The sequence below is a fragment of the Dipteris shenzhenensis genome, chromosome 12 (genome assembly GCF_047967505.1).
Source record: "Dipteris shenzhenensis isolate YYH24624 ecotype China chromosome 12, Dip_SZ_1.0, whole genome shotgun sequence".
NCBI lineage: Eukaryota > Viridiplantae > Streptophyta > Polypodiopsida > Gleicheniales > Dipteridaceae > Dipteris > Dipteris shenzhenensis.
The window spans coordinates 37,494,358-37,566,446 of record NC_141607.1 but is presented as its reverse complement, the minus strand read 5'-3'; the positions used below and the strand labels follow the sequence as shown (position 1 = coordinate 37,566,446).

The 72,089-nt window shown below is 40.8% G+C and overlaps 1 protein-coding gene and 1 pseudogene across 1 annotated transcript; one reads left to right on the top strand and one right to left on the bottom strand.

Moving 5' to 3' along the window:
• Positions 1-6,546: 6,546 nt before the first annotated feature.
• Positions 6,547-7,103, bottom strand: LOC147896177 (uncharacterized). Its single transcript, XM_087382231.1, has one exon. It carries the CDS (start codon positions 7,063-7,065, stop codon positions 6,547-6,549), a length of 519 nt encoding a protein of 172 aa, XP_087238357.1. The 5' UTR covers positions 7,066-7,103.
• Positions 7,104-58,813: 51,710 nt separating this feature from the next.
• LOC147896176 (pentatricopeptide repeat-containing protein At1g11290, chloroplastic pseudogene) lies at positions 58,814-61,992 on the top strand (annotated as a pseudogene).
• Positions 61,993-72,089: the final 10,097 nt, after the last annotated feature.

Genomic DNA, 72,089 nt, shown 5'->3' with positions numbered 1-72,089 from the left:
GCCTAGAGCCCCTTTATTCATGCTGTTGCAGACTGCAACTAGCCCGTGTGCTAGTTGCCTATGATGCCGGCCTGAGTCTCTCTCTCTCCAGCCCTTCTACCTCTCACTGCCCCTTGTCCCCTCAAATCGGGGGCTCACAGGTGGGCACAGTGAGTTTCTAACAATAATAAAGAGTGCCCTTGACATACCTAATCACCCGCATCCTTGCATTCCAATGATTTTCCTGGGGCTTATTGGAGAACTTGCTCAAAACACCAATAGCATAACTAATGTTCCGTCTGTAGTTGCACAAATAGATTGAGACTACCGACCAACTTCCTGTACCTACCAATGTCTGCTAGTGGTGAGGCATCCTCCATAGACAACCTCACATTTACCTCCAAAGGTGTAGCTATCTCCTTGCACTTGGACATACCAAATGCCTTCAAGATCTCCCTTGCATATTTCTACTGAGAGATGAAGATCTTGCTTGCCAGACTTCAATCCCCAAATAGTAGTGCATCTGAGGCACATCTTTTGAAGTTTAATTTATGAAAGAATTTGTCTATCCATTGGTACCATGCTCTTGGGTCCTATTTCAACCCATACAAAGCCTTCTTTAGCTTGGATAGCTTGTTCTCAGAATGGGGTGCCTCAAACCCCGTACACCTCCTCCTTGAGGTCACCATTCAAGAATGTTGATTTAACATCCATTTGATAAACTGGCAAGTTTTTATAGCATCCACTGATAGTACTGTATGAATAGTGGTCATTCTAGCAATCGGAGCAAAAGATTCCTGAAAATCAAACCCTTCACCCTACGAAAATCCTTGTGCAACCAATCTAGCTTTGTACTTTTACAAAGTCCCATCAACCTTGTACTTTACCTTCCAAACCCACTTGGTGCCAATAACTCTTCTGTTAGGTGGTCGATCTACCAGCTCCCAAGTTTCATTCTTCATGATGCCATCATATTCTACTTGCACGGCATTTTTCCAATCTTAGTCTGCAAGTGCTTCCTGCAAACTCATAGGCTCCTTTACTTTTGCAATTATCTCAGCCATCAAGGCCATATTGACTATGTGAGCAGAAGCCCTACTTTGCTCTCTTTTCCTCTCTTTTCCTCTCTTTCCTTCTCTCTTTCTCCCTACATGAAGCTTCAATAGCCTGACATTGAGCAAGCAAATACAGACTTCTGTCTCTCTAATTCAAAGAATGCAAGAGTCTGTAAATGCTTGCTCAATGTCACGCTGTCACTCTATTTTTTCTTTGCATCTCATGACAAGGGCATGCTCAATGTCATGTGGCCAGCCAGCTCTTCAACCTCACCTAATCTTCGAGATGCCATCTTTCGGGAGTTATATAACATTTTGGGGCACCCTCCCACTCCTATGGGGTTATACACATACATGATGGGTACTACAAACAGCCCCAGGAGTCTCGACAGTACAGACTCCAAACCACCCCAATCCCACACCAGCTGAGATTACCCCAGTGGAGTTGAGATAGCCCAGTCGGCAAAGCCGAGCCCCCTTCTCCCCCCTACGGTCAAGAGGTCCTTCTATCTCGCAGAGCCGTCGGTGTACTCCCGTGCCATCAAGAGTTGCTTCTCCAGCTAGGAGTGCCCAGCATACTCCTGTGTAGTCGACAGTCGCTTCTCCAGCTATAAGTGGCCAGCGTACAAGCTCGACATGACAAGCAGTAGGCGTAGTAGCAGGGAGAGTGGTGGGGGATGCATGGCACACTACTTTGGGGGGGGTAGTGGTGGGGACAGGGATGATTCAAATGATGTAGATGTGCCAGAGGGTGATGGTACGATCTTCTATGACATCACTCAAACAGGAGGCATCTTGATGGATGCACGAGGGAAGGACATCATGGCCTTCATGGGCTCTATAATTGCTAACAATTATAGAGATTGCTTTATTCACTACAAAGACTAGCAGAAAAGTTGGCTCATGAGACCTTCGGTGCTGTTCGCTCTAGGTATCCCAATCCTCCCAATGTTCAGTTCACAGATAAATGGGCTAAGTCAAATATTGTTATGATACTTGCCAATAAAATATCTTCGCTTAAGAGACAGGCACTAACCGAGATTGCCAGGATAGAGGGAGCTCGACCACCAAGGGGCGAGCCACATCGCTCACAAGCGTAAGTGGAAGAAAGTAATGAAGGCAACAAAGGCGACGGTTTACAGCACGTGGAGGCACGAATTAGGATCCAAATGGAGCAATATGGAAGCGTGCATTTTGGAGCAAGGGGTGTTGAATCATGGGAGGCCCAATTTGTAAGTATCGATCTCAAATTATATTGTCTATGTAGTTTATTAGGAGGTTGTTTCTTTGTACTAACCCCTCCACAAATTGTGTCATCTTGCAGCTTAATATCATGGGCATGTACCCTACTCCTATCGAGATAGCCTACCACCACCGCCATTGCAGAGGAGATACATGGAGGCACTTCTATGATGATGGGTTGATTACTGAGGAGCAATATATCCGTGCTATTGGAGCGCCCCCTAGGTATTTAAAAGTAGTTAAATAATGTCAATACTATAAGTAAAGATTTGATTTTTCATACATTGATACATGTTGTCCCTCGTTTATAGGGCCCTGCAATTGATCAAGAGGAAGAAGGGAGTGAAGAAGGGGGCGCAGAAGGGAGCAAAGAAGGCAGCGTGGACACGGAGAACTTAGATTAGTCGTAGAAGTAGTGCTAGCTACCTTTTTTTGTACTTGAAGCCACTGGCTTTGGCTTTGTGCCTCTCTTGTATATACACTCCTCTTATTTTTTGTACTTGAAGCCACAGGTTGTGGCTTGGGTTCGTGCTATATGTACATACAAGCACTTTTTGAGCTATGAATTAATATACACTCCTTTTATTTTTTTGGCTTTCAATTTCCTTGTGCACCATTGTATTAATGAATGCCTTGGAGTTGTAATGTTTTATTCAAAATTGTAATCATTGGCTATAGACATGCTTGCAATCGTGCTAATTAAAATGCGGTTGGCTGTAAGAATTGAATTGCACAATGTGAAAATGGGATTTCTGTAAGTACATAGCATACACAACATACAAAGCATTCTGTTAACCACATAAAATTTTGCTTTTATTAACAAAAAAGATTATGTAGAGCATTTATAAGTGCATCTAGAAATGCGTCTATGTATGCATCTCTCTGTTTTTTTTTTTAATTTGTACTTGAGCATCTATTTGCACATCTATAGGCGTGCCTACAGGCGCATCTATCTGTTATATAGATGCACCTATAGATGTGGGTCTGTAGATGCACCAATAGATGTGCAAATAGACGAGCCCATAAGTTCTTTTTTAGTTAAGGAAACACGTCTGTGTGCACATCTGTGGATGCTTTGTCTTGTTGTGACACAGAGCATCTACATTCTTGGATTTCCAAGCTTGTAGAAAGTTGGCATTAGGAGGTATCGTACTCCCCGGATTTGCTGGGTCGGGGGTTCCTTGTGGTTCTGGGTCAGCAGTCCCCAGTACTATCTCTAGAAGCTCATATGAATCCAGAATAATAGTAATTTGAAACTTCCACAGAGTAGTTCGTACCATCTAGCTTACCTTCAGTGAAGGCTCGTGGGCGAATCCTCAACGCCAAGATTGTTAGTGTAGCAACAGTTGCTAAACTCGAGGTGCTTCCTATTGAGCCGCTTCCTATTGCCATCACTCCGTATGCTGTTGAAGCCCTCGTCTCTCTTCTATTCTTTGATCCTTAGAGCCACCTGGGCTCTAATACCATGTTAAATTACATGGCGTAGCAGAACAAAAACTGAACAAAGAATAGAGAGTACACAACAAACTGGAGACGAACAAAATTTTCCTTCAGTACTGATGTAGTACAGATGATGCCTCCATCCACCTGTGTGCTCCCACAGTGGAGCTTAGATGGTGATCTGGACAGATACTAGGTGAAGATCTACTAGCTAGAAGATTTGATCTGAGCTGATCTGATGCAATGGATTGGGGAGGTCACCTCTTTATAGCTATGAGGGCGGTAGTCGGATCAACATAGTCGGTGGAACCGACCAGTCAACCTAGTTAGTGGAACTAGCTAGTCGTCCATGAAATATTCAAGGGGCTCCCACACATTCACCTTTCTACCATCAATGGTCTCATTGATAGACCTCATCAGACATGCAAGTCAGGATCCATCCAGTGTCCCGGCTCACACATGGCTTCTCCTCATATGGGGGCCTTACAACTTGACCACCTTGGACCGACCTTACAACTTGAGCACCTTGGACCATTGGTGGTTACCAGGAGGATGGGGCATTGAGCATATCCAACATCTTTTAAGGTCGGTATGGGAAAAAACACTCTGTAAAACATTGCTATAGGAAACTGTTTCAGTGTCACTATATAATAACCATTCATAAGTCTAGTAAGTGTCGCTATATGGTGACTCTCTTTAAAGGTCGCTATATAGCGACACTTGTCTAAAGTCACTATATAGCAACACTTAACTAATACCACTTGGATTACTGACGATTAGCACCCCGCATGCAGTAAACGTCGATGCTTAAGCGTTGGAATAGGGCCCGTGTGTAGTATTGACACCGTCTGGCAAACTTTGGGTCATCTATATGAACATGGAATGTTCAATCCTATTTTAGTGCCCTAAAAGTAGGTGTGGTAGGCAATGCAAGTTTAAGAGTGTCAAAGGCAATGTGGCATTCTTCTATCCAGATGAATGCCACTAAAAGCTTATACAAGGGTGAGCAATGTCTACATAAAAGAGTATAAATATATTGTAATAGCCCAGATGCCCTATAAAATATATATTGTACGCCCTTGGGATATGTGGGAGGTGGAAGCTCCAAAATGAGTGTGACCTTATCGACCAACAAGAATGGTGCCGAATGAAATTCTCCCAAATTTCATATGTTTATTTTTGTAATGATGTGGTCTTCCAGAGAAGTTTAGTATTCTTGTTGAAATAACTGATCTGTTTAGTATATTAAAAAAAATAAATTCTTCTGTAAAAATTTTTGGTACCCACTACAACTTTGGTACATTAAATTTGTAAAAATAATTATTTGTTGTAAAATATTTCAAATATCTTAATCTATTATGTAAAAACATAGTATCACTTATCCACTATAGCTTTAATTTGGCCATGTGGTGTAATTCCCCCTTACATGGAAATGGAAATCCACTACATTTGCACACTTTCTAAGGACATGTTGGAACTCTATTGATTAATTTACTAGAAACTTCGGAATTTGAAAATGGTTAATCTTGGGAGATTCTTGAATTCCCCAATATAGTGTGTGGTTGAGAATATCCCTAAAAGCTTAATTTTAGTCCCTACAAAGTTTATGAGAGATGGTGCTCTCATTTATAAAATAACATGTCATTTTCTTGACCTATTTACTTGAAAAAATGACAAATAGAATCTATGTTTAGAATTCCGTTTCCTACTTTGACAAATAGGCAATAGGTTTGGAAAAATTAAATCCTCTATTGACTTCTAGACACCATGCAGGGATTGTGTAGATAAAAAATGATACATGTGCATGAGATGAATCCTAAAACTTGATTTGTTGTGAAGTTGATTTAAAATTTTGAGCAAGCCGCATTAGGGGAAGGCCTTGTTTTTTGTAAAACACGTTTATCATATATTATGTGGTAGTGTCTTTTTCAAGAGGGGATGAAGCAATTTGGTATGTTGAGAGGATCCTTAATTGTCAAATGTAAGATGCAAGTCTTAGTGATGATAACTGCTATTCTTGTGGATTAATGGGTCTCTTTTCCAACCAACGCCAAGTCCGCCTATAAGAGTCATGGTTTAGAAATGGAAAAGTGCATGAACTAGAGGGCAATGTTAATTCTTGTAGTGGAAGTGAAAGCTAACAAGAACCCTTTGCCTAGCTTTTCTCTGCTAGTAAGTGCCTCCAACACGCAGCAGGCTAGGAGTTTGACATTCCTCTTGCAAACACAATCCCAACCGTTCCTCAATGTGGTGGAAGTGTGTCATTCGAAGCTAAGATCATAGCGTGTGATGTTGCATGGAAGCCTTTTTTTTCTTCGAGCCCAGGTCATACCTCCTTTTATTGTTAATATCTCTTCCTTTTCTAGTTGGAAACATATTACTACAAGGAAGCCCATCATCTTCATAGTGCTTTAATGTGGCATGCGAGCATGTGGTACTTTCGAGTGTGCTCCTTATGTCTTATATATGTCAGTTCTCCACTCTTAGAAATCCTTTTTGGGCATGCTCATGTGCAATTTTACCATTCATTTTAAGTATCATACTATCTTCAGTTATTAGCAAAATAGTTATAGAATCGGTATATTCAGCATGTATGAAAATACAAAAATAAGTGAGTTAAGCAACAATTACATGCGTGCTTCCACATGCACATATTGGAGTCTTTCAAGAAGAGAAGTTTTTATTGAAGAGCATAGTGAACAAGCATCTCACTTGATCTATTGATAACTACATCATCTTCTTGAAGGATGATGTTCACAGCTGCACATGCCCGCGCAACACAAACTAGGAGTTAGTGGAATAAGAGTTGAATGTTGCACATTAAGGCCTCTCAGGGCTTGCCGCCGTGCCCACCATAGCCCCCTCCATAGCCGCCCCCACGCCCTCCATAGCCTCCATAGCCTCCATAGCCGCCCCCACGTCCGCCATAGCCTCCATAGCCTTCCTCAGCATCAGTTTGAGAGGTAGCGCCATAACCGTGATGTCCACCATGCTCGCCACCACCACGTCCACCATAGTAATTTCCATAGCCTTCCTCGGCTTGGGGGCGAGAGGTAGCTCCATGACCTCCGTGTCCACCATAGCCTCCGCGTCCACCATAGCCCCCATACCCTTCCTCGGCTTGGGTGCGAGAGCTAGCTCCGTGACCTCCGTGTCCGCCATAGCCGCCTCCACGTCCGCCATAACTCCCATAGCCACCATAGCCTTCCTCAGCTTGCGTGTTAGCATCCGAGGAAACGGCCTTCTCCTCCTTGCTGGCTTCTTTCTTGTCCACCTTGTCGGCTGCATGACAGTTGATGAGCGCCCCCAACACCAGAACGACCAGAATCACAGCTTGCTTGCGAGCCATTGTCGTGTTTATGGATATCAACCTCTACACTTGTTAGGTTGAAGGCTACCGGTAATTCGCTTCGCTCCAATTTATGCTCACAGTTAGGTTTCCCCCGCCAACACGCAACTCGTCCACTAACGGATTGATATGGGCACGCCTCACTCCACCTTGTTGGATCCGAATCACACCACTACCATCTCTGAGGCTCGTGTCATTTCCGATAGGCGTGCAGCATGTGCTTCTGATCAGGCGATCATTTATCGCAGCGTTTATAGTCAAAAAGAGTAACGCCACTACTGTCTCCCAAAGTGCGCATCGCACCACACTTTAATTTATACACTAATCTGCAGCTAAAAGCTGTATACAGTGTGTGAGCATGGGAGCGTGTACGCGCGCGCCACCAGCAATATTCAGACTAGAGCACAGCTCGAATGAAATACACAGTTTAGCACCGTGACTTGGGAGACCAATGAAGTGAGCCATCATGTGTACCAAAAAGTTTCCGCTTACTCCAAACTACTTTATTGATCTAAGGACTCAATAAAATGGAGTTTATGCCTCCACTCTGACAGAGTAAGTCATAACACCTCATACACCAATACCTCCTCATCAACGTTACTCTGCATTACCAAGTACACTTCATGTGCTCGATTCCAATCTACATACGCATTATCCCACAAATGTGCACAATATGTTAACCCTTATCACAGCTATAAAATTTGAGCACTAGGCAAGTCCAGATCAAATATCCCCATGACTTCCTGATTCAAACAACTATGTCATTACAAGTTCAAGGCACACTTATCATAAGGATTAATTCCCCTCTAAATCCCAAACAATCCAAGATTGCACAAACGAAGTACCATTAGACTTTATCATAATCCTTGTCAGGATCAAACCCAAATACAACACTTGTCTAACCTACAGCACAAACATTTTACAAACCGTAGATATATTTAGTCAATAGCACAATGCTTTTGCTAGGGTCTTCACACTATATTAAGCATGGTGATGGGGCAGGAGTTTCCCACTTTACTATGGTTTTGTCATTTGGGTGATAACTTCATGAGTCCCACATTGATGTTCTCCAAAAGAAATCACCGATCTAATGAAGCACCAGCCATACCCAGAAGGTCACCCTTACAACATATCCTAGAATGATACAAAAAATCTAGTAGTGAGTCCATCTAGATGAGGGCACTTCTCCTTTTCCATGATTGACAAAGATTCTATGGGGCACAAAACTTCCAAAACCACTTGACTGAAGCTTAGCCTTCCATTTATAATATGCTACTATAGGGGCACCAACAACATCTACTAGCTCTCTCTTGCAAACATTAGCTACATGCCAAAACCTCGTGATCCAATTTTTCAAATTTTCTCTCGACCATATCTACTCTCACCTATCGTTTTTTTCTTTTCACCTATTTGAAAAAATGTATGAGAGAGAAAATCCCCCATAGATGGCCAAAAGTTTCTACATCAGATTGAAGTGCATTCCACTCATTTAAGTTCCTAGTTTTTTAGGGATGCTTCTAGTTGCACTACCAAGGCAATAAGAAATGAGTTGCTTGGGTTATTTGGCCCTGCCTAATAGAGAGATTTTATAATTGCTTAGTAGATCACACTCTCTCCAATCTGCACTAGCAATCCTAGGAGGATACAAAGGATGTTATCTCATGTATGGCTTTCTCTTATCTACAATAAGGATCCATCTCCATACTATTGCATCTCCTTCATTTATTGATAATTTGATCACCAAAACTACTAGTGCCACTTATCATATTTAAATGCTATGTCCAAGGATTGTCAGCTTACCTTTGAGAAGGAGGGGTAAAATGTTTAGGCAAGCTGTAGACCTAGGTGACTGGTCACAATTAATTTGGAGCTTTTAGTAGTTTAGGTGAGTGAAGTATATGAGACGAGTATTGACTAGCCTTCTCCATGCCCTTTTTTGTGCAAGAAGATTCATTCTAATAGTGAGTTAGTGAGGAATGAAAGAACAAGGGATCTTACAAAACTCCATATCGAGATCATTTTCAAGGATGAATGCATGATATAGTTAGTATAGAAGCAATATCTACAGCATACACACATTTCTCCACAATAATAAATGTAAGTGGTTATAAGCTCAACTAAAAAAAGCATTATCAATTGATCATACGATCCACAATAATCAATCATAAGCTCCAACACCATAAGCATAATCTGTCATAAGCTCCGGGTCCTTGTTTGCTTGGGTGTAGCCATTTTTGGTGAGGTTCAGGGACTTTCTGTATATAGGTATCTTGCATGACCCATAATTTATGCATTGCTTGATGGAATTTGGAAAATTTTTCTTCAAGTTGTAGTACACATTCCAAACTTGAACATCAGACCAAAGAATTATGGAATAAGGATATGGAATGAGACCATTAAAACAATAAAAGTGCTATGTTGCATGTGAAGCATGCATCCTGAAGACTATAGAATATAACAATTTATTCAAAAACATTAGAATTTTGTTCACTACATATATATGCAACAAAGTAATCATTCAAAAGTACACTATATGAGCTTATTCTCAACCGAAGGACACACCTAAATAACAACATTAGGCATGGATTTGTGGGCCTTAAATATTGTGCTAAAGTGATCCACACCCATTTGAGGGCACGCTCCATAACATTTTTTTGATTTGTTGAAAACCAAAATGGATTAAAATTTTGGAATCCAAACTAGTGGAACTAATGCATGGTGGTCTTAAAACATTGATCGTTGTTGGTATTGGTATCTATATTCACCCTAAAATGGAAGAAGTAAAAAATGTGCAATTTGTGCATGTGCAAAGATCTCTTAATAAATCCGACACTGTTTACAAATTTGAATTGTTTCTTTTTCCATGCACTTGCTTGCTATAGGGCTTATAAGAATGCACCAAAGGTCATTGCATTTCATAATACAGAACATTAAACCTGATAGTGTGCCCTTTGGCCTTTTTGTGTTTTGAACAATTTGAGGTCACATTGCACTTGTTTGGAATATCCAATTCTACTCAACTTGCACGTGTCAATGGATAAATCGAGGAAGACGCTTGACATAAATAACCCCAATGCAATGCTTTTAGAAGGCAACAAAAAGAAGTAGATGGGGAAGATGCTTTAACTAATAGAGAATGGTGTTGCAATGGGGAAGACACCTAAAGTGAGAGAGAATGACTCCAATTCAGGGAAAACACTTGAAGTGAATGCTTTTAGAAGGCGATAGCAACACAAGGAATGGATTCTCTAAGTAGAAATGACACTTAAGGGCTGATGATATTGTGAGAAATTGGGAACATGGGAAACTACTTCTAGACTTCCCTATGATGTGGATATGTTTACATGTCATAACGCACTAGTAGGCCCATACTCTTTTCCCACAAATTTACACCAAGATCTTTAAAAGGGGGAAGAAAGTGGAAACCTACTTTCTAGACATGTGTCACACCTGACTTCGCTACTACTTCATCTCTACTAGACATCACTACTGCCACTACACACCAACTTAACTGCAACATTTGATCTCGCACTATTCACCTAAATCTTCTCACCTCTAACAAGCCTCTAACTAGAGACCACCACATATCAATTTACATACAATGGTCTTTATTATTGCTAGTTTATGGTGCATTTAACAACTACTAGGATTTCATGACTATTTTCACTAGACCTCCTGTGCATTTGCTTCCTCAAGTCCTATCTCCCACAACCCGCTTCTTCAATATCGATTTGTCTCTCAGTATCAAGGCCCTTGCTTCTAAGTCATCTCCTCCTCAACCAGGTTTAGATCCTCCTTCAGGTAGATGGTCATTGTAGCAACCATGTTTGGGAGATGCAGTCATGCAATTGAAGATGGCTACTACAATCTTCCTTTTGGAAGAGGATTCAAACAAATTTAATCTCTTTCCAAAGCTATGTGAAATAACTTGAGATGAACTGCATAATATGGATTCATCGCACCACCAAAGCTATGCTCTCGTAGATGCAACATCATTTCCTGTGAAAGCAACATCAGTTTTCGTACATGCAACTTTAGTTCTCATACATGTGCTTTCATTTGTAGGAGAATGTTTGCAAGGCTAACATTTGTTCTTGGTACTGGTTTATGGGGCATTTAAGCCTATTCCCTCTCTTTTCTAAAGCATGTTTACAAGAACATCACTAAAATATATGCTAGGCTTTTTCTATTATTTTCCTTGCACCTCTATCTTGCATACTCAACTCCAGCCTCCTCCATCCTTGCTTCGACTTAGTTGTCTCCTGCTATCTCACTTCCTCAGCTCTGTTCTTTTCTTCCTCGCTTCTTAGTCATCGTCCGTGTCCTCTTGGGTTCTTGCTTCCTCAATTTTAGGCATTAGCCCTCGAGGATTTGCACCAAAGTGCAGAAGACTACATGATATGTTTCTTCTCTGATAGCTTCTTCCTTGTGGCAAATGCACATAGAGTCACAGTCATGGATAGAGACATACAATCTCTCTGAGTACGTAGATACATATTTGACAAAACTTGTGACCCCATGTCTTTACTGGATCCACATATGCAAGGTATACTCACGTTCACTCCGTTGAGACTTAGTTGTGTTACAATTACTCATGAGCTCCCTCTGGACCTTGGTTTAAGGCACCAAGGATGGAAGTGCAGGAGTTAGCCACAATGGTTGAAAGGTCACATGGGGAAGCGATAGAGTAGAGGTGGAATCCGCAGTTAAGCATGCCGCAGCCGAGCAAGCCACATCTAAATAAGCTGCAACAACTGATCTCCAAGTAAGAAGGTTCGAGTGATTGTGCATAATGCACAAGAAACACACCATAAGAGCGATGTGGAAATCAAATAAGTCCAATTTATCCTCACTTAGTCCTTCCATCCATGTACATATAAGATTGCAAGGTAGGCAATTTTTATCCAAGAAAGGTGTGACCTACTTTTCCCCACTTTTAGCTAGCTTTCCCACTTTATCCTACTTTTCTTGCCCTTCATGACCAATTTGCTCCCATTCTAGCAATAACTTTAGTTTTTTTAAAATCAATCACTTCTTTCCAAGCTCTTCTTTAGAATCGGCAAAGCTGGACCCTCCTTTAAACCTTCAAACTCTCGATAGAACTCCCATGCATATATATATATATATATATTTGGATTTGCTAAGTCTCAAATCACTTATTAGTATTTTCAAAACTCAAAACTGACATGAAAATAAATTTCACAAATAAATACTAATAATAAAACTAAAAAGAAATTTATACACAAAATATGGAGCATCACACAAAAATGTGGGGCATCACAATCACCCCCTCTTTGAAAAACTCTATCCTTAGAGTTTAAAAAAGGAAAACTCAGCAATAAGTGAATCTAAATCTACCCAAGTAGCATCCTCTATGGGATACACATCCCATTTTACCAAAACTTCTACTATTGTTCTATTTCTAAGGAGTTTCTAAGTTGCTGGGTTTGTCTATCCAAAATAAGTTGGGGTTCAACCTTCAACATTCCATCTTCTTGAATTCTAGATATGCCTAGCAAAATATGAGAAGGATTAGCAACATAACTATTCATTAAGCTCACTTGAAAAACAGGATGTACTTTGATATTCTGAGGCAATTCAAGCTAGTAAGCCAATGTTCCCACTCACTTTAATATTTTGAAAGGTACTGCGAAATGAGATGAGAGCCTTCTACCTCTGCCAAGAATTAAATTACTTTTCTTAGGAATGATTTTCAAAAATACCATGTCACCCAACTTGAATTCTTGAAAACTATGATTCTTGCCATAATAACGTTTTTGTCTGTCCTATGCTCTTTTAATACAGCGGATATTGTCATTCAAAAGATGGATCCAATTCAAGAGGAACCTTGGGAAGGCCTTCTTGAATATTATAAGGATCCATAGTTTGTCAAGTACATTGCTAAAGGCTACCACTATGCCCTGTGTGGAGTGCATGTCTTGAAAGCCTTGTGCAAATCACAAGTTCTTGAGATATCTTGAACTTGATCTCTTGGAATTTTGGATACTCTGTGTCTTTAGTATAATAGTAAATCTTAGATATATATTACCCGAGTCTTTTTTAGGAGCTGGCCACCCCTCTAATACAGTCATCTCTTCGATAGAACTTAAGTAGTAAATTGTCTTTGCATTTATCCATACTTAGATATGATGGTGGTATCTTTTCAAAATAGAGAAGAGTAAAACTTGGGGATGACTATACATTGGGGCTGACTATATAGTTGGCTTTTCTATATAACTTCAGTAATAATTTGCTTTTGCAATTATCCATCCCTGGATGCCTCTTTCATGATTGCTTCACTCAGTTGGATTTTATATTTTGAAAATTTTTCATTCAATTGGATTCAAAGGTTCTTTTTTCTTATGAGACTTCACTCAGTTTGACTTTTATGATTTAAAAATGTTTCATTCAGTAGCTTTGTGACTGCTTCACTGAGTTGGACTTTAGACTCCAAGCTCTAGGGCAACTATTGAGAGGCGTGATCATTTCTGCAAGATCAATATCTTGAAGATCTATCGATGGTAAGTTCTTTTCATTAGATTAGTATTGTAAATCTATTTCTCCACTACTGCAGGTGTTTTCTACATTCTCACTTCGCGTTGGATTTGCTGGCTGTATAGTCCCCCCCACTCAAGCATAGGGAGAAGGAAAGGTTCAATGGAGGACATAATCTTAGCAAGCCAGTTTGCGCCAAAGAGAAGAGCGATACATTGTTGAAAGAAGATCTTGTGGATCAACATGACATGAACTGATATATATTGAGGAGTTTGAAGGGGTTGTTTGGATCGGATGGGTAGGTTCTAGGGAAACATTTCACCTCCTTCATAGATACCTTTACAATTAGCTTAAGTTCTCAAATGCACATTGTGGATTCTTGATCTCTAGGTGCATTTCCTTGAACAAGAGATAAATCTCACTTGCAGCATCAATTAAATATATAGATTACTTACATGATACCAGTATAAACTACTATTTAATTCCCATTGGTAATACCGGTTTACACCAACATTCTTAGTAAAATTATACTGGTAGTCTTGTGGAACCACTGCAACTTTTGTATGGAACTGGTCTTGATTTAAGAAAGTGTTAACTCAATGGTATGAAAGACAAATATTTGTATGATATTGGTACAATAACGAGAAGTACGTTACCAACTTACCATGATAGCACAAAACCTTCCTATGAATCTGGTATTATTGTGCTACCACTGGTTTCAAGTAAAGTACATTTCCAAAATCATAATACTACACTACATAAAGCATGCCAAACCAATTTCAACTTACTCTATACAATGCACCAATAATTACATTAACAAAGAAAGAGCACATCACAGACAATGATGCATATGCATATTCACAACAGAAACTTTTACAGAGACCTCCACTGGCACGTTGACACCAAAAACTAAAGGGTAGTTCCTCCATGGCCTTGTCGTTTCTCTACGCCCAACCCTTCATTATCTCATTCTTCCTTCAAAAGACCATCGCACTCACACAAATCTTCTAACCGTCCTCCAATTTGTCTCAACCCAATCGTAACTTTCATGTCAAAAAATTATCGCCAAAAGACACGACATGGGAAAGTAGACTTGTCTCTCACTCAAGAAAGTCCTAACGAAGATGATAATCAATCTATTGAAGACTCTTACCTTGCCTTTTGTGCAATTGGGTGAGTACACGGTTGTCTGCTCCTGTTGGTAGTTATGAAACTGGTAAGTGATGAAAAGCGACCTCCTTAGTGGGCTCCCCTTCAGCGCGCTATGGAACTGCTAGTGGGGGATGGAGATAGAAGTAAGCATGGCATTAGAGGAATGAGGAAGAAGAGAGTTCATCCAAAAAAAAAAGAGTCTCCCTGTGCAAAGATTGGGCCATTGAGGACTATGGTTGGCCAAAGCATGAAGTGGAGGGGAAGGAGATGTACTCCCCAAAGTAATCAATGGGCCATCCTTCTCAAGGCCATACTGCCCTAGCATTCCTCCATAACTCCCATACTAGTCACTAGTCCCAAGTATAAAATGTCCTTCCCTAATATTTAAAACATATCCACATTTGATCTTTTCACATTAGATTCCTTCTAACATGAGTAAGTACATGCAATATCTTCAATCCTATTTTATGTCTCTTGTGAGTCCTTCATCTCTCGTCTCTCTAATCCAAGGAATAATATTTACTAGAGCTCCATTCCTCCAATGGACATTAGAGCCCCATTCCTCCATAAAAATTAGATATGTCCTTCCACCATGCACACTAGTCATATGTCTCAAGTACACTGTACATGGTGGTCCTTCTAACCCATATTCCAGTCCCAATACACAAAAGGCTAGTAGGCATTGATGGTGTGCAAGGGTCATCAAATATTTCCCTCTCCATAATACACCTAATGCCACATCCCATCTCCATCCCAACAAAAATGTTAACAGAATGGGACAAATGGAACAAGTAAGGTGTGAATGCTCTTCGTCGAGAGGAAAATGAAACAGATCAAGTGAACAATTCCCAATTCTTCCAAATACCCCCCATGCTCTTCTTGCCTCCATGTAGAGCCATTAAAGTGTGTAAAACTATATGTGCACCCATTGATCACAAGGATCCCCAAGGTTATAGTGTGTGTGTGTGTATTTATTTATTTATATATATACATGCAAATATAACTCTCTAAAAATTACAAAAATATTTTTAATGATACTTATATATGGTAGGTTAATTATATATACTTATAAAGATATATCTTTAAATATGCATGCATGCATGCATGTGTGTGTATACTTATAAAGATATATCTTTAAATATGCATGCATGCATGTGTGTGTGTGTATTTATATTTATATCCTTATGCACACCTTAAATAGCACACTATGGCCGACTAAAGCGGTACCAAGTTAGGCTATATTTATTTATTTATATATAATATTATAAGAAAACAACCTTAATCTAATGGATAAATAACATTACCTTTGTCTAATTTAAGACAATCAATCATAGACACACACACACACACACACACACACATATGCAAGCCGCAAGCTAAGCCAGAAAGGAGAAAGATCAAACATGAGTTGGCCCCTAAACTCAAGTGCCTGCACATGGCCACTTGGCATACATTAGATAGAGGAATGTTTAAAGACAAAGTTAATACCCTTTGTGCATTGTACATCAATTTTGTGACTCAAACCTACTACAAACCTAGGAACAATTGGCCAATATTGTAAGAGATTATGCAATATCCTTTGCCCATTGTGCATCAATGTTGTCAATGTAACCTAGGACTACAAAAGCTATTCAACAAAAAAGATGTGCATTAGCGCATTAGCAAAGCTTCCTCGCCCATCATGTTGGGGACATTGTCGTTTGATTAAGTAATGACTGATGATCCAAAGGGTTCACAAGGGTGGCATTTCCATGAAGATTACAGATATAGAGATCAAGATAGAAAGGCTAATAAAAATCAAGAGCACACGTCTTGATAGGACAAAATGATGCCCACACGGGGCTGGATGGCTAATGTGGGTATGGGATTGGGTTGGGGACATGGGTGGGCTAATATAGACATGGCAAAAGATGGGGTTTCTTAATTGTTCCTTTCTTCCACTGTCACCCTTTGCTCATTCATCAATGTGCATCCCTAAAGCGAGTTGGGAGAGAGAGGGGATTACAACATGTTATGTATCCCCACAGACATTGAATTATATTAAGACAATCTCTAGGGACATATCTTACCTTCCTTAGCACTCCATGAGGACATCTAGAGGGGCATGTAGCTAGGAGAGGTCTTGCTCATATGGGACTTCAATGCCAAGACCAACAACATGTGTGTGTGTGTGTGTGTGTGTGTGTGTGTGTGTGTGTGTGTGTGTGTGTGTTTGCGTGAAAATAGAAATAGAGTATGTCCCCCTATGCATTGATACATATATTTAAGTATTTGCATGTGGCATTTTATTTTAGTTCATTTCTTCTTATTTCTTGTCATAAATCTATAGAATCTTCCATTATACAAGATTGTGAGACTGGATAGATGGCTTAAGTGTACTAAATATATGAGAATGCTTGAGGGGTAGATTTATATTTAAAGCCTCTATTGACTGGCAAGTTCTTTGCATTGTGATAAATTTCTAAATATATAAATGTATAGAAGTAGATGATGAAATTAAAGTTAGATTTTCACACACACACACAACTAAATACATGACTTATTGTATATTCACTACTCTAGCTCTATTCATTAATTTAGTTGAAAATTTACCTACTTTTTGCAATCCTAAACTGCGACTAAAGAAATACTTAAAATATCTAGCAAGACACCTTCTACCAGGCCATTATAGAAAATTTCATTCTTTAATTTTGTGTCATTTTAATCATTTGATTCTTCTTGCTAAGAATCTACTTGTTGCTTATGTTTACCTATCTATGTAGTGTCCTTCCATGTCCTTGTTGAAGATAGAAGCATGGAGAGATATATCCCTACTATATGACTTGATGAAGGATAGACATAGTGCTAGTGATGGGCCTACCATAGGCTTAAGTTAGCCGAATGTATGTTGGATATAAGGCCATGCATTGGTCTAGTTAAGGTATTGATTGAGTATTTAATTCAATTTGTACTGTCTTGGATATATTGGCAACAATAGTACATTGCATTTACATTTTATGCAATATCAAACGGCTTCATGTTCAAATAGATAAAACCTCCACATTATTATCTAAATTGTATATATAATATGTAGGCAAAAGTTTCCAAATATATTTATTTTATTATATAAAACTTTGTCGAATTTTCATGGACCTTATTTATAATTTTATAATCTTAAAGGCTAAACCTAGCTCTTTTTTTAATTTTAGTTTCAAATTGTGGCAAATATACTAAGCTTATGTTTTTAAAAAAGCATACAAACTTTCACAAGCCATATAAGACTTTCGCCTATTAACGAAACTAACACGAAAAAATCATCCTTGATAGGCACGTCTAAAACTGCGTCTGTCTGTTCTATGGTGCGCATCTATAGGCATGTCTAAAATTGCATCTGCTCTATGTATTTAGACGTGTAATTACACGTGTATTTAGACACGTGTATAGATGCACATTTAGATGTGCTTATAGATGCGGTTTTCAAATCTACTTTTAGCACACTTGTTTTGCTTTTCTTCACATACTTTAAGCTTCGTGCGGCTTGCTTTGCTATTAACAGACACAGTTCCGAGCACCCACACTTATCTCCAGGCACCCACACTTACTTCCAGGCTTACACAATCATCTCCAAGCACACAAGAGAAGAGGGTGAACAAGGAAAAGAAAAAAGAGAAGCAAAGGGTGAACAAGGAAGATAAGAAAGAGAAGCAACTTTGAAGAAGGACAAGAAGCTTGTTAAAGTCCGGATCGTGCTCTCCTAGTGTAACGTGGAATTAGCAAAAGATTAAGGGGGATCAAACCATAGAAGAAACTGCATGAGAGACATATGGTAGAAAATACTCAATCTATTGCAAAAGTGTGTGTGTGTACTCAACGATACATGATAGGCCTCTTATATAGGGAGTGCCCTTTGAATAGTCAACACTTATAGGATCCTCTGATCCACATCTCTCCTTGAGGATATCCTTGATCCACATCTCCACATCATGTAGTCCACATCTTAGGGTGGCTACTTTAATACATATACCATACCTTAGCCCTTTAATCTATGTGCTCATGGCACCATATCTCTCAACACCTCCCCTTGGTGCCGTGATCCTTTGGCTACCGCAAGGTGGTCAGAGGTGAGTTACATTCCATCACCTCCCCTTAGTGCATGCATTGCTACTTAAGGTGGTCAATTGTGGATTTTACATGTCAATACCTCCCCTGGGTGCTTTCATAGCTACTCTCAGGTGGTCAGGTTTGATTACAAACATATAGGCAAGGTTGGCAAGGGTTTTTGTTTCTCAAAACATTCCATTGATGTCACCATTTGGCTCATGGCTTGATGACGATTCCACCTAGTTCACTTGCTGGTTTTTCAATCTGTAATCTTCTTCCTTGTGTAGCTTCATGCATGATGCTTTGTTCTTCCATGTTCTTTGATGCTTTGTGTGTGGATGCCATGATTTTTGCTATGGTCATCTCATGCACTTGTGTTTTTGGCATGTAAGCATTCATGCAGTTCTTTACCATTTGTTGCAAAGGTCTTACCATGAGCTTTATTTTGCTTCAATGGCAGTGTCTAATTACTAACAATGATTTTGATCCAATAGGCTTGTAGAGCTTGAAAAGATGATCACTTTTCCTTTTTGGAGCGTGTCCAAATTCTTCTTGGATTAGAAGTTATGCCTTGTCGAAGTTTCTATGAAGGAGAGGGGGCCTTGATGATGTGGCAAAGGGATTCATATGCTGCTTGCAGACCTGTGCTTACAAAGTGACTGTGCTTAGGTGGCACTTGGTAGCCTAACCTTAAGCCTTTAATCATGATTTAACTGAACCACAGTTAGTTTGACCAACTCTCTACCACGTGGCAAAGAATTAACCACTCCCAACCCAAGGTTTATTAACCTTACCCGGGTAATATTATATCTTGCCACGTGTTTCTGCTATAGTTGCCACATGTCCTAAGGTCTCACCTTAGGGAGAAAACATAGAAGAAGCTTTGAAGCTTCTCTGTGCTGACGACGTGAACGGCGATGGAGGCTCGATGGAGGTGTGCCGACAATGCGAACGGCGATGGAGGAGAGCGAAGGCGTCACCTCGTTTGAAGAAGTGGAGTCATGGCTTTTGTGAGGCATATGGAGGAGCTTGTAGAAGATGTCATTGTTGGCTGTATGTAGCTGAGCTGCAGAAACCTATTAATGTTGGTCGTTGCTTGATGAGTCTAGCCGACGAGTCGAGGGAGCTTTGGGCTATGTTGCAGGGTTGCATGCGCTGTTGTGAGATCGTTTGAGATGGACTCAAGTGTGCTGGGTGTGCAACGATGTCCCATCCAAGCTAGGTCAACACCTAAGCCAAATTTGCATGTGAGGGAGGATGGCTCCGTCTTCTTTGAGCTTCTAGGTGAAGGTCTCGTGCTTGTCGCTCTGCTGGTTGAGATCGCCGATGAATTCAATGAGCATTTTGTCGAAGAAACCAATATTGGACTCGAGCTCCTTGTAGACCTTAAAAACGAGTGACAAATGCTCAAGAGATTTGAGCCCGTGATCCACCTCAGATGGTACCATTTGAAAGCCAAAACTATGGATGAATCTTGGTGGAATGCCTTCTCTGCTCCATGGATTCTGGAAGGAATGACAATATAAGGATCCAAAATAGCTAAAGAGTGGAAAAGAAGGTAGAGACTGTGCTGTGGCAGGTTTGAGCCTTATCGTTATGCTTTGAAGCCGAGCAGCAATAGACGCGAATCTAGGAATGAAAGGATGAGGCTAAGAGCAGGGGTTGCTTCACAAAAGAAGTAGAGGTACGCATCCATGCTGCGAAGGACATCTCATTGTGGAGACCGGCGATTTGTTGTAGTCATAGGTCCTCTACTCACGGTTGCTTGCCACAACAACAAGGATTGGCTCTATTTTATTTTCTTCCATAAATAGGTTTCTAGGCCATGTTTGTTGACCTTACACAATAGAATGTTCCAGCACTCAAAACTCTCTAAAGTACCTTTCTCATGAATTTCTCAAGAGAAGAATCAAAATGAGGGAAAACCTATGGATGAAAATTTTTCAACCAAAATGAATCAAAACAACAATACCCAACTATGTTTAAAACTAATCTAAGAGAGCTAGACCTATGCTCTGAATCCATGTTAAAGTCTGGATCGTGCTATCCTAGGTAGTGCAACGTGGAATCAGCAAAAGATCAAGGGGGATCAAACCATAGAAGAAACTCCATGAGAGACATAGAAAATACTCAATCTATTGCAAAAGTGTGTGTGTGTACTCAACAATACATGATAGGCCTTTTATATAGGGAGTGCCCTTTGAATAGTCAACACTTGTGGGATCCTCTGATCCACATCTCTCCTTGTGGATATCCTTGATCCACATCTCCACATCATGTAGTCCACATCTTAGGGTGGCTACTTTAATACATTCCTATACCATACCTTAGCCCTTTAATCTATGTGCTCATGGCAACATATCTCTCAACAAAGCTTTCATACCTCTATCCAAGGTGAGTCTCTTTACGGTTGATCTTCTTTGAAAGTTGCTCTCTTTGGATTCGTCCTTTGTCGTATCCAAGAAACCAATGTTTTTGGTACCAGTGTTGCGCTTTTGTGTCAGGCGCATGTCCTTTTTGAGTTTTTAGAATAGTCCATCTATAGGAGCGCGTCTATAGATGCATTTAAGAGCGTGCCTAAAACTGCATCTACGAGCACATCTATAATAGATGCAGCTACTCTGTTTTCAAAAATAGATAGCCACGTCTGTAGACGTGCTATTATATGCGAAAATAGACGTGCTTCTTAGACACGTCTATAGACGCGCTTCGACAGTTTTAGACCCTTCCCTTCCCTTCTCTTCCCTTCCCTTTCCTTTCCTTTCTCTTTCCTCTTCCCTTTCCCTTTCCACTTCCACTTCTAAGAAAAGGATTTGCCTCTCTTTTCTTCTCTCTTTTCCTATATTTTTCTCTCTTTTCTTCTCTTCTTTATCCTCTCTAACACACTATTCAAAATTTTTGGACTTTCTCTCTTGGTTTGGACTTTTTTTTGGAGCATATCCTCTCCACTCAACTTCACTTAGTGAGCTAAAAAATTGGGTTTTTTTGAGCACTAAATGGGTCACTTATATACAAATATGGCCTTATTAAGCTAGTAAAAAGTCAAGTGGTAACCTCTAATTTTAAAAAAAATGGCTCAGTGAAGCTATAATTCCCAAACTCATGCATGGTGCCCCCATCCAATAACTATAATAATAATAATAGTAGTCTCCTAACTCAACTTCAATTTTAACACTATGAAGTGAAAATATGACACCATATGAAAAGAGTTTGTTGAATTCAACATATAAGTGGTGTATAGATACACCATTTTTTTGAAAAAAAAGAGTTTGTTGAATTCAATATATAAGTGGTGTATAGATACACCCTTTTTTTAAAAACAAACCATACAATAAATTATCTTATTGGTGGTGTATAGATACACCATTTGTATGGAAAAAAGCATACAAAACATTATCTTATGCATCTGAATCTCGTTTAGAGTCATCAGATTCATGTAATGTATTTGAGCTTGATGGGTCAAGTCTTGCCAAATGATGTTTAATATGGGCACGACTTGGATCAGGGATTGTGATACATTTTTCAACATTGTATCCATGCTTCTTTTTAAAACTTCGTGTCCTCGATTTCCAGCAATGAATAATGCTATTGACTTCCACCTCTGTTAATCCCTCATTATTTGGAACCCATTCACGTTTCTTTTGCAAGCATCCCTCATAGAGTTGTTTTATTGTATATCTTCTCGGGAGTTTTTCAATGGCTTTGGTTCATACCATAAAGTTGTAAATGTTATAGGAGTTCCCTTGTCATCCCTTTCTATCTTAGCAACCTTTGCAACCCAAATTGGACCACCTTGGTCATCCAACTCTGAACCTGGATCAGATGCCCAAACTGGAACAAATAGACCCTCTTCAATCTCATTACATGGTATAAACTCTGGTAAGGGTTTGTCTCCCTTCTTGCCACAATATTTTCAAGGTAAAAGGCATTCCTCTGCTTCCTCCATATCTACTAACATATTTATATCCAAAGGAAAACTTGGTGACCTAGCTTGTTCCGGCCAAAAGGATTCAGAGTATTCAATGCACATTAAGTTTTCTTGTCTTTCTAAAGATTGGATAAGTGCTTCAGTTGATTTAATTGTCTCCAAATTCTTAGTTCATTGCTCAGGATATTTCTGCATCATACTTTGAAGATGTTTAATGAAGGCTTTTAGCCCTTTCATTTCATCTATGTCAAGTGATTTGTTTTTTGCAAGAACAAATCTAGTTTCCTCCAATGGAATTATTCGTTGTAATAAAGCATATGACTCACTCCATAAATGATCTCCATCTACTGAGTAGTGCTTCCATTGCATCACTGGAATATTGTTATGCATGTGAAACCGAAAGTAGTGTGGATTTGTGTGTCCTATTAGGGCATCATCTCCTGTTTGTAAATGTGGCTCTATGAATGCTCTCCAATCTACCATCCTCTCTAAGATAGCCACTTCTGATTCTTCCTTGCGAGAACCTCCAATTTTTTTCCCAATTCGAAATAGCATATCCTCCATTGTCAAAACATCCATTGCCTTCAACTCACTAGAGATAACACTGAAGATTTGATCTATGTCTTCATGTGTATGGCCGACAAGAAGAAAGCCAACTTCCACTTCTTCAAATATTTTCAAACCAACCAGCATAGAGCATAAAGCAAATATATATTTATTCTTGTTCTCTCTCCAACAATTATCAGCTTGTATTCGCAATGTGTTAGGCAAACATCCGCGAGCATCTCTGACCTTTCTTATTGCTTTCATGATTGATGTAACAACCTGGTTACTATCATGGTCATGCAAACTATCAATCCATACATCACAAAAGATTCGGTATCCATTTACTAATACTCCACACAAGTGTGTTTTTAGTCCACGTTTGCCCTCCAATGCTGGTGGGATACGTCTATATCATGGCAAAGTGGTTGTATTCTGGTCCATGCCATCAATGGTGATGCACATGGACTTATCGACATGTGAAATAGCTTCCTCTCTCCAAGAAGCATACAACTTTCGAGCATCCTGCACATGACATAAATGGATTGATCGCCATTTAATATATCTTCCTCGCTGCTGCTCACATTTACTATGTTCAATGGCATTTTTTAATTCATCACATGTCTTACATTTTGACATCCTTTGCTTTGATGGTGTCTTGACATGGCAAAAATCTCTACGCCAAATTTTGTACAAGGTTGATCGTGAAATCATGCTCTCGTCTCTGTCTTGTAAAGTTTTATTGACAGTTTCTAGGACGACCTTCTTTGTCATTCCTAAAGGAAGATGTTGTTGGCATTCGACACGTCCATCTAGCATTGTTTGTTGAAGATGAGGCTGCGGTAATGCATGGTCTTCGAGAACTTGCTTTAATGTTGTGGTTGCATTTATAGTGCTTCCATGGCATTTAATCTTGTAGGTATTTCCATGAATTGTATGAATAACTTTTTCTTTCACCTCTGCCCAGATGGTCCAGTATGTGCCATGTGATAGTCCAGTTAACCATTGATATCCTCGATTGCAAATGGGTCTCCCATTAACCATGGGTTTCAATCTAGGTTTACAGTGTCCTGTGCTCAAATCTTGATTAGTGCCTTGATGAAGACAGCATGAAAACTCTTGAAGAAGATAGTTATGTCTATTAGGTGCTGTCTTACTCCAAATACCAAGGCGTATGGCTGCACAATCATCTTTCCCAACTTTTCTAATGCAAAGTCTCTTGCAACAAACTTGCATAAGCATCCTTTCCATATTCTCCTCGGATAGCATCACATGTCTCTTTGGTTCTGGAATTGATGCCATGATTCTTCGCCCCTTCACACTCACTACTTTCTTTTTGTAAATAGTGTCTTGCATTTTCTAGTTGTAAGACCATCAAACCTCGAATCCATTTCCCTTGAATCTTCATCTTTATAATCAAATGTTGTGTAGGCTTGAGAATTATTTGATACCTTATAATATCTTGGAAATGGCAATCTGGTCGACATGTTCATTGATGTCAATTTGTTGCCAATGCCTCTTGAATTTTGTGGTTGAACTGTTTCTCCTTCGTAACTCAAGATTCTCCCATCTATATTCTGTGGCATGCTAGCAACAATATTACGAACAACATGACAAGTCCCAGATTCTCTGCCCCTTTTGCCTTGTATTCGAGTGGTAACATCATGATCATTGTCACTAATATCATCAATTCCTGTTATTGCATCACTTATCCCATCGACCTTTGCACGTATTTTTCTTTGTGGTCCCATCTTATTATTCTCAACACATCTTCTATCTTTTATATCAATAAGCATGTTTGAGTCACTTGCAGCACAAGACAAGTCTTCTATACCAGTGAGCCTGTTCGAGTCACTTCCAACACAGGATAAATCTTCTATACAAGTGAGCCTGTTCGAGTCACTTGCAACACATGACAAGTCTTCTATACCAGTGAGCCTGTTCGAGTCACTTGCAACACAAGACAAGTCTTCTATACCAGTGAGTATATTTGAGTCACTTGCAACACAAGAAACCTTTTCTACATCAACATCTGTTACTATAATGTCCTCGATACCTATGAGCATGCCACTATGATGCTCTTGATTACTACTATAGCTTCTTATCAATTTGGATCCCATTTGTGTTATAGTATTTTTCTTCTGATAATATTCTGTTGTGTCTTCCATGACATTGAAGGAAACTGTCTTGGGCAAACTTGATTTCAAGAAAGCTAACCCCCATTTACAAGTACTATGAACTTGTAGTTGAGACGTAGTATTATGGACGTCTAATTGTGAAGTACTATCCATTGCATTTCGAATGACACCTGCACTAGTCAACTTAATTATCTCCACTATACAAAGAAAACTCTGAGCATAGCCCTTAAAGTTGCCAATTGCTAAAACTTCTCCGGAGCAAGATAACATCTGTACTTTTTCCTCCTGGATATAAGTTTTCTTGATATCTTGAAAGTATGTCTTTGGAACAATTTCGTCTTGGTCCCAGAGTGTTCTGTGTGCTTGCATATCAAATATGTCACATTGTAAGATATCTCCCAATGTTTCAAAGTCTCCATGTGGATATTTTAAATGTACTTTAGGATTTACAACGTTGGTGATTATCACTACACATCTTCTCTCACCACAACGTTGAAAATGACACACATTCATAGGATCAAGACTATGAATTCGTCCAAAAGCCACCACTTCATTCTTCTTATATAACACCACATCCATACCCTCTATTAGGGTGAATACCTGTTTTATGTATAAAAGTAAATTAGCAACTCAAAATGAACATTTAATAAATAATCATTGAGCTTATTATTACTTAATAACTTCTATATCAAAACTAGTAGAGAAGGCATTAACCTAAACCCTACATCCTAAACTTTAAATAATTAATACCAAAACATCTTAACCACCATAAATCCTAAACTTTAAACATTTAATTCCTAAACCCTAAATCCTAAACTCCTAAACAATAAATCCTAAACCTTAAACCCTAAACTCTAAATCCTAAACCCTAAATCTTAAATCCTAAATCCTAAATCTTAAATCTTAAACCCTAAACCTTAACCCTAAAATACAACCAAAATTTAATGAATTTTTTTAATTTGTGCAATAGGTTGGATATATCCCCCAACGTGTTGCTTGAGCAACCGGTTGGATATATCAAGCAAGAGGTTGGGGGATATATCCAACTTATTACATAAATCAAGAATTTTTCTTGTTTGTGCAACAATTTGATATACAATTGGGAAATATATCCAACCTACAACTGAAAAATCTTGATTTGTGCAAGGTTGAGCAGTAGTTGGATATATCCCCCAAGCAACAGGTTCAACAGTTGGATATATCCCCCAAGCAACAGGTTGGAGGCCTGTTGTTGGATATATCCCCCAACCCATTGCTCAAGCAACAGGTTGGGTGATATATCCAATCTGTTACACAAATCAAGAAAATTCTCGATTTGTGCAACAGGTTGGATATACCCCCCAACCTGAAGGCCTGTTGTTGGATAAATCCCACAAGCAATAGGTTGGAGGCCTGTTGTTGGATATATCTCCCAACCTGTTGCTTGAGCAACAGGTTGGGGGTATATCCAACATGTTGCACAAATCTAGAATTTTCTAGATTTGTGCAACAGGTTGGATATACCCCCAACCTGTTGCTCAAAAATTCTACTATTGCTCAAAAATTCTAGATTTGTCCAAAAGGTTGGATATACTTGAGCAACAGGTTGGGGGATATTCCCCCAACCTGTTGCTTGAGCAACAGGTTGGGGTTATATCCAACCTGTTGCACAAATCGAGAATTTTCTTGATTTGTGCAACAGATTGGATATACCCCCAACCTGTTGCTTGATTGCACAAATCAAGAAAATTCTCGATTTGTGCAACATGTTGGATATACCCCCAAGGTGTTGGATATACCCCCAACCTTGGGGGTATATCCAACATGTTGCACAAATCGAGAATTTTCTTGATTTGTGCAACAGGTTGGATATACCCCCAACCTGTTGCTTGAGCAATAGGATATTCCCCCAACCTATTGCTTGAGCAACAGGTTGGGGGTATATCCAACCTGTTGCACAAATCAAGAATTTTCTTGATTTGTGCAATAGATTGGATATATCCCCCAACCTGTTGCTCAAGCAATAGGTTGAGGAGTATATCCAACATGTTGCACAAATCGAGAATTTTCTTGATTTGTGCAACATGTTGGATATACTCCTCAACCTATTGCTTGAGCAACAGGTTGGGGGATATATCCAATCTATTGCACAAATCAAGAAAATTCTTGATTATTTTCTTGATTTGTGCAATAGATTGGATATATCCCCCAACCTGTTGCTCACGCAATAGGTTGAGGAGTATGATTATTTTCTTGATTTGTGCAATAGATTGGATATATCCCCCAACCTGTTGCTCAAGCAATAGGTTGAGGAGTATATCCAACATGTTGCACAAATCGAGAATTTTCTTGATTTGTGCAACATGTTGGATATACCCCCCAACCTATTGCTTGAGCAACAGGTTGGGGGTATATCCCCCAACCTGTTGCTTGAGCAACAGGTTGGGGGGTATATCCGACCTGTTGCACAAATCGAGAAATTTCTCGATTTGTGCAACAGGTCAAATATACCCCCCAACTTGTTGCTCAAGCAATAGGTTGGGGGTATATCTAACATGTTGCACAAATCGAGAAAAATCATAAAATTTTTATTGTATTTTAGGGTTGGGGTTTAGGATTTAGTATTTAGGGTTAAGGATTTAGGGCTTAGGATTTAAGATTTAGTGTTTAGGGTTTAGTGTTTATGATTATATTTTTAGGGTTAGGGTTTAGGATTTAGGGTTTAGGGTTTAGCGTTAAAAATATAGGGTTTAGGGTTTAGCTTTTAGGGTTTACGATTATTGTTTTAGGGTTTAGGATTTAGGTTTTAAGGTTTAGTATATAAGATCATGAGCTTAGAGTGTAGAATCTAGGGTTTAGAATTGAAAATTAGGTTTTAGAATTTAAGTTATAAGGATTAGGGTTTAAGGTTTAGGGATTATAACTATTATATAAGTTTAAGAGCTTAGATTATATAACCTAAGATTTAGGGAACTTTAGGATTTAAGATTTAGGGTGTAAGATTTAAGATATATAGACTATATAAAATATGCATTCTAAAGTATTTAGTTTAGATATATATAGACTATATGTTATATGCTTTCCAAAGTGTTTTGTTTATAGGTACGATACATTGCAAAGGCTTTACTTTAAGTAAGTATAAGTCTACCTAGTTAAAGTATCCTACTGATTAGGGACAAGCACATAGGTTAAAAGCACACCGATTCATATTTTTTTACATTCATGCTGCATGGTGTATCAAAAGGTATGATCCTTTGCAAAGGCTTTACTTTAAGTAGTTACAAGCCTACCTAGTCAAAGTATCCTACTGATTAGGAACAAGTACATAGGCTAAAAGCACACCAATTCATATTTTCTTACATTCATGCTGCATGGTGTATGAGAAGAAATGAAAAAGTATGTGATAAGAAATATTCGAAGAAATATGTATTCCATATCATGGACATTCTAAGAAAATGTATTCCATATCATGGATACCATGGATATTTGGTGGTTGCTAAAGTAAAAAAATGATATGGATGCAATGATACTGTAGTCTTCTAGATTCTATGGTTTTAAATACCTACCTTACAAATACATTATCTAATTTTGCATTCTTCGACTAACTAACAAGTATTATACACATGGAATCATGGATATCTGATGGTTACTAAAGTAAAAAAATGTTATGGATGCAATGATACTGTAGTCTTCTAGATTCCATGGTTTTAAATACCTACCTTACAAATACATTATCTAATTTTTCATTCTTCGACTAACTAACAAGTATTATACACATGGAATAAAAGCATACATGCTAAAAGTAAGTGTGTAAATTTTAATATTTTCTTATTTTTAAAATTAATTTAATTCTTTTATTGACTACTTTTTAAAATTGAAAGATTATTAGTATATAATCTACATAATTTTAAATGTTATTAATGTATAATATTAATTATTTATATATTTATTTAAATTTATATAATAATTAATTTATATTTATATTAGTTTTTAAGTTAATAATAGAAGAGCAATATATTCACTAATTCTTCATTGTTTTAAGAGTAAGTATTATATAAAGCACATATGCTAGAAGACCTCCCTTTTAACTTTTTTTTTAAATTAATGTATTTATATATTTATTTATTTAATAATTATATAATATTTATATTAATTTATAGATTAATAATATATATTTTTAGCAAAATTATATTTTAACATTAGTTAATAAAAATTTATTATATTATGGAGTAAAAATATTATAAATGGATTTCTTATATTAATAAAGTGTAGTGAGAAAAGTTTTTTGAAAAGATTTATGATTAAATTTTGTTTTGAAGTTGTTACGTACGCAATAGGTAGGGACATTTGAGTGGTTTTGAGGTTGATCGAGATATTTGTAATAAAGTGTCGTGAGAAGAGTTTTTTGGAGGATTTGTGATAAAATTTTGTTTTAAAGTTGTTGCGTACGCAATAGGTAGGGAGGTTTGAGTGGTTTTGAGGTTGAGAGAGAAATGTGTAATAGATTGTTTTTTTTTTTAAAGGAGTTTTTTTGAGAGATTTATGATAAAATTTTGTTTTGAAGTTGTTGCGTACGCAATAGGTAGGGAGGTTTGAGTGGTTTTGAGGTTGAGAGAGAAATGTATAACAGATTGTTTTTTTTTTTTAAGGAGTTTTTTGGAGAGATTTATGATTAAATTTTGTTTTGAAGTTGTTGCGTACGCAATAGGTAGGGAGGTTTGAGTGGCTTTGAGGTTGAGAGAGAAATTTGTAATAGATTGTTTTTTTTGGTTGATGAGTTTTTTTGAGAGATTTATGATTAAATTTTGTTTTGAAGTTGTTGCATATGCAATAGGTAGGGTTTGAGTGTTAAATTATGTTTTGAAGTTGTTGTGTACGCAATAGGTAGGGAGGGGTTGTGAGAGTTTAAGTTAAAGAGAAAAATTTGTGGAAAAAAAGATTGAATGCTAAAATGGCTTTTTAAGTTGTTGCGTACACACAAGTTTTTGAGAAAAAGATCAGATTTGAAAAAAAAATTCAATTTTATAAAAACTTGATTCTTAGAAGTTCTTGCGTACGCAATAGGTTAGAAAATGAACTCACCTCTTGCAACATTTTGAAAATTTTTGCGAATCCTGCAACAGGTTGATCAGAGGAGAGAAGCGTGGAGTGTAAACGAATGATCTTTGAATGAAAGAGAGAATGAAGAATGTTCTACTTATAGTGAACCTAAAAGAACTAAAAAAACCTTAAAAACTAAAAAAAGCTGACTTGACCTAAAAGCTATTCATTTCCTATAAAACTCTACTTCTCCTCATTCTGTCTCACAACTCTCTTATTCTCTCTCACAACTTTCCTGGAGCTCCACCACCTCTCCACTCAGGTACTCCCTCCCTCCCTCTTCTCCAACTTTCTCTCTCCCCTCCCCTTCCCCTCTCCTCCCGCTTCTCCCCTCCCTTCCCTTTCCTTCCCCCTTCCCCTCTCCTCCCTCCCCAAGGCCCCTTCCCCTCCTCTCCTTTCCCTCCCCGTCCCACTGCCTTCCCCTCCCCCTTGCCCTACTCCCTTCCCTCTGCCCGTCCTGCCCCATTCCCCTTCCCCTCCCCTTGTCCCCCGCCCCGCGCTGCCTTCCCCTCCCCCTTGCCCGCCCCCGTCCCCTTCCCTCCTCTCGCCCCCTTCCCTTCCCCCTTGCCCCCCGTGCCCGCCCCCTGCCACTGCCCCTTCCCCTTCCCCTCTCCCTGTCGTCGCTCCCCCTTCCCCCTTGCCCCCCCCCGCGCCCGCTCCCTGCCCCGACGGAAGGGGCAGGGGGCGGGCACGGGGGGGGGGGCAAGGGGAAGGGAAGGGGGGGGCATGGGGAGGGCAAGGGGGTAGGTGGAGGGAAGGGGGGGGGTTGTGGGGAGGGCAAGGGGGGCGGGGAGGGCAAGGGGGCGCGGGGAGGGGGGCGATGCCCCCCTCCCCGCCCCTCGCCTGCCCCCTTGCCCTCCCCGCCCCCCTCGCCCTCCCCTCGCCCACCCCCTTGCCCTCCCCACGGCCCCCCCTCCCTCCGCCCGCGGGCGGAGGGCGGAGGGAAGGGGGGCGTGGGCACAGGGGGCAAGGGGAGGGGCAAGGGGGAAGGGGAGGGGGGGCGTGGGGAGGGCAAGGGGGCGGGCGGAGGGAAGGGGGGGGCATGGGGAGGGCAAGGGGGCAGGCGAGGGGGGCGGGGAGGGCAAGGGGGCGGGCGAGGGGCAGGGAGGGGGGCATCGCCCCCTCACCTGTTGGCGCAACAGGTGGGGGGGATCCCCCACCTGTTGCGCACGCAACAGGGGGCAAGGGGAGGGGCAAGGGGAAGGGAAGGGGGGGGCATGGGGAGAGCAAGGGGGCAGGCAGAGGGAAGGGGGGGGCGTGGGGAGGGCGAGGGGCAGGCGAGGGGCGGGGAGGGCAAGGGGGCGGGCGATGGGCGGGGCGGGCGGGGAGGGCAAGGGGGCAGGTGAGGGGGGGGAGGGGGCATCGCCCCCCTCACCTGTCGCGTGCGCAACAGGTGCGAGGCGGGGGCAAGGGGAGGGGCAAGGGGGAAGGGAAGGGGGGGCGTGGGGAGGGCAAGGGGGCAGGCGGAGGGAAGGGGGGGGTGGGGAGGGCAAGGGGGCGGGCGAGGGGCAGGGAGGGGGGCATCGCCCCCCTCACCTGTCGCGTGCACCCCCACCTGTTGTGCACGTAACAGGTGTGGGGCGAGGGCAAGGGGAGAGGCAAGGGGGAAGGGAAGGGGGGGTGTGGGGAGGGCAAGGGGGCGGGCGGAGGGAAGGGGGGGGCGTGGGGAGGGCAAGGGGACGGGCCCGGGGTAGGGAGAGTAAGGGGGCGGGTGAGGGGTGAGAAAGGGGGCGTGGGGAGGGCAAGGGGGCAGGCGAGGGGCGGGGAGGGGGGCATCGCCCCCCTCACCTGTTGCGTGCGCAATAGGTGGGGGGGCGGGGAGGGGGGCATCACCCCCAGGGCAAAGGGAGAGGTGGGGCAGTGCGGTGCGGGCAAAGGGAGAGGTGGTGCGGTGTGGGCCGGGCAAGGAGGGAGGTGGGGTGGGGCGAGCGTGGGGGGCAAGGGAGAAGGGAAGGGGGTGGGCGCGGGAAGGGCAAGGGGGAGGGGGCGTGGGGAGGGCAAGAGGGCGAGCAAGGGGAGGGGGCGGCGGGCGCGGGGAGGGTAAGGGGGAGGGGGCGTGGGGCATGGGGCAAGGGGGAGGGGGCACAGGCGGGGAGGGGGAGGGGCTCACCTGTTGCGGGGGTGGTGATGCCCCTCCACCTCCCCCTCCCCGCCCGAGCCCCCTCCACCTCCCCCTTGCCCCACGCCCCCTCCCCGTCCTCGCCCGTGCCCCCTCCCCGCCGCCTCCTGCCCTATCCCCTCTCGCTCCCCCTTCCCCATGCTTTCCCTGCACCCTGTCCCGTCAAAATTAAAAAAGTTAAAATAAATAAAACTTAAAAAAAATCAAAAAATTAAATTAAATTTTAAATATAAAAATAAACTAATTAATTAAAATAAAATAATTAAAAAGGAAAAAAAATATTTTATTTTAAAAATTAAAAATAAATAAAACTTAAAAGAATATTTAATTAAAAATTTATTTAATATTTTGAGTTTGAAAATCATTGTATTTCTCATTTTTTATTTTTGATTGTTTTTCAGAAAACTATGGCTTCCATGGCTTCCAGTTTTGGTTCCAAGGTGTCTTTCAAATACCTTGAACATGCTGGGTATTTTATGGAGCGCAAATCAAAGTATTTTTTGGTGATCACTTCAGAGAACATATCAAGCCCGAAATATTCTGCAGAGGCAGTAAGAAATGGTGGCATGGTATCAAACATCAATATTAAAGAAAACAATTTGATAGAAATTGTGTGCCAAGGAAAGAATGACGAGGTGGTTTACAAGTTACGAGTTACTCCGAAGCACTTCTTGAAGCCGTTACCATATTCAATTGAGGGATCCCAAGAATTACTTAATGCCTTAGAAGCATTGAAGAAAATGTGGGATGCATTTCCAAGTGGTGGTGTTGAACCTTCAGCAGCACTAAGTATGCCATCTATAACATATAACCCTCAAATACCGTCAATATCTGTGGTGGTAACTTCGGTAACTCCACAAGTGTAACTACAATATCTCCAACTGTACCTACGCCATCGACTGCTGCAACTACAAGAACAAGAAGGAGTGATCGTGGAGCAGACTCAAGTGCTATAGCTATTCCCAGAAAGAGAGCAAAAATAACTCCTACTCCACGTGCAGATCACTCGAGTGCAGGCTATTTAAAACCAGGCAAAAAATTGGATAGCGATGAAGAGGAAGATCAGCAAGAAGAAGATACAAGTCTCGAAGACTTTTCTATAAGTGTGGCAGACTTACATCCTCCAGAGGATGAGGGATACATTTGGGGATTTTCACAATTCAGCATGGCCACAATGCTTATTGATCGAGCTTCATTGTTCACAAATCAAAGAAAGCTCGATAAGATATTTGCATGCAAATTGTATGAAGATACAAGGAAAACAAGAACTCCCATTGCCACTAATATCACTCTTCATCCTATGGCATTTAAGAGACTTCAAGAAGATGATCCTACATTGCCTGATGTCACATTTCAAAAGCGCATGGACTTTCTTGATGCTTTTGAGAGCTTTAGAAGGAGTGACTTTGTTCGTGGAGAGGCTTTGTACCAAAGCCGATATAGGAGTGACATCGAGAAGAGATACATGTTGGCAAAGATTAGATTCTTGGAAAGATGCAGGTTTGAGCCCATTGATGGGCAACACTTTTGTGAAGCTTGCAGAATCACCCTTGATGAGGGAAGAAAAGGAAACTTGCCACAGATTGAGTGGATGGAAAAGTTTCAACGGGTCATTTGTCATATATGCATATTTAACGATGACTCGAAGTACATTCTAGAATCAGAGAGGCTGAATTCCACTCCATTTAGGTTGAAAAAAAGCTCTTCTCTTTCTGAGATCTTGATAAAGGCAAGGGAGTTATGGATGGGCTGTGGAAAGCCACAAACAGTGAAGGGCAGGAGACCTACATCGGAGTACATGGCAAAGAGGACTTGGTTCTATAGATGCTTGAAAGGTGTTGTAAGAAATACGCAAGGCATACCAGGTACTAAGGTTGAGGCAAAGGATTTGAACACCACCGTTGCAAGATACAGGGATGTTACCTGCATTGTCTTCCATGAGGACTCAGTGTTTCAGAGCATCGTGGATGTTTGCCAAGCATATGAAACAGGGAAGATATCCTTTGAGGCACCACAACACATTGCAACTCAAAGGAAAGAAATAAAGAAACCGATGTCTATTGTTTGGTGGAGAGCTTTAAGGTTTGTTCCAGATGCAATAACAGAAGAAGTATGGAAGAAGATCCTAAGTGGTGACTACTTCTTTGGAAAGAAGAGCAAGCATAGCAACTTAGATGAAGTGGTCACCCGAATGATTCAAAGTGAGGCTGCTCTCTCGGCACTATTATTTTTATTGAAATCTGATGATGAGTTAGCCGGCAAGTCAATTGATGTGGATAAGAAGAAAGCACTTAGCCTAGGTCAACTCCTTGATAAGACATGGGCTAGAAAGTGGTTGGCTTCAATGGATGCAGATGCCACACCAACAAAGGATCTAAGAGCTAAAATGCCAAAGGTTGTTGAGACAGAATATATGGACATCAAGAAAAAGGCCTTGCAGTCTAGTACCCAAGGTAGAGCAATTGGTGGTTTAGATGATGGTTCTCCATTCAGCTTCTCTTATGATATCTTGCTATCAGAGAATGATACAAAATTTTCACACATCAATGGCATTGATACAGAGCATTTCATAACAATGAGCGGTCATGCTTGGGAGAAGCCATGCGTATTTTTCATAGATGAATTGCAAGACCTTGCAGTGTCACGGATAGTTGAACTTGTGCGGTTTATTGTAGAAGGTCCTATGGCAGATAAGAAAAGATCAACGTTGGTCCTGTTCGTGACAGAATCACAAAGGGATGCCCTATATGCGAGTTTGACATCTTCATTTGGGTATTTACTTTCAAAAGTATACCATGGTATAGTCCTGCATAATCATATGACTGTCTTGGAAGGCACTACCATTCAAGTCTTGCAGCCTTTCTTGATGTGCTTCTTATCGAGGGGTGGTGGTAATTTGATCCAAACTCCTTTAAGGACTCTCGAGCTTCATTACTTTGAGGACAATAAGGTTAAGCTTGATGCAGCAATGGTGGATTATAGAAAGCCGATGGATCCTGATGTGATACTAGAGATGACAAAGAATTTATTGAATGATGGGTGGAAAGTAGCATTGTATCCAATGGGTTTTGCTGTTGAGAAATTGCTACGCCAAGGTAGAAATGTAAATGTCATTGATACCCCCCATCAAATTGAGTTCTTTGACACATATTATAGTTGCACTACTTTCTTTGAGGAGGAAAATGTCAAAGAACAGGGTAGTGAGTCTAAGGGTGATGATTCTAGCTCAGGTGATGATGAGGATGAAAGCTCTGCATCCGATGACTTATGGCAAGAAGAAATCCGCACAAAGAATAAGGGTGATCAATTGTCAACTAGAGTCAAGGAGGTTCCACTCATCATACGGGAAGGTTCGTGGCAGCAAGAAGTTATAGTAGTACAGCACGTCACAGGTAAAGGTAAGGCTAAAGAGGTGGAAGCACTTCCCTTAAAATTAAAAGTGAGGAAGGCACCCTTGATCTTGGATGAAGGACAGGCAAGTGGATCGATCTTGGGTGAAGGATAGGCAAGTGGATCAAGCAAGGAAGCCTTACTCAAAGAAGGTATGGACGAGGCAAAGCATGACCAGGAGGAGTTACCAGGAGGCATAGATGGTTCTTCAACTATGACCTTACAGACTCGAGAGCAGCCTACTAGTCAGGAACCTAGTAGCCAGGTCCCTACTTACCAAGAACTTGGTCATGAGACTCTAGAGCAGCCTACTAGTCAGGTGCTTGGAACTGAAGAGCAAACTACTAAGGACCTTGCTACTGAGACTCCAGTCTTAGAGCATCCTATTAGTCAGGACCCTGGTAGTCAAGGGCCTTGAGGACATTGGTACTGAGTAACATGATGGCTAACGGCTTTGTAATCACAAGTTTTGAACTTCTATGTAAAGCTAATATCTAATAAAAAGTTTACTACTTTTTTGATTTCTTTGCTCTCATTATTGTGTATAAAGATTGTTTATGAGGGCCATTTTATACTTAACGGTGTTTTTTAATACCAAGTGTGGTGTATATGTACACTACTTACACATAAAAGGATTTATCTACACTACCTTTCTAAGGGCTTTATGTACACCACCTTTCTAAAATAAATGGTCATAAAGGTGTGTGCACACCACTTATACATAAAGGTATTTATTTACACCACCTTTCTAAGAGAATTGGTCATCTATTGATGTTCTTAGGTGATTATGAAGATGTTTATGTAGACCACTTTGTAAGAGAATTGGTCATCTATTATTGGTCATGTATTGATGTTCTTAGGTGATAGTTGCTCAATTCACAAGAAGTTATGAAGATGTTTATGTAGACCACTTTGTAAGAGATTTTTGTGAAGTTATGAAGATGTTTATGTAGACCACCTTTGTAAGAGATTTGGTTATGCATTGATGTTCTTAGTACTTAATCATTAAATCTTTTGTTTTGAGTTGGCAAATCTAGTTCAAAATCATTAAATCTTTTGTTTTGAGTTGGCAAATCTAGTTCAAAAAACAACATTACTAGTATATTCAAAATTTTTGGACTGTTTTTTAGTCCATTTCTCAAATTGGACTTTACACAAGTCCAAAAATTTTGAATCTCTTTTCATGGTAATTTTTCTCTCTTATCTCCTCTCTTTTTTTCTCCTCACTTTTCCTCTCCTTTCTCCTCTCTTTTATTCCCACTTTTTCTCACTTTTTCTCCTCTCTTTTCCTCTCCTTTCTCCTCTCTTTTATCCCCACTTTTTCTCTCTTTTTCTCCTCTCTTTTCCTCTCCTTTCTCCTCTCTTTTTCTCTCTTTTCTACTCTCTTTCCTTCTCTCTTTTTCTCTCTTTTTCTCTCTTTTTCTCTTCTCACCTCATCAGTAATCTTCTTTTTTTCTTTTTTCCAGTTCATCATGTGGCCAAGAAGCTCTTTAGGATCACCTTATACCTTCACACTTTGAGCAAGACTATAGTCTCCCGAAGGATGACGAGGGTATGGTGGACATGATCGATTCTATTTTTAGGGGCACTACATCACATGTACACATGATGTCAGAGTCTGCTAAGGTCAAAATGCAAGAGTTGGAATCAACACAGTTGTACAAGGATGCTAGGATGTCTAAACTACGTGCTTGTCTCTCAATCTTGAATCTGCAAGCAAAGTATGGGTGGTTGGATACAAGTGTCTCGGCCTTAATGAGGTTAGCTCCTACATTAATTTGACTCATTATTTGGATATTGTTTGTTTTGAGAATCATTGTGTATGTTTGAGAATCATCATTATTCAAAACCTTTGTATCCCCACTTTTTCTTTTTTCACTTTCTCTCTTTTTCTCTCTTATCTCCTCTCTTTTTCTCTCTTATCTCCTTTTTCTCCTCTCTTTTTCTCTCTCTTTCCTCCCACGTGAAGCTTCAATAGCCTACTATCGAGCAAACAGATACAGAGTTTTGTCACTCTAATTCAAAGAATGCAAGAGTTTGTAAATGTTTGCTCAATGTCAGGTTGTAAGATTCTAAGCTTGCTCAATATCTTACAAGGATTCTAAGCTGTAGGATTAGTGTACCGAATCATCGTTATTCGAAGCCTATGTATGTTTGAATTGTGATGGGTTGCTCCATAAGATGTTGCCTGCACCAAATACCATGCCTGCATCAAGAGATGAAGCGAAGAAGAAGCTAACAACGGCAAGTATGGATTATGATACCATCCATGCTTGCCATAATGATTCTATTTTCTTTTGTCGTGAGCATGGAGATTTGGCTAGTTGTCCGAAGTGTGGGGAATAATGATATCGAGATGACTTGCACGGTGAGTAGATACTAGTAAAGGTCTTGATACACTTTCCCATCATTGCAAGAATACATCACATGTTCCGATGCAAATCCATAGCGGAGTTGATGACATGGCATGCATCTCATAGGTCCATTGATGACACATTGAGGATTCCTGTAGATTGTGCAGCTTGGAAGCACATAGATAATCAGTGGCCGGACTTTGCAAGGGAGGCAACTTACATCTTGGCCTCACCATGGATGGCATGAATCTTTTTGGGTTACGCTCGACATCTTCGTCGACATGGCCCATAGTCTTGGTGAATTACAATATCCCACCATGGCTAAAAATAAAGAAGGGACACCTCATGCTTGCACTACTTGTGCCAGAGCAGTACAAGGCCAAAAATATGGACGTGTACATGGCACCTTTGATAGAGGAGTTACAGATCTTATGGAGAGGAGTGTGGATCTTTGATATTTCTAGAGCTCCTAGACATACCAATGATATTTTGGTCATGGGTATCTTGGACCATGCATGACTACCCAAGATATGGAGAGTGTGTAGGTACGTGGTTGTGTCTATACATGTATAATATAGGATTATGCCTTTATGACTGTCTTATGCATGCATGTCTTATACTAACACATTCATGCATGCATGCATGACTTGTTACAACTGGGTACCATGGTTGTCCTATTTGTGGGCTATGAAGTTCATGCTCAATACCTTCCACCGGACCATCTCGTGCGTGGAGGTCATCTTGACCATATTTGAAGGCAAGTGACTAGATTCAAGCTTGGAGGGCAAATGGAGAGGAACCTTGTCGTGGGATGAATAATTGATGGCATTTGGCACCCATGTTCAATATAACCGATTTTTCATCCATATTGTTCTGATCCAAGATGGTGGTATGTGATCCAAGTTACACCAGGAAGTAAGCAAATTTTTGAAGATAGAGATGTGGATATGGAGATGCCACTACTAGTGCCGAATCCAATTGATCCAGATGGATCTAGCGAAGAAGATGAAGATCACAATATGAGCCAAGAGGAAGATGCACATAATGACATCGTACGGGAGAAAGATGGAGATCAGGATATTGAGGAAGAAGATGACGATCATCAAGAATCACCACACTTTATTGAAGAAGATGATCAGGTATTAGGTGAACATATGATGATAGAGTACGATGATGATATAGGAGATCAACTTGGTATAGAGTTAGAGATAGACTTGTTTGGCTCGTAAGACTTGGCTTAAGATGAAGCCGTTTATGTAAATGCTCTTCATTGATTTTTTTCATCTCAAACTTGGACATGAATATATGAGCTTCAAACTTGATGTATATGCTCTTGTACTTTTATTCTCTCAAAGAATCAAACATGTATGAAAAGGAAAAAAAAATTATCATTGGGAAAAACTATCTTTTAAGGTCGGTATGGGAAAAAACACTCTCTATAAAACATCGCTATAGGAAACTGTCTTAGTGTCGCTATATAACGACCTATCACAAGTCTAATAAGTGTCTCTATATAGTGATGCATATCACTACAAGGCATAGGCCCTTTTCTGATGAAAATATCGATGTTTTTTACAGTATTTTTTTTTTAAAAACGATGGCAAAGGTCATTATTTACATCATTATAAGCATCAAAAAAGAATGGTCGCTATATAAGCGTCGCTATATAGTGACGCTAATAAACTTTTAAAAAAATAGAATAGCAACGCTTAATAAAACTTTAAAAAAAACATTTGTGGGGCTGAATAGGACCATAGCAAGCCTTGTTTTGCCCCACTAATGTTTTTTTTTAGTAATTACAAAAAAAAGTCTTTTATTACAAAATTTCCCTTACGAAAAGGATGATACAAAATTGCTCAAATGAATCGATGGAGTGACAGAAGCATATACATATTGAAGATATACAACATTGTTTGTTACAAAATTACCCTTTCGAAAAGAGTGATACGAAATCGCTCAAACGAGCTGATAAACAAAAGGATATACATGACGAAGTATATGCAAACTACTACTACTACTACTTCTTCTACTACTCATTCGAATCATCGTCCTCCTCCTCGTCCTCTTCTTGCTGGCCTGATCCTTGGCCCTTGTGAGCCTGCAACTGATCCCTGGCCCTCGTGAGTTGCACTTGATCCCTAGCCCTCATCACCACTCACCTCCGATGATGGGACGCTCGAGCTTTGACTCTAAGAGTGAAACCATATTAATTAGAAATAAGATTGGAACTTAAAGAATAAAACAATTTAAAAAGTGAGATTACATAGTCTTTGCACTGCTATTGCAAGAAAAGAAGGATAGGAGGATACCTATGCTCAACGCTAGGTACAGCTAGAAGCCTTGGATGAATGCAGATTATAGGCACTACAAAACTTGGAAGCTTCTCAAAAAAGGCGCAAGGCCCATTTTGACACCAAATTACGCAAGAAGAAAGATATTGCAGAAGGAGATTTGGTAATAAGATTTGATAGCCATCTGGACAAGTGGCTAGACAAAAAGTTTATCGGCCATTGGGAGGGATCATATCGAGTCAAAAAGAAGTTCACGAATATAAGCTTGAGGATGTTGCTGGCATGGTAATACCCGGACGCACCAATGAGTATCGCCTTAAATTCTTCTATGCTCAACCACCTTGAGGGCCAGCAAACCCTCTCTGTCACTAGAGAGGATCTGCTGGGGGGGGAAGATGTGATGCCAAATTGATATTTTTTATTTGGCATTGGTATTGTTTTCTCTATGTTTGATAAGAGTTTGAGTATCAAGTGATAGCCTAGCGGCTCTCACTTATTTCGATTTTCTAAGATATTGTATGGGATTGAGAGGATGAGTGGAATGGATCATTGTAAATACCATAGGTATGAATTATAAATACCTTGGTATGGGGTGAGAGATATTTGTATATGGGATATTATGGGGTTTTTAGAAAATAAGAAGAGTGAGTCATATAAAGAGGTGGGCTCATGTCCATGTGTTCCAATAATATAAGAAAGGCCACATGCCAAGCATGTGGAAGGCATGTGGAGGAGTGTGGAGTCAAGAGGAATCGTTCTAGAATTCCCATGTGGAACAAGGAGGATGTGGACATATGGAAAAGAGAGGGTCCCTATGGGCTCCATGTCAGGAGACTCTTGACTTCCTCAATATTTTAAGAGTCTTGAGCATCTTTTGATGGGACACATGGCAAGAGTAGCCAAAAAGGACATGGATGGTGACATACGGGCTTATGTGATTGATGGGGAAAGGAATCTAGAGGCAGCAATTGTAATTGGGTGAAGGAGGGTGACAACATCTCTATAAAAGGAGCCCTCCTCTCCCTTGTTCATCATCTCTTTCACAACTAGGCCTTATGTTACTATAGCTCTATTCTCCTCAAGTCTCTTCCATGAGCCTTCTCTCCCTCTTGTAGATATTCTCTTATGTAGACTCTTGAGTCCATCTCTCTCTAGTTCATTCTCTCTCTATGAGTGGTCTTGGAGCTTCCCCACCCTCTTGTACGCATGAAACCTCTTCTTCTCCCTTATGTTTGTAGTATTTTCAGTCGCATTGGAGTGGAGTCTCACTCTATTGACAATGAAGATCACTTCGAATTCCCTCTCTTGAGTCTCTCTTCCCTTTTTTTTTTTTCCTTTCAAATCCTTAAAAGTTCTTTCTATTCGCGGCCGCTCATTGCACACACATGGTCCATCCATTTCCCGAGCCACCAAGGGAGTTACTTACCCTATTCTAGTCAAAATCTATGAGTGGTGGATTGTTGATGAAGGTGGAGTCTTGAGGGAGCATCCTACTTAGGCAAAATTAGCATGGGTGGAGGACAGTTTTCATAACAATTTGACCCCCTATTAGTGTTTTGCTCATAACTTTCCGCTCGTTAGTCTGATTTTGATGAAACTTGTATCAGCATGAAGCCGATTTCAAGTTGCATCTCTATGTCTGTTTGAATCCTTAGTATCATGTCTCTATTGGAGGTTATTGGTCTTTGTGTCTAATGATAGTTTGGAGAGTGTTTTGAGCTAATTGTAAAGGTATCTATGAAGGAGGTGCAATGTTTCTCCGAAACCTACCCATCCGACCCAATCTGCCCCTTCAAACTCCTCGATATATATTAGTTCATGTCATGTTGAGCCACAAGATCTTCTTTCAACAATGTATCACTCTTCTCTTTGGTGCAAACCGGCTTGCTGAGATTATGGCCTCCGCTGATCCTTTCCTTCTCCCTACGCTTGAGTATAACATCACTTGGGATGTTACCATCTTCATTCTCATATAAGGGAGGAAATTATGGTGTGGTCTCTTGGTATAAAAGCTTTCTTTTAATGTCCCTTTCCCAATTATGAATATCTCTGTCACTCAGTTCGAAAGCAACAGGAAGTGAAGAGGTGTGTGAAGTGTATTACCCCCAACTTCATGTCACACCACCATAGCCAAATGGCACTCGACCCAAAAGAAAAAATGTAGCTTATCTTCCAAAGAATAAATATGCTTTTTACTTTGAAGTAATCTAAACAAACCTCCAAAAGTTATGAAGATAGTGGGAGAGAGGGAAGGAGTCTCACTTGCAGCTTTCTCACATACACAATGGGGGAATACACACAAAGGTGGAGGCTGAAAATAGTTTTCCTCTTCTTAGTTGTGAAAGCCAAAAGAACTCTCGTACAAAGAAAATGGGAGAACCCTATATGTGGGTCTCAAACCAAACTCAGCTAACTAAGGTGGCATACTAACTGAGCCAGGAACTAGAGTACATAAGGATAGCTGTCATCTAGCTATTATTCGTGGGCGGTCTACCAACCGCATCTGCAGCTAACAAGTCGGTGACATTAATGCACAACGGTCACCCTGGCATATCACGAGTGGAGCTCGATATCTCAACACTCCCCCTTGAGCTCAGTCCCAATTCTTGCACACCAAGCAGGTCTCTGAACTTGGGCAGCTTCTCTGCACCCAATGCCTTCGTGAATATGTCAACTACCTGATCCTCTATGCTGACATAAACTAGATCAATAAGACCTAGTAAAACCTTCTCCCACACATAGTGATAATTCACCTCAATGTGCTTTGTTCTAGCATGATAGACTGGGTTATTTGCCAAGTGTATACTGCTCATGTTGTCACAATAAATGACAACTGGCCCATCTATAGACTGATGCATATCATAGAGTAGCTTATGCAACCAAGGACCTCACATGCAGCCATTGATGTACCCCTGTACTCATCCTCTATGCTCGACAAGGCAACTGTAGGTTGTTTCTTGCTGCTCCAAGTGACTGCAGCACTCCCTAAAGAGAACACATATCCACTGGTAGATCGTCTATTAGAAATACTACCAGCCTAATCAGCATCAGTGTATCCATGCAACTGTATCTAAACCCTAGCCTCATAAAATAGTCCATACTGCAATGTGGACTTCACATACCTGAGTATGCATCTAGCCGCATCCAAATGCGGTTTCCTTGGAGCCTGCATAAACTGACTTACCAATCCAACAGCATAGCTCAAATCTGGCCTGGTAATAGTCATATAAATCAAACTTCCTACTATGCGTCTGTACATAGTAGGGTCTTCCAGAAGCTCACCTGCATTTGTGCTCAGCTTCACATTCTGCTCCAAAGGAACTGAAATAGGCTTACAGCCTGTCATCCCATATTTGGACAGCATGTCCAATCCATACTGCCTCTACAAAAGCCATATCCCACTTGGTGATCTAATCACCTCAATGCCCAAGAAATAACGCAGCTCTCCCAAATCCTTCATCTCAAACTTCTGCTTTAATAGCATTTTCACATGAAGGATATCTTCATCACCATCACTTGTGATGATCAAATCATCAACATAAATGACAAGCGGCATAATACCATTCTCTATTTTTCTCACATAAAGTGAGAAATCTGCCTTGGAAATCTGAAAGCCAATAGTGACAAGATACTGTCCTATCTTGTCAGACCATGCTCTAGGTGCTTGCTTCAAGCCATACAAGGCTTTCTTCAACCTGCAAACAAACTCAGGATGAACAGCATGAACATAACCTGGTGGCTGCTCCATAAACACCTCTTCTTGCAAATCACCATGCAAGCAGACATTCTTTACATCCATCTAATGTAAAGACCATCCCTTTGATGTAGCCATAGCAATGACTGCTCTTACAGTTGCCATCCTTGCAACTGGACTGAATGTTTCTTCATAATCAATGCCATATGTCTGTGCATACCCCTTGACAACTAATCTTGCCTTGTATCTATTCACAGAACCATCTGCATTGTGCTTGACCTTATAAACCCACTTATAGCCAATTGCATTCTTATCTTTAGGCAAAGGCACCAATTCCCATGTAGCATTTGCTTCCAAGGCATCCATTTCTTCATCCATGGCTTTCTCCCATTTTTCTTTTCCCATGGCTTGCTCAAAAGAAGTGGGTTCTGGTTCTTGTATCACTTTGACCATATAAGCATAGTGAGTGGCTGTAAATCCATCATATTTTAGCCTATCCACAGGATATCTAGCTCTGGTACTAGCTCTGGTAGACCTGCGCAAAATAGGCTCAATTCCAGGTGCTCTCAAAACATCCCTGGTCTTCCTTACTCTAGGTGTAACAACAAAAGTAATACCCAACTCATCATCAATGCTCTGTTCTGTGCCACTGGATTCACCATCCACATAAGAGACCATCAAATATGGGCTGATCTACCTTCTCTTTTCCTTTTCGTGATACCTGCGTATCACTATCTGCATTATTTTGAGGATATTCTCTTGATCTCAATCTACCTATCCATGGCAAAGTATGTGAACCACTACTAGAGGACACTACAGGTCCACTAATATTTTGTGATTGCTACTGTGAATTCTGTGCAGCATTACCATTTTGTGCATCTACATCATCAATCACATTTACTGGTTTATACCAACTGCTCATCTCATCAAAAACAACATCTCTACTCACTGTAAACTTATGAGTAGACAGGTTATAGCATCTATACCCTTTCAGCTGTAGAGAATAACCAATAAAGATGCACTTCTCAGCTTTTGGATCCAACTTGGATCTCAACTCATCTGGCACATGAACATAGGCAATGCAACCAAAAATTTTCAAATGAGAAATATCTGGTTTCCTACCAGTATACATCTCCTCTGGCATCATGCCATGTATTGCTGCAGTGGCAGTCCTGTTCATTATGTAAACCCGATAAGTACTTATTTGAATAACACACCTACGGCTGTGTTTTTATATGGTTGTGCTTGACACAAAGGCAAAAACGGTGTTTTATGCTTGATCCACAATGCAAAGCATATCCGATGGGCACAATACTTTGCACACACCTTCAACTAGGTGGAATTGACTTACAAGCAAAGTGGCATTCCCATCGCATAAGTACTTGATCGGATAACACACCTAGCAGCGTGTTTTTTTTCGAATGTGCATGACACGAAGGCAAAAATGGTATTTAATGCTTGATCGACCATGCAAAGCATATCTGATGGGCACAATACTTTTCCTACACCTTAACCTAGGTGGTATTGAAATTTTCTCAAAGAGGCACACCCATTCGATTGGTCAGATAACATACCTAAGGGCATGTTTTTTTGCGAATGTGCATATCACTACGGGAAAAACGTTGTATAATGCATAATCGACCATGCAAAGCATATCCGATGGTTACAATACTTTGCACGCATCTCAACCTCGTTGAAACAAACTTGCGTGCAAACTGGAGCCCCCATCTGATAAGTACTTGTTTGATTAACACACTTAGGGCCATGTTTTTTCATGGTTGTGCATGACACTAAGGTAAAAACAGAGTTTTATGCTTGATCAACAATGCAAAGCATATCTGATGGGCACAATACTTTGCACACACCTTCAACTAGGTGGAATTGACTTACATGCAAAGTGGCACGCCCATCCCATAAGTTCTTGATCGGATAACATACCTAGCAGTGTGTTTTTTTACGGATGTGCATGACACTAGAGCAAAAATAGTATTTAATGCTCAATCGACCATGCAAAGGATATTTGATGGGCACAACACTTTTCGTACGCCTCAACCTAGGTGGTATGGAAATCTTCTCAAAGAGGCACACCCATCCGATAAGTACTTGGTCAAATAACACACCTAAGGGCATGTTGTTTTGCGGACGTGCATAGCACTAGGGAAAAAATGGTGTATAATGCGTGATCGACCATGCAAAGCATATCCGATGGTGACAATACTTTGCACGCACCTCAATGTAGTTGAAACGGACTTGCGTGCAAAGTGGAGCCCCCATCCGATCAGTACTTCTTTGAATAACACACCTAGGACCGTGTTTTTATATGGTTGTGCATGACACTAAGGCAAAAACGGTGTTTTATGCTTGATCGACAATGCAAAGCATATCCGATGGGCACAATACTTTGCACACACCTTCAACTATGTGGAATTGACTTACATGCAAAGTAGCATTCCCATCGCATAAGTGCTTGATCGGATAACATACCTAGCAGCGTGTTTTTTTACGGATGTGCATGACACTAAGGCAAAAATGGTATTTAATGCTCGATCGACCATGCAAAGCATATCCGATGGGCACAATACTTTTCCTATACCTTAACCTAGGGGGTATTGAAATTTTCTCAAAGAGGCACACCCATCTGATAAGTACTTGGTCATATAACATACCTAAGGGCATGTTTTTTTGTAGATGTGCATATCACTACGGGAAAAACGTTGTATAATGCGTAATCGACCATGCAAAGCATATCCGATGGTGACAATACTTTGCACGCATCTCAACCTAGTTGAAACGGACTTGCGTACAAACTGGAGCCCCCATCCGATAAGTACTTGTTTGACTAGCACACTTAGGACCGTGTTTTTTCATGGTTGTGCATGACACTAAGGCAAAAACGGTGTTTTATGCTTGATCGATGATGCAAAGCATATCCGATGGGCACAATACTTTGAACACACCTTCAACTAGGTGGAATTGACTTACATGTAAAGTGGCACACCCATCCCATAAGTGCTTGATCAGATAACATACCTAGCAGCGTGTTTTTTTAATGGATGTGCATGACACGAGCAAAAATAGTATTTAATGCTCAATCGACCATGCAAAGGATATCCGATGGGCACAATACTTTTCCTACACTGCAACCTAGGTGGTATTGAAATGTTCTCAAAGAGGCACACCCATCCGATAAGTACTTGGTTAGATAACACACCTAAGGGCGTGTTTTTTTGTGGATGTGCATACCACTAGGGAAAAAACGGTGTATAATGCGTGATCGACCATGCAAATCATATCCGATGGTGACAATACTTTGCACACACCTTAAAATAGTTAAAATGGACATGCATGCAAAGTGGAGCCCCCATCCGATAAGTACTTGTTTGGATAACACACCTAGGACCGTATTTTTTCATGGTTGTGCATGACACTAAGGCAAAAATAGTATTTCATGCTTGATCGACAATGCAAGGCATATCCAATGGACACAATACTTTGCACACACCTTCAACTAGGTGGAATTGACTTACATGCAAAGTGGCATGCCCATCCCATAAGTGCTTGATTGGATAACATACCTAGCAGCATGTTTTTTTACGGATGTGCATGACACTAGAGCAAAAATAGTATTTAATGCTCGATCGACCATGCAAAGGATATCCGATGGGCACAACACTTTTCGTACACCTCAACCTAGGTGGTATTGAAATGTTCTCAATGAGGCACACCCATCTGATAAGTACTTGGTCAGATAACACGCCTAATAATGTGTTTTTTTGTAGATGTCCATATCACTAGGGAAAAAATGGTGTATAATGCGTGATCGACCATGCAAAGCATATCCGATGGTGACAATAATTTGCACTCACCTCAACATAGTTGAAAAGGACTTGCGTGCAAAGTGGAGCCCCCATCCGATAAGTACTTATTTGAGTAACACACGTACGGCCGTGTTTTTATATGGTTGTGCATGACACAAAGGCAAAAACGGTGTTTTATGCTTGATCGACAATGCAAAGCATATCCGATGGGCACAATACTTTGCACACACATTCAACTAGGTGGAATTGACCGATGTGCATGACACTAAGGCAAAAATGGTATTTAATGCTCGATCGACCATGCAAAGCATATCCGATGGGCACAATACTTTTCCTACACCTTAACCTAGGTGTTATTGGAATGTTCTCAAAGAGGAATACCCATCCAATAAGTACTTGGTCAGATAACATACCTAAGGGCATGTTTTTTTGCGGATGTGCATACACTACGGGAAAAACATTGTATAATGCGTAATCGACCATGCAGAGCATATCCGATGGTGACAATACTTTGCATGCATCTCAACCTAGTGGAAAGGGACTTGTGTGCAAACTGGAGCCCCCATTCGATAAGTACTTGTTTGATTAACACACTGAGGACCTGTTTTTTCATGGTTGTGCATGACACTAAGGCAAAAACGGTGTTTTATGCTTGATCGACAATGCAAAGCATATCCGATGGGCACAATACTTTGCACACACCTTCAACTAGGTGGAATTGACTTACATGCAAAGTGGCACTCCCATCCCATAAGTGCTTGATCGGATAACATACCTAGCAACGTGTTTTTTTACGGATGTGCATGACACGACAACAAAAATAGATTTTATTGCTCGATCGATCATGCAAAGGATATCCGATGGGCACAACACTTTTTCTATGCCTCAACCTAGGTGGTATTTGAAATTTTCTCAAAGAGGCACACCCATCCAATAAGTACTTGGTCAGATAGCACACCTAAGGGCATGTTTTTTTACGGATGTGCGTATCACTAGAGAAAAAATGGAGTATAAGGCGTGATCGACCATGCAAAGCATATCCGATGGTTACAATACTTTGCACGCACCTCAACATAGTTGAAACAGACTTGCGTGCAAAGTGGAGCCCCCATCTGATAAGTACTTGTTTGAATAACACACCTAGGACCATGTTTTTTCATGGTTGTGCATGACACTAAGGCAAAAACGGTGTTTTATGCTTGATCAACAATGCAAAGCATATCCAATGGGCACAATACTTTGCCCACACCTTCAACTAGGTGGAATTGACTTACATGCAAAGTGGCACGTCCATCCCATAAGTGCTTGACCGGATAACATACCTAGCAGTGTGTTTTTTTATGGATGTGCATGACACTAGAGCAAAAATAGTATTTAATGCTCGATCGACCATGCAAAGGATATTTAATGGGCACAACACTTTTTGTAGTTGAAATGGACTTGCATGAAAAGTGGAGCCGCCATCCGATAAGTACTTGTTTGATTAACACACCTAGGACCGTGTTTTTTCATGGTTGTGCATGACACTAACGCAAAAATGTTGTTTTATGCTTGATCGACAATGCAAAGCATATCCGATAGGCACAATACTTTACACAAACCTTCAACTAGGTGGAATTGACTTACATGCAATGTGGCACTCCATGTTATAAGTGCTTGATCGGATAACATACCTAGCAGCGTGTTTTTTTACGGATGTGCATGACACTAGAGCAAAAATAGTATTTATTGCTCGATCGATCATGCAAAGGATATCCAATGGGCACAACACTTTTCCTACGCCTCAACCTAGGTGGTATTGGAATGTTCTCAAAGAGGCACACCCATCCGATAAGTACTTGGTCAGATAACACACCTAAGGGCGTGTTTTTTTGCGGATGTGCATCACTTGGGAAAAAATGGTGTATAATGCGTGATCGACCATGCAAAGCATATCCGATGGTGACAATACTTTGCACGCACATCAAGGTAGTTGAAACGGACTTGCGTGCAAAGTGGAGCCCCCATCCGATAAGTACTTGTTTGAATAACACACCTAGGGCTATGTTTTTATATGGTTGTGCATGACAGTAAGGCAAAAACGGTGTTTTATGCTTGATCCACAATGCAAAGCATATCTGATGGTCACAATACTTTGCACACACCTTCAACCAGGTGGAATTGACTTACATGCAAAGTGGCATTTCCATCGCATAAGTACTTGATCGGATAACACACCTAGTAGCGTGTTTTTTTTACAGATGTGCATGACACTAGAGCAAAAATAGTATTTAATGCTCGATCGACCATGCAAAGCATATCCGATGGGAACAATACTTTTCCTACGCCTTAACCTAGGTGGTATTGAAATTTTGTCAAAGAGGCACACCCATCCGATAAGTACTTGGTCAGATAACATACTTAAGGGCGTGTTTTTTTGCAGATGTGCATATCACTACGGGAAGAACGTTGTATAATGCGTAATCGACCATGCAAAGCATATCCGATGGTGACAATACTTTGCACGCATCTCAACCTAGTTGAAACAGACTTGCGTGAAAAGTGGAGTCCCCATCCAATAAGTACTTGTTTGATTAACACACTTAGGACCATGTTTTTTCATGGTTGTGCATGACACTAAGGCAAAAACGGTATTTTATGCTTGATCGACAATGCAAAGCATATCCGATGGGCACAATACTTTGCACAAACCTTCAACTAGGTGGAATTGCCTTACATGCAAAGTGACACACCCATCCCATAAGTGCTTGATTGGATAACATACCTAGCAGGCTCGTGTTTTTTTACAGATGTGCATGACACTAGAGCAAAAATAGTATTTAATGCTTGATCGATGATGCAAAGGATAACTTGGTGTGTCCATCTGATGAGTACTTGATCGGATAACTTCTCCCACCAATAAATTAAGTACTAATTAAAAATTATAATAAATGAGTAGATTATTAAAAAGAGACTAATATTTATGTAATTGTTGCTACTGCAGCTTGCTTGCGAAGGACTCTCACAAAGGAGATGGCTATAGATTTTGTTCTAGGGATGGATGTGATTTTATGTAGCAAAAGAGTAGTTGCATTTGCTACAATCCATGATAGTGATCCCAATTCAGTTTGCCACTTTCGAAGACTTGGCGAAGATAAGGTGGCAGTTACTGTATCAAAGATTCTTAGCGCACATGTTGAGCTAAAGTATAAATGTGGAGATATGGAAACACTTGGAGATGTTATGCCCTACAATACATCCAACAAATCATTTATAGCATGGGACAAAGATGAGACTTATGCAACAGACATTATCAAGAATACAAAGTGCACCACCTTGGATTTTCCTATAGGGGACACTTTACAAATGAGATCATTTGCAAATAAGATTGTAGCAGAAGGTGAAGTATTGGGATTTGAACAAGTGGAGAAATGGTCGTTTGCACAGATGAGGATTCTAAAAGTCACTGATGATGGTATGGTTGATAACATAACATCCTTATGTGATCCCTACTATGAGGTAGGCAAGAATATGAGATGGAGCATGCAATTTTTAAACATGAGAAAGAGGCACATGGTTTTCAATGATAAAGACAAGGTATACTACAATATCAAAGGACCTAAAAAGCGTGCCCATGTGCCAGGCTCTATCACTTCAAATGTGGATGATTGCAATATACTCAATTATAGAAGTGACATCTTATCTGGAGTGGATGAGTTCATTGGTTCCGAGAAACAAAATGATTTTAGAAGCGAAGCCTTATCTGGGGTGGATGAATTCTTGCACAGTGAGAAGGGCAAAGGTTTCAATAGCGATGTCTTGTCAAGTGTGGATGAGTTCATGCATATTAACAAACCTGGTGTCAATCAAGCTTGTGGATTTGTGAAAGCCATGCAAGATGTCCCAATGAGTGATGTTCTCTCAGGAGTGGAAGAGTTTCAAGGTTCTCAATACTCTTGTAGAATATTGAATTCATTGAATGGTCCTAAGAGTATGTTAAAAACGAGGATGAGATCAATAGAGGATTATTCAATATTTAACTTTGATTGTGATATGGACAAGGATGCAATGACCAATCATGGATACTTGGTTACAAACAAATGTGAGGAGAAGATGTGCATAAATACAGATAACAACGTGCACGAGGAACGAAAACGGTCATACATATGCATGAAGAGAAAGCGAATCCAGGCAGATCCACAAAAGCAACCAAAGAGGAAGAGAGTAATGAAGGAGGAGAACATGTTAAATGCATTCGGATATCTATGTTGCAAGCGAAGATGTATGCGCTTCATTGATCTTGCAGACATCAAGGAATGTAGAGGACACGTGTGGCAAAGAAGAGGAAGCGAAAGAAATGAATACCTTCTCACAAGTCTCTCTTACTTTCTTCAGAATGGCAATAAAAAGCTAAGTTCAAGACAAAAGGTAAAACCTCTCGTAAATGGAAAAAGGATTTGCGATAAGGCATATCGCAATATTACTGGATTATCCCATGGTACATATTGGGATTTAGTCACCAAGGCAAAGGGCGGCAACAAATTTAGCATTCATGGTAATAGAGGAAGGTCCAAATCAAGAATCTCAACTGTCAGGGCAGCAGCAATTTTGCAAGACTTCATACATGAAAATGCTTTACCTCAAAAGGCAAAGAGGGGATGCCGTAGCTTCTTCTCATACTTTGTATACTCTTGGAAGAAGAACTTTGGATATGTTAAAATCCTAAGGAGGCAAAAAATGTCAAAGTGCAATGTCTGTGATGATTTAAAGTGAGCGATTGAGAGTGCAACATGTCCAAATCAAAGGGAATTATACAAAAAAAACCGAAAATCTCATCATGACCTTATTCGACATTCTAGACAAAAATATGCATTTTGGAAGGAGCAAGCTATTTCGCATCCCGATGACTACATGTGCCTTATTGTAGATGGCATGGATCAGAATACAACAACATTGCCTCGTTTTGTTGCCACTCCACCTAAATTACAAGGAAAGCACTTTCTAAAGACACATCTATGTGGAGTATTAGTGCATGGAATTAAGTTCTTTACAGATATATAAATTGATTCCTTGCATCTACATGATAGCAATCAAGTTGTAACATCTATTATGAAGGTAATTCACAATGTACATGCAGAAAAAGGTCACCTACCACCGACTTTGAGAATACAAGCTGATAATTGCTGGCGAGAAAATAAGAATGTACTCATGTTTGCATTCTGCTCCATGCTAGTTGCTCATCGAATCTTCAATGAGGTCGAATGTGGATTTTTGTATGTTGGGCATACACATGAGGATATCGATCAGGTTTTTAGCACAGTCTCAAGGGAGCTTAAATGCAAGGATGTGGAGACAATAGATGACTTGGTAAGAAGATGTGGCAGGCAAGTTGGTGGTCGTAAGGAAAGTACAGTATGTGAGAGGCTCGAAAGAATGTATGATTGGAAGAGTTTCATTCTACCTTTCATACAAATGGGTGGTGATGCATTGACAGGTCATACCAATCCACACTACTTTTGTTTTTTTTTTAAAAGATGAAAAACCTATAATGCAATGGCAATAGTATTCTCATGATACAAAATGGGAACCTAAAGAACCTTACAGTCTCTTAACTTCAATTCCCAGCAAGGAAAGGTATCCAACATGGGCTCCTATACAAGAATTTAATGAGAGGTCTAACTGTGAAATAGAAGGATTAAAAGTATTTATTACATACAAAGAGGAAATGCTCCGGAGATATCTTGATTCGAAGCCTACTTGGAGAGAACACACTACCACTGTAATTAACAAGACACGAAATTCAATAAAGGACCTTGAGAGAATGTGAGGCTCAAAGAATGTCAAGGAAGAATGCAATATGTTTTGGCCAAATGTTCATAACGATTTGCGCCCAGCTCCAGTCTTTGAAAATGAATTTGTATCATTACTCCCACGTCCATATTATGGACTAAAGAAGAGAGAGTTTATGCCACAAGTAGATATAGAGGTCGATTGTTTTGTTGTGGTTCGGCCATCGGATGATGAATATGAGAATGTGAAGTTTTGGGTTGCAAAAGTAGTTGATGTGCAAAGAGATGACCAAGGGAGAGCTACAACATTTATAGTGGTATGGTATGAGCCAAAGGGCAGGAAGGAGAATATGGATAACAACACATTGTATACTAATTGTATAATGAAGGAGTGGGTCCCAAATGATGAAGCGGTCTCTTAAGTTTCGACAGAGACAATCATAGTGTCTTGGCATTCAAGGGCAAAGAAATCAAAGAAGCGCATGGGATATGAGGTAGAAGGAAAAATAAAAATACCACAGCAAACTATTTTGCATATACAAGAATTTTTAAGGATGCTCGCCATGGAGGAAGTAGAAGGAGACAGCACAAATGAAGAATGTCCATGATTAAAGCTTTGTATTGAAGTCCATTGAAGGATTTTATTTGGATACTAGGCAAGAAGCCAATCCAAGACAATTATAATCAGAGTCATCACTTCCTATGTCAAATGAGAGTCAAAATATGCACTGGATGTCACCCAAGGGTCAAGGCTTGCCAAGACAATAGGGAGTTAATGCAGATGGCACCTGGCAAGGGACTATCACATTGAGCAATAAGACAATGGGGAGTCAATGCACCCAAGGGGCAAGGCTTGGCAAGATAACTTGTGGGAGTTAATGCAAATGGCACCTGTATTTTGCACTAGATGTCACCCAAGGGTCAAGGCTTGGCAAGACAATAGGGAGTTAATGCAGATGGCACCTGGCAAGGGACTATCGCATTGAGCAATAAGACAATGGAGAGTCAATGCACCCAAGGGGCAAGGCTTGGCAAGACAAGTGGGAGTCAAATTATGCAAATGGCACGAATTGAGGCTCTTTAAGAGCAACAATTTAAATTGTAAACATATGTTCAATCTATATCATTTTGGATATAAAGACTCTAGCTGCTGAGAGCAACGTCTCTCAATAACAACACAAAAAGTCCAAAATTAATGAAATAGGTGTTCATAGTGGTTCTACTAGTTTCGCAAAGGGGTTTGTTTTCAAAAACAATATTGGTCATTTTAAATTTGCTCGTAAGGACATTATATACTCTTCTCAAGAATTCATCTAAAATTTGTGAGGGATGTGGGATTGTTTGATTCAAAATCTTTATGGATGCTAGTTAGAATAGTTTAACTGTTTGTGAACTCCATGTCTAGAGGTTCTAGACTAGTTGTTTTATCCATTGGCAGTATTGGAAAGCAAAATCTACATATAGCATTTCCTTTCTTATAGCATGTGCATGTGAGATTGTGATGTTGTTCTATTTGAAGTGTCTAAGGAAGAATTGCAACATCGCATGATAGATAGCGATTGTTAAAGTTTGTGATGTGTTGGTTTGTTTCTCTTCCAAAAATAGGGGCATCCTTTGTCCATAGCAAAATGTGGTCTTGTTCACTTCCACGATGGAACTCAGTCACAAAGTAAAAATCTCTGATTTCCCCAAAGATTCTATTATCATATTTTAGAACTTTCTTGAGTGCTCTAATACGATGGTCATAATAATGTGCAAAGGTGACTGTGTCATCGTGCACGAGTTGGTGTGTTGGGATTGTGAGGACACAACGGAAGCTAAGAGGGAGAGAGAGACTGAGAGAGACAAGTTTTGGTGGGTGCTTCAACACCCTAATCTTCAGTATACCTGTATATATATAGTTTGATTATACATAACTGGGGTTAAGGCACAGGGGCCTTTAACCCCACAACCTCCCACTTAAAGGCCAATGTGCTTTTAAGGGAGAATAACTACTAGTGATCATACTATCTCCAATGCCCATCAATACACAACAATACTCAAACCACTAACTAGGTAGACTCTTCGTCAGCATATCTGTAGGGTTATCATTTGTATGAATCTTGACAAGATCTATGCGCTTGTCCTCAAGTATCTCGCTGATCAAATGGTACCTGACCTTGATGTGTTTGGTCTTTGCATGAAAATTAGGATTCTGTGCTAAGCTGAACAGCACTTATGGAATCACTATGCAATGTCGGTACACCTGTATGAATCCACAAATCTCCCACTAGCCGATCAAGACATAAAGCCTCCTTGCAACCCTCTTTGGCTACAACATACTCGGCCTCTATGATAGACAAAGCAACAAACTTCTGTGCGTGCGACATCCATGACATTGTACCACCTCTGCAAAGGTAACACAGAACCAGAAGTGGATCTCTTGCTATCCACACGCCCTGCATAGTCTAAATTTGTGTATGCAAGTACACACATCTCTCCTCGACCAAAGCAAATACACATATCCTTGGTACCCTTCATGCACCTCATGATGCACTTAACTGCCTCCCAGTTCCTCTTTCCTAGATTTAAAGCAATATACTGGCTAACAACTCCCACTACAAATGCAATGTCCGGTCTAGTAGCTATCATAGCACTCCCAATTACTGATGCATAAGGAACCTTGGCCACCATGGCACATCATCACCTGTGACCGTCATCTTGTAGACCCATTTATATGGCAATGCTTTCTTTACATGTGGCAAAGAAATGAAGTCCCAAGTCTTATTCTTCATGAGTGAACCCATCACACTGATTGCATAGCATACTGCCACTTGCGATGATCCTCGCGCATCATAGTCTCTCTAAGGCAAGAAGGCTTTTCGAAATCATTAAGCATCACATAGTCAGCCCTGGGAACAAATCTATCAGGCAATCTGACATTCTAGTTGATCTTCTCAAGGGCATTTCAGCTTGTTGTCCTGCCTGCATTTCAGCCAAATTTGGCTCATCATTTCCAACAATAGATGATCCATGATATGCCCTTGATTGTGTACCTATGGGAGTACCTAGTGGCACCATTTTCTACACATTCGGTGCATGGACAACTTGCTGCCTATCAACATATGTAGGTTGATTCACATCCTGGAAAGGGATTCTCCTCATTTCCACATCCCTCATGAGTGTCTTATGCATCTTCTTCTAAATGAAGACCACATCATGGCTTCATTCAATCTTCTTTGCTTCTGGATCCTAAAGATGATAGCCCATCTCTCCACTGTCATCATAACCAAGAAAGATGGATTTCCTAAACTTAGGGTCTAGCTTCTTCCGAAGCTCTTTTGAAACATGTGCATATGCCTCACACCCAAATATACGCAAATGAGTGTAAGAGGGCTTCTTTCCACTCCATGCCTCTTCGAGAACACCCTCGGGGGTTTCACCTTGTGTAAGCCATGTGTACAATGTGCATTTAAAGGGCATTTAAAAAAACCCTTTATAATCCCTTTTACCCTATTTTATATACCCCTACTATGAATGTTTTGGTCAATAATTATATCCCTTCAATAAATGTGAAATTTGAAAAGCCTACAATTTTTGCACTCCTCCTGTTCATTTCAGTGTAAGTTGAAGCAAATGCTACCCATGATTAGAAATGTTGGCAACAACATAAACTGCTTTATTTTTTACGTCATGAGTATGCACCCCATAACACACACTGATGCCCAATAGAATGTACTTCCAATTCTATATCTATGCAATGCCCAATATCTGAAGTACTTTCTCCCCCATTTTTATTTTTGTTTCCCTTGCATGCTTCCAAATTTCAATCACTAGGTTCTAGTGTTTTGCATGCAATAACTTACAATGGACCATGGATAAAATGATGCAAACACCTAAGAAGATGGCCCAAACAATTTATTTGATCTAGTGAGAGTGTTTATACCCAATGTGATGTATGTACTAGCATTATGTTGTTTATGTGACAATTTTTCTATTATGTGCATAGTTTGTTAGTGGGACTCTAGCACACAACCAAGGGTCACACGCTCAAGAAAAAGGCACCAAACAACTCATAAAAATTATTGAAGCACCTTGGCATGAAAAGCACCAAAAGACAAGCTATAATTGGAACAAAAGTATAATTGTGTTAAACTGAAAATAGCGACAAATTACAACCAGAATTTGTCATCAAGATTACATCCAAAGCCTCCTTTACACGTGACAAATTTTAGCTAAAGATAGTTGGATTGAAGACTACTATAGGCTAGAGTGCTACTGGACGCAAACCAAGTCAAGAGACTAGAGTGCTCCTGAGGCTAGATTGCTTAAGATTACATACAATAAGAGGACGTCATTCTTGTGTTCAATCTACCAGGAGAATCGTAGACCATGTCAAGAGACTAGAGTGTTCCACAGGCTAGATTACACAAATCACATATCATGAGAGACTCAATCCTCGTGAACATTCTTCTTACGAATCGCAGACCATATCAAGAGATTAGAGTGCTCTTGAGGATAGATTCCTTAAAGAGGATAGAGTAAATGCATTTTTGAGTGTGCGCATTCTGCGAAGGGAATTGTAGACCATGTCAAGAGACTAGAGAATGCTTGAGGCTAGATTGCTTAGATTACATACTATAAGAGGACTTCATCTTGTGTGCATTTTGCTAAGTGGCTAAACTGCTCGTAAGGCTAGATTGCGCTGTCGATTGCCACGTGGCACATGCGCATGTGACTGTTCCATGATGCCTCTACCACGTACGTCGATGCACCGCGCTGCCTAACCGGGCAATCAAACGACGACACGTACACACCCCGCCACGGTATGCGCCGCCTCCCCGCTGCCGTCAACGGCCAGTAATCGGCGCCGATAGTCGATTTCCGGGGCAACTGTCGTCGGTTTCCTCCGTACACGAGTCGATTGTATAAACACATGCAGTATTCCTTAGGGAATGGGCGAAGCTCAGAGCCCTCACTATGCAAGCTCGCTATCACCTCATCTGTATCTTCTGTGGCCACCAGTCTTGCAAACGGAAATTCGAAGTTTCAAGTTAACCCAATAATTCTGCACTCTCTGGTTTTGTAATGAAGCTTGACCGACCTCAGATTCAGTCTCCAGCACCAGACATGGGTTTAGCTCTGTTCTGCTTGCGGATAAGCAGCCCAGATTACGTACACAGCGGTTGTTGTGGCAGGAGTGCCTCACAGATCCCTCTCGATGGTGGGCCAACAAAAGAACAAAGTAAGCGTTAGAAATGTTGGTCTGTCAGATGTAAAGGTCAAAAGCAATCGCTGCGGCTGATGCAACCAAGGTTGGGTTAGAGACATGCTTTAGAAAAGGGAGGCTTGGAAGCTAGGGAATGATCCGCATGCAAAACAAGAACAGGTATGCTCATACATCACACTAGACTTGGAGAACAATTTGATGCACAATCGCCCCAACAGGGCATTGGTTGGGAGATACTGAACTTAGAGGATGGCTCACATACAATTTTCGGTTGACAACTTTCTCTACACCTTGAAGAAGTGCCAGGTAAAGAAAAATTTAGCATATGCCAAGCGTGTGCATGAGCACATGTGCAAAAATGGTGTGGAAGCTCAGAGTGTTGTTGGGAACTACATGGTGCCAATATTTGTGGAATGTGGAAGTGTGTCTGAGGCTCAGCTGGTGTTCAACAAGCTGGTTCATCGGAATGAGCGTTCATGGACTTCTCTTATATTAGGGTATATCCAATGTGGACAAACGCAGCATGCTCTCAACCTGTACCATAAAATGCAAGAAGATTGTGTGCATCCTAGCAGTTATACGCATATGGCCCTTCTGAAAGCTTGTGCAAAGCTGAAAGATGCGGAAAGAGGTCGACAGATTCATGCTGAGATTGCACAGAAGGGATTTGAAAAGGATATTTTTGTCGGTACCACTTCGGTTGACATGTATGCCAAATGTGGCTTACTTGCAGAGGCAAGAGAAGTCTTTGATAAGCTGCCTGCTCGAAATGTTGTGTCATGGAATGCATTAATTGCAGGATATGCTGAATATGGACCTGGTCAAGAAGCGCTGAACTGTTTTCAACAGATGCAACTGGAGGGTGTCTCCCCAGATGCTGTCACGCTTGTTTGTATTTTGAAAGCTTGTGGCAGCATAGGAGCCATAAGCAAGGCACGAGAGATACATTTTGAGATTGCAGAGAAGGGTTTCGCAAGGGATGTTTTTGTTGATAGCACTTTGGTTGACGTGTATGTTAAATGTGGCTCATTAACAGATGCACGTGAAGTCTTTGACAGGCTGCCAGTTCGAAATGTCGTAACATGGAACACGCTACTTGCAGGCTACGCTGAACATGGATTTGGTCAGGAAGCACTCATTAGTTTTGACCAGATGCAACTAGAGTGTGTCTCTGCGGATGCTGTCTCATATATTTGTGTCTTGAAAGCTTGTGGCAGCTTAGGAGCCATAGGCAAGGGGCGAGAAATACATGCTGAGGCTGTACAAAAGGGATTTGAAAGAGATTATTTCGTCTGCAGCACCTTAGTTGACATGTATGCTAAGTGTGGCTCACTTTTAGAGGCACAGGAAGTCTTTGACAAGCTGCCAGTTCGAAATCTTGTTTCATGGAATGCTATAATAAAAGGATATGGCATGAACCACGAGGGTAACGTGGCTGTAAAATGTTTTGAGGACATGCAAAGTCAGGGGGTGATGCCAGATGCATTCACGTTCACAAGTCTCCTCACTGCATGCAACCACATGAACCTGGCATTCGAGGGCCAAAGATATTTCCAGATGATGAGAGAAAAATATGGCATTGCACCTACGAAATATCACTTTACTTGCATGGTTGATCTTTTAGCACAATCAGGACATTTGTATGAGGCAGAGAAATTCGTTGAAACTATGCAATGTCCTCCGTCTGAAGAAATATGGAAAGCTTTGCTCAGTGCCTGCAAAACTTATGGTGAAGCAGAACTAGGTTCGAGGTGCTTTCAGCAACTTCTTCAGCTAAATCCAGATTCTGCTGCTGCTTATTTGCTCATGGCAAACATCTATGCTAATGATGGCAGGCAGGAGGATGCATATAGAATAGAGGAGCTGAGGAAACTTGCAGGGGTAAATAAAAAGCCTGCTATTGCTTTGATCGAAGTAAACAAGAAGGTGCATGAGTTTATGGTGGGTGACGACCAAGGCAAGAAAATTTCAGAAATGCTGGAGGGCTTAGGCTCCCGTGCGAAGGGGGAAGGGCATGTGCCAAATCTAGATCTGGTTATGAGACGGAGTTCTTTTCAGGGAAAGGAAGCTGCGTTATGTGAGCATGCAGAGAGAATGGCAATAGCTTTTGGCCTTCTCAACACACCCCAAGGGCACACACTGCGCGTAACAAAAAATTTGAGGATGTGTAGTGACTGTCACAATGCAAGTAAGATCATATCCAGGATTGAAAGACGGGAGATCATCGTTCGAGACATCTGCTGTGTTCATCATTTCAAGGATGGTTTGTGTTCTTGCGGAGACATCTTGTGATGTGTTCAAACGGAGAAAACACATCTGAAGTGAACAAGCCCTTCTAACCAAAACTGGGTTTTTGGTTTGAAGGATAATAAGAACCGGGTTACCTAGGGACCATGAATTACATGAAATGAAGGGTACAAAACAGAGGCAAAATGCATAAGCAAGCAGCCAGTGGACTTAACGTCTGCAAAGCTGGAAACTGAAATTGTTGACAGGATGTATCTCTGAGCAATTGTATTGTTCACAGGTAAAAACACATGTAGTCCAAACAAGCAATGGAATTTGCAATTTGGGATGAGAAACCTAAAGCATGTCATAGGGACATTTTTCATCCAAGTATTGGATTGAGAGCCAGTCATGTATTTCACACCCTGCCCCCGCGGGGATATTTAGTGTTACTTTGAGATCAAGGGTTTGGACTAGACATTCCAAAGGCTCTATAGCTCTGAATCCACGCAGAAGGTTCAATCTTGCCTTCTTCTCTCTCTGTATCATAAAGTAGAATTTAAGAATGAAGACTTCCTCCAGTCCTTGGTTTGAAAATTACTACTGCATAGAATCTGCATAAACAACTTGTAAACATCTTAAATATTAGCTCAACTGCATAGAATCTGCATAAACAACTTTTAAATACTTAAATATTAGCTCAAGAGTGTAGCAAGTGAAAATAGTCTAAATTGCTTTTTAAAAAATAGCTACTAATTTTAAACTGATCTTAAATTCTAGAAATAGAGTATAGGACTGCTTTGCAAGTCTGATAGTGGAGCAAGTTGGCTATATTGAGCAGGGATCGGCTTCACTTTGGGGGCCAGCTAATGCATGTAGAACGTCCCTGTAGCTACCTGTTAGAAGCATGTAGAGTTTTTGGTAAGTTAGGATCTAGTCTATATGCTGGAGACTGTTGTAACTTCGAGAGACTAGAGGCAGCACAGGAAATTGGGATATGCGGGAGTGGTTTAGTGGAGCAATGATTGCATCAAGGCGGACAGACAGGAATTTCCAATCAATATTGGTAAACTTGCATATGCAGAACGGGGCATCTCTATGAGCAAATCACGAATTTGGAGAGGTGTGTTCACTCTTAATTAAATGTTTGTAGTTTGTGGAACCATTTTCCAACTCAAGTGAAGGAGCAACAAGTAAAAATTATCGGACTCTGGCTGTTCTCAACAGCATCAAGAATGTAGGGATGGAGACTTGACAAGAGCGAAAACTTTGAGCATGGATGAAGAAGTTGTGGATGAGTGCAAAGAGGGGTTGAGCCTATAGCACTGGCAGCTTTACCCAAGAGATTTTGGAATCTTTCGAACGGATGGCGGCTTATGGATGAGAACATAAGGTGTACCTTTGCTTACTAAATTATTTTTTTACAATTTTGTCTAAAGGCACTTCCTTTGTTCCTTAAAAAATGTTAATTTGTAAGATTGGATATATTCTAGATCATATGAAGTTATATACATTGACAATATGGGGCCTTTATGTTAGCTCGTTGGTAGCAGGAGGTTGTTGCATGTGTATACATTTACATGTGAATGCATGCGAGTGAAGTTGGGCTCAACAAGCTCTTGCACTCCATGCGATGATTGCGGTTACTTTACTAAAATCTATTTTCTCTAGTCTAGTTATGTTAGTTTGTTGGTAGCAAGAGGTTGTTGCATGTGCATACATTTACATGTGAATGCATGCGAGTGAGGTTGGGCTCAACAAGCTCTTGCACACCATGCGATGATTGCGGTTGCCTTATTTCTCTAGTGTAGTTGTGCAATATGAAACAAACAAAGTTGAGAAAGCAAGAGCTCATTCTATGACGTTAATCAATTGGAATTCGAGAGATAGAGGTGACTTTGGCAAAGGAGGTTGTCAAAGTGTGTATCGTACTAGCCTAGTGCACACAAGATCAGCGGAAGAACTAAGGAGGCTCAAACCACACTAAGTAAGACATGAGAGGGAGATAGCAAATCTATATCTCTTGCAAAATGGAGAGTGCCCTTTGAATAGTCAACCATGTGGGATCCTCTCATCCACATCTCTCCTTGTGGATATCCTCAATCCACATCTCCACATCATGTAGTCCACATCCTAGGGTGGCTACTTTAATTCTTTCCTTAGCACATACCTTAGCCTTTAATCTATGTGCTCATGGCACCATATCTCAACACCTCCCCTTGGTGCCATGATACTTTGGCTACTGCAAGGTGGTCAGATGTGAGTTACAAATCCATCACCTCCCCTTAGTGCATGCATTGCTACTTAAGGTGGTCAAGTGTGGTTTTTACATGTCAATACCTCCCCTGGGTGCTTTCATAGCTACTCTCAGGTGGTCAGGTTTGATTACAAAAAATATAGGCAAGGTTGGCAAGGTTTTTGCTTTTCTCAATACATGTTTTTCCTGTCATTCTGCTCATGGCTTGATGATGACCTTGTTTGCCTCTTTGTTTGGTGTAGCTACCTGCATGATGCTTTGTTCTTCCATGTGCCTTAATGCTTTCTGTGTGGATGCCATGTTTCGGGCTATGGTCATTTCATATGCTTTCGGCTTGCTTTTTACATCGATGTTTGCATTCATGCTTTGCTTTTCCAATTGTTGCAAAGGTCTTACCAATTGATTTCTTTCAATATTGGCAGTGTCTAATTGCATACAATGATTCTGATTTGACAGGCGCGTAGAGCTTGAAAAGACGATCACTTCTCCTTTTTGGAGCGTGTCTAAATTCTTCCTGCATTGGAAGTTATGCTTTGTCAAAGCTTTTGTGAAGAAGAGGGGGTCTTGATGATGTGGCACAGGGATTCACATGCTAAATTCCATACTGTGCTTAGCAAGAGGCTCTGTGTGCTTAGGTGGCACTGTGGTGACCTTTAAACCCAACTTGGTTAAACCCAAGGTTTACATAAACTTTACCATAGTTCAACTAACCCAAGTAGCTAAACCTAACCATAGTTAATTTTGACTACCTTATCTGCCACGTGGCATTTGTAGAGAACTTTAGCAAAGAAATGGAAAACTTTGAGATCTGCAGACGACGTCGACGGAGATGCTTCGTGACAGAGATGCATTGGCGAATCGGCGTTGAAGAAGTCGAGTCGTCTTTGTTGAGGATGCAGCAGAGTTGATTGGTCGAGGCGGCTGTGGCTAGTGCTGGTCTTTGGAGACTGTAGGCCGTAGAGGCATCGTCGTTGAAGATGTTGGAGGAGAAGTCATGGGACGTGCAGGAGCCATCGTTGCTGTTGGAAGCTGCATTGGCGTTGGCGCTGGAGTTGTGTGCTCTCATTCTCCGCATTCCTAGCGGAGGGCGGGTTGAGAAGCTAGAACCATTTTTGCTTTTCCTCTTTACTGCCATTGCAATGGCATGTTGGAAACTTGTGTGTCGGTTGATGGGCACTGCTCGTGTGCTGCTCTTGCAAGTCTGCTAGCTTTCACGTAGGACTTATCGTTCGTTGGAGGGTGTTTGAAGCACCGAGTCTTCCTTTGACTTGGCCCTTTGCTTGAGTCGTGGTGAAGGGAGCGTCTCACTGGAAATGGCCCGTGTGCTCAGGATCCTTCTTGGCTTTGAAGCACTCATACAAGGCGACAGCCACATCACCGAATGCTCCCAAGTGTTCCTTGTTCTTGGCCGACTTCAGCTCTTTCTTGGCTTTCTCCTCATCATCATAGGTGCTCTGGCTATAATTACTGTCTACATAACCTCCGTCAGTGCCGTCAGTGGACTGAGTCGCGGTATAATCAGCATGATTGGAATACTGATCATTCCTAGTAGTTGCGAACAGCCAGGAGCTTGCATTGGGCTGCTGGTATCCCGTGTCCCTTCCTTTTTTCCACCACCCTTCCTCTCCTTCTGTGGGTCTTTGAGGCGACGCTTTATGCTTTGGAGACCTAAGCACAATGGATGGCGGTGACTATGGAGAAACTTCGAGGCTCATTGGGAGCCTTCGCTTTGGAGCTGGCCCATTTGGCTGAGTGCTGACAGTCGAGGCTTGTGTACCTTCTTACAAAATGAAACTCTCTCTTTCGCTCCTTTACGATGAAGAAGAAACAAATCTCTCTCTTTCACACTCTCAAACTCTCTAGGAAGAAGAGTGGGCGAAAACAGAAATCTCTAATGAATGGAAATGCATGACGGAGATTTCTCTTGGACTCTCAATCTAAACTATTCTAGGCTTAGCTAACCTGCTCTGATACCATGTCAAAGTGTGTATCGTACTAGCCTAGTGCACACAAGATCAGCGGAAGAACTAAGGAGGCTCAAACCACACTAAGTAAGACATGAGAGGGAGATAGCAAATCTATATCTCTTGCAAAATGTGTGTTCTCAACAATACATGATAGGCCTCTTATATAGAGAGTGCCCTTTGAATAGTCAACCATGTGGGATCCTCTCATCCACATCTCTCCTTGTGGATATCCTCAATCCACATCTCCACATCATGTAGTCCACATCGTAGGGTGGCTACTTTAATTCTTTCCTTAGCACATACCTTAGCCTTTAATCTATGTGCTCATGGCACCATATCTCAACAGAGGTTACCAATCCAATACTCCAAAAAGAATAGGTCATTGAGAAGCCAAATGCAGGAGTAAGCATAGCGATGTTACTAATAGACAATACAACAGAAATATAAATCAGCATCAGCATCATCAAAATCAATATAAGTTACGGACAATAGCAAAACCAAATTAAAAGACAATTGTGAACTTTGCCAATGAGCAAAATCAAAGTCAACCCATAGTTCTTATTTCTCATTATTCAAATGTAGAAAGTCCAAAGCATTTGGACAAGGATGAAGATATGTCATGGGTTGACTTAAGTGCAAGTAATCATGTGTCATATGAGGAAGAATGATTTTTAGATATTCATCCGAATAAGAACGCAAATGAGAATAAACTCATGGATGAGAATACCCCACATAAGATAGAAAGAATTAGCATTCCTCTTCACACTGTTGAAGGAAAAGCATAAATAATAGGAGATGCTTTCTTTGTTCCAAACAATGGCACATAACATTTTGTCAGTTGGTCAAATTATTGAAAGAGATGGAACTAGTTTTCAATAATTTGATTGCATAACCAAACAATTGTACAATTCTCACAAAGTCATTGCAAAACGTGTAAAAATAAACATATCAATGTCATCAGAATCATGATGCTTATTTGAGCATACTAGGGCAAGATGTTTGGTAACTTTCCTTAGGGGGGGAATAAAAAGAGAGAGGTTTGAGGTGTTCAAATTTGAAAAGCTTGGTTTGAAAAAGATGTATGTGAATCATGCTTCATGGAAAAGACACCATCCACCTTTTTCCAATTCATGTTCTAAGAGCACTAACATCTAGATCATCTATTCTATCCTTTGGGATAATACCTAACTTCATCCTTGAATAGAGTCTTATATTTCATCTCTTTTATTGGTGATTTTTCTCAAAAGACCTTTTCAATAAAAAATCAAACACAATTAATGCATTCAAGGAGTTCAAACATTTGGAAAATAAATTAAGACCCTACAATGTGATAATGGAGGAGAGTACAAGTCAAACATCATGGCATCAAGAGACATCTTGATTGCAGATATAATCCTTAGCAAATCAGAGTTGCACAGAGAAAATAGAGTCCTAGCAAAGTTTACAAAATGTATGATGGATGAGAAGAACATTCCCTATCCGTATTAGGCAGAAGCATGTGGAACGTGTAGTTTAATGAATCGAAGTCCCATTGCAAGCTTATAGAACATCACATTAAAATTTATTTCATAGATGTAAAGCCATTAGTCAACCATTTAAGAGTATTTGGCTCTCTTGCCTACAGTCAAGCTCAAATTAGAAGGATCAATTCAAAAATACAAAGCTAGATTGGTTGCCAAGGGATTTGCTTATGAATAGAGACCTTTGAACTAGCTACAAAGCTTGAACAAATTATGAAGATAGTTTCACAAATGACCATACTTAGATAAATCGTCGCCCTTACTTCACATTTTGATTGGCCCGTCCAATCAAATGGATGTCTAAAATGCATTTCTTAATAGATACTTGGATGAAGAAATATACATGAGACATGCTAACCCTTGGCACCCACATGCAAGAAATTTGCATGTGGGAAGTGTAGCATGTAAGGAGTAGTAGATGCAAGAAGATGTGCAAGAAGCAGGCTAGATAGGAGGTGGCACACAACAAGTACAAGGACAAGTGACCATGCCCAGCATGGCAAAGAAATCTAGTAGGCAAGTGAACCCATATAAGCGAGAGGCATGACTGAAAGGAGGAGGGCGACCAAGGATGACAACAAAAGAGATCAAACAACATTAAGCAACAAAACACATGAGCGAAGGAGATGGAAAATGCTCCAACAAATAGTCTCAACTGAGGAAGAGAGTGTTTCTTGAGTGTGTTGTATTTCTCACACGCTTGCACCTAAGAGAGTGAGGCTTCCTCACACATGATAGGTTGCGACTATTACATAGCTCAGTTGGTTGTACATCAATTGGCCAAGAACCCTTGCCCTTAATACAATTCGGCATTTCTTGTATCAGTTCTAGCATCTCCACAGGGGTTTATCCCATGTTGCAACAATTCATTAACACATTGATGCTTCTTGGTTCACGCTCCACGGGTTTCCCTCTTATCACCGGGAGTACTACCAATTAGCTTAGTAGGTAGGCAAGAATCATTGTGTACCTATGAGACAAGAGTGTGACCAAAAAAGTCCATTAACATTTGGCAAACATGGTGAAAACTAATGCAAAATAATGGTGTAAGCTGAATGAAGAGTGAGCATTAGAAGTCCCTAGTCATGAGAGAGCACTCATGAGCCGAGTGCATGAGCGGTTATGCTATTAAGGTACGAGTAGTAGTGTAGAATTCTAGAATTTGTGTCCTATTTCCAACGATTTATCCGGTATCAAGTGAGGAAGTGCAAACCCTTAGAATGTTCGCAGCTACCAAAGTCTAGAAAAAAGAGTGTTGACAAGCAATTGCAAGTATTTGAGGCCATAAGAAATGTCAAAAACTAGATCTAGATGTTGACAAGGGTATGTTGCATGATGCGAGGGGCTTGTGAGGCGAGGCAAGATGGAATGGAATGGACTGACCAAGCACTTAAAAGAACTAAAGTAACCTTGGAACTTTGAAGTCGTGAACATTGGCCTAAAGCAAAAGGAGTTGGTGGCAACATAAGACAACATAAAGCACGAGGTACTAGCTGTAGTCATCTATAAAGGCTTTTACATATACAAAAAAGAATGTGATGCCTTTCACAAGCTACACCAAGGGTCGAGGTGGACAATGAAAGATCACCACCTCAGTGTGCAATCACCAAAGGATTGCAGTTGATAGGTGAAGAAAATAAGGGCTCTAGCAAGCCTCACCTAGCTAGCCAAAGATGCATTAATTAGGGGGGATGGTGAAGGATCGATAAGCACAATATTGGGCAAGTCACTGAAAAGTATTTCATGCAGCTATGTGGGTCTTTAGTGGTCAGAAGCTAGGTGAGAAGGAGCACAATAGCAAAGCCATTGTCAATTATCTATGTGGGTCTCCACTGTGGTCACAAGCCAAGTGAGATGTAGCACAATAATAAAGATTAGTATTGAGGGAGGGTAGAAAAGGTGGGTGAGGAAACGAGGAAGGAGGAAAGAATGAAAAAAGGAAAGAGGTCCCTACGCAAGTGATTTGAGGCAGCTCTCTACCCTAGCAAATGGCCTTCAAGGGGTTGATGGCCGGGATAATGGAAAAACAACAACAAGGTAGTAGTACGCGGGTATGTAGGGTTAGGGGAAAGAGAAAAACACAACTCAGTATCTAGTAAAGGAGCAACATGGTCCATAGACTAAGCCAGAGGTAACAAATAGGGGGATTTAAAATAGCATTTGAGTTGGTTTACATGAGGTAAGGTTGCTTTCCCACCTTTTCCTATCCTAAGGCATTCGTCAGTGCAATCAAGGGGGTCACCATAACTTGGTATTGGGTTTAGAGTACGCACATCATAAAGCCATTAATGTAGCTAGGAATAGCCACATCTATCTTATGAGGGTTACTCATACTAGTAGTGGCATAAGTCACCTTAGGTTGACTCATCACAGTGGTACTTGGCTCATGTACATCCTTAGAGTCTAGAACTTACACATGTTACTACCTATGTGGTAGTACACATTAAGAAAAAAGGGAGCTCATTTCTCTTGGACAAAGTAAAAAATCCCTCTCCACCAGTCATAATAGGGCCAATCTAACGTTAGAGAAATTAATAAAAAATAGCATAATTCCACAAACAACAATCGTTTGAAATGATCTTACAAGATTTTAAATGTGACAATGTCATCTTTAAAAGAGATCAAGGACTTAAATGTGGTTTCTCTCTTGAACAAATTTTCCTGCTTGATTTTCAACCATTGGCATGTTCAATTCTCTTTGTTCTTTCTCTGCTAAACTACTTCTTTGCACTCTCCTAAGGTTGGTTTTCTTGCTTGCATTTCACCTATTAGCATGTTCAAAGCTCCTTCATAGGACTTCTCTCCTAAGCTATTTCTTGTGCTTGCTTCTCACCCATTTGCAAGTTTAGTTCTCTTTCACGAATCATTTGCAAGTTCATTTCTATTTTACAAATTATCCATGGTTATGATAGGAAACCCAGGGCATCCCAATGCAAAATGGTGTGCAAATCATATTGTAGAACACCTTGACATAGATGTTAGAGTTGTTCCTTATTGAGCTACAGCCTGCATATCATCTATAGAGGTTGCCAACGATGTGAATCGTGTTATGGATAAATTTGACCAAGGTAAAATGCATAAATATATGTGTGTGCTTGTATGTGTGGCAATAGTATAATAAAATATGGTGTGCATAGGGCCCAAGGTTGAGGTGGCAGGGCATGACCATGTGCCACCCTTCCACATAAGAGGACCCATAAGGTGTGTTGTACATAATCCATGGTAGTTATATTATAAAATGTTAAGGTGGCATGGTTCCTCCATGTGCCACCCCTCCACCTAGGCAGTCCCATGCCTACATTTAGTGAGACATGGACCAAGGACCGTGGGAGAAGTAATATAAAATAGGTGGAGATGGATATTATATTGGATTATTCCCTCCATGTAGGATAGGCCCATGTGGGGGGGGGTGTAGATAGTCCAAGAATGCAAGTTAAATAATGGGGAAAGTAGGATGAGGTGGCAAGATTTCTTGTGCCAACCCTCCACTTGTCCTAGATGATTAAACGTATTATAAAATTGGGAAGAGACCAGGAGAGTATCTTAGAATTGGGATATGGGGGTTGATATATGTGGAAAATTGAGGCCAAGGGTTGTCGCACACAATTGAGAGTGCGTAACCGCCTAGCCCACATGGGAGACTTTTCCACACACACCATGCACATGGGAGGATGCATTTATTGGGAGAGACCCCTCTCTTGGCTATAAAAGGAGGGGGCTATTCCTTGATGGGACACGCTCATTCTTGTAAAGCCACCTAGCTAGTACTTTGATTTCTTCCCCCCATCTTTCCTTTCAAATAAAGCATGACCCTCCTCCCTTGATGTCTCGAGGATGTCTCCATCTCTACAAACCTGGTTCCATCATGTACATGCTCCTCTTCCCCCTTTGCCTTCCCCCTTGTGGCATAGTCCCTCTCTTCATTCCCACTCCTCTTAATCCGTTTTACCCACCTATGTTAATGCTTCTTCCCTCATGTTCCCTTTTCCTCTATGGCCCTCAAGTGTCGCCATGCCTTGCGTCTAGTATCACACCTCGAATTCTTTTCTAGTTAATAGAACTGGTGTGGCTGCTCGGATCGAAATCTCCACGGCTAGTGGTGTAAAATTCGTTACTCCTATGGCTGGGTGTAGTTTCGCAGCACCTTCTGTGTGCGGTTCTTTGCTTCTGCACCTCCAATCTGCTATCTTCTGCTCGCAGTTCTCCATCTTTGTGGCTGCAGAACTTCTTAGTTTTTGTGCCTTCAGCTTGCGGTTCCTGCACATCTTCTGGGTTCCTGGGTAGCGCCACGCGTCTTCTGGTCGACCGTGCCTACGCATCTGCAAAACTACAACACCCGCATGCCCCTTGGTTGCAGCTAGTGCATCTGCGCGTCATGGACAGATCGCGAATCATGATTGTTTTCCTAGGTTCCTGCGTCTTTTGGCACACCTGCACGTCGCGGACAGACTTTTCGGGCTCTTGCAAAAGATCTCACGCCCCTATCTTCTTCTTCTCCTTCTCCTTCTCCTTCTCCTTCTCTTTCTCTTTCTCTTTCTCTTCTCTTCTCTTCTCTTCTCTTCTCTTCTCCTCTCCTATTCTCTCTTTTTATTAAGGAGTGGGAATTGAACCCAAGACCTCCCCATTCATAAAAGGAAGAATGGGCCAGCAAATAGGAAGTGATGAAAGTGCAAAAGATCTCGCGCCCCTATCTTCTTCTTCTCCTTCTCTTCTCTTCTCTTCTCCTCTCCTCTCTTTTTATTAAGGAGTGGGAATTGAACCCAAGACCTCCCCATTTACAAAAGGAAGACTTACCAATGGGCCAGCAAATAGGAAGTGATCAAAGTGAAATAATATTGCTTATATGGTGAAATTTCATGAACTGTAACTCTCTAACCGTAGGGAGTTTTCTCATGTTGTAAAAAGCAAAAGTACTTCATTTCATGTGCTCTATTCATGTCTGATACTAGATCATAGATTTTGAACTTTTTCAAGCTCACTCCTTGGACGCACACCA

Coding starts and splice junctions, on each gene's coding strand:
- LOC147896177 (XM_087382231.1), bottom strand. CDS start 7,065: ATGGCTCGCAAGCAAGCTGTGATTCTGGTCGTTCTGGTGTTGGGGGCG.